At 42.8% G+C, this 70,547-nt stretch overlaps 4 protein-coding genes across 6 annotated transcripts; 3 read left to right on the forward strand and 1 right to left on the reverse strand.

Annotated features, from left to right (window-relative positions):
• Positions 1-4,617: 4,617 nt before the first annotated feature.
• Positions 4,618-26,030, forward strand: MOG (myelin oligodendrocyte glycoprotein). 2 transcript variants are annotated; one of them, XM_036767404.1, is made up of 8 exons: positions 4,618-4,777; positions 5,755-6,102; positions 18,609-18,722; positions 19,821-19,841; positions 20,521-20,541; positions 22,180-22,296; positions 22,663-22,683; positions 24,997-26,030. In XM_036767404.1, the coding sequence occupies exons 1-8, from the start codon at positions 4,693-4,695 to the stop codon at positions 25,008-25,010; spliced, it is 741 nt and encodes a 246-aa protein (XP_036623299.1). In that variant the 5' UTR covers positions 4,618-4,692; the 3' UTR covers positions 25,011-26,030. The 2 variants fall into 2 exon arrangements, with proteins under 2 accessions (XP_036623299.1, XP_036623300.1); XM_036767405.1 differs by lacking the exons at positions 22,180-22,296; positions 22,663-22,683 and having other exon boundaries at positions 4,673-4,777; positions 24,997-25,198.
• A 23,522-nt stretch (positions 26,031-49,552) lies between these two features.
• POLR1H (RNA polymerase I subunit H) lies at positions 49,553-52,600 on the forward strand. Its single transcript, XM_036766525.1, has 6 exons — positions 49,553-49,729; positions 49,867-50,011; positions 50,233-50,333; positions 51,022-51,131; positions 51,582-51,648; positions 52,397-52,600. The coding sequence occupies exons 2-5, from the start codon at positions 49,876-49,878 to the stop codon at positions 51,604-51,606; spliced, it is 372 nt and encodes a 123-aa protein (XP_036622420.1). The 5' UTR covers positions 49,553-49,729; positions 49,867-49,875; the 3' UTR covers positions 51,607-51,648; positions 52,397-52,600.
• A 4,955-nt stretch (positions 52,601-57,555) lies between these two features.
• Positions 57,556-60,995, forward strand: PPP1R11 (protein phosphatase 1 regulatory inhibitor subunit 11). 2 transcript variants are annotated; one of them, XM_036766530.1, is made up of 3 exons: positions 57,556-57,821; positions 58,912-59,020; positions 59,655-60,995. In XM_036766530.1, exons 1-3 carry the CDS (start codon positions 57,753-57,755, stop codon positions 59,852-59,854), a joined length of 378 nt encoding a protein of 125 aa, XP_036622425.1. In that variant the 5' UTR covers positions 57,556-57,752; the 3' UTR covers positions 59,855-60,995. The 2 variants fall into 2 exon arrangements, with proteins under 2 accessions (XP_036622425.1, XP_036622424.1); XM_036766529.1 differs by having other exon boundaries at positions 57,593-57,836.
• Positions 60,996-61,434: 439 nt separating this feature from the next.
• Positions 61,435-66,673, reverse strand: RNF39 (ring finger protein 39). The gene is made up of 4 exons (XM_036766526.1): positions 66,133-66,673; positions 64,140-64,162; positions 63,716-63,807; positions 61,435-62,502 (listed from the first exon to the last, which is right to left on the reverse strand). Exons 1-4 carry the CDS (start codon positions 66,499-66,501, stop codon positions 61,925-61,927), a joined length of 1,062 nt encoding a protein of 353 aa, XP_036622421.1. The 5' UTR covers positions 66,502-66,673; the 3' UTR covers positions 61,435-61,924.
• Positions 66,674-70,547: the final 3,874 nt, after the last annotated feature.

Below are 70,547 nucleotides of genomic sequence, written 5' to 3' on the forward strand. Positions count from 1 at the left end.
CCTGTGTGACTCTAAGCCTGACACAATTTCTATTAGCTGCAGTTTCCACATCTGTAAAATGGGGATACATACAACACCTAACACACAGCATTGTTATGAGGATCAAATGACATAGCCTATATACAGAGCTTTGTAAATCTTAAAGCTAGCTCTTCTTATGGGCAGCTAGGTGGTGCTGTAAATAGAACACTGGGCCTGGAATCAGGAAGACTCATCTTCCTGAGTTCAAATCTGGCCTCAGACACTTACTAGCTGTGTGACCCTGGGCAAGTCACTTAACCTCATTTGCCTTGCTCTCTGGATCTGCAAAATGAGAAATGGCAAACCACTCTAGTATCTTTGCCAAGATAACCACAAATGGGGTCATGAAGAGTTGGGTACAACTTGGCTTGGGAGCAATCACATCTCACCTTTTGGGTGAAACCTCACCAGAATGGCTTCAAATTGTAGTTATGAGTCTCCCCTGTCACCCAACCATACAGAAATGGGCTAATCAGAATAGTGAAATCTGAGCAGGAGGTAAGGACAGATGTGGCTTCAAATACTGCTATCAACATAAATAAATGCTCTGAGAATTGAGAGAAAGAGTCACAGAAGCCACCACCCTATCAGGCGGGCAGAAAGTGATAACATCCTCTCTCAAAGGGAGCCTTGGATGTGGCTTCCAAAACTGGGAGTTGATAAGAAAGCAACTGATGACCAGCTCACAAGGACGATGGTAACACTCTACAGGAAAATGCAGCACCATGGCAACAAGAGCCTTTCAACGCCACCCAAGCGTGATTTTTTTCCTCTTCCTTTCCTTTCTTTTTTTTGGTTTAAAAGAATACTATTTGTTATAAGGGATAGCTCTCTGGGAGGGGGAGGAATTTGGGGGGAAATTATGATGATATTTAGAGAAGAAATCAATAAAAACGTGTCTTTGAAGAAGCCAGGCTGAGTGGGGCTTTTGGCAGGCACCAAGGCTGACCAGAGTAAGTGACCATTGGGCTTCTGGAGGCGCCAGTTCTCCCAAGTGGCCACTCACTGTGTCTCTTTTCAGAAGGAAGTGCTCGGCTGTTATTGGGCCCAAGTCACTGCTGAACAGATGACGCAGGGTCATACAATCACCCTTTGTCCAGAGTTGCCTATTATGAGTTGGGCGATACAAGATGAGCCCTCTAACAAGATGGGTAGGGCACAGGAGGCTTCTACTGCTAAATGGAATTGGTGCATTTAGAATCATGATTCCCTGGGTGTCTCTTGTATTAATGTCCTTCACAAACAAGTGATGAATATGCCAGACCTTCACTTCAGGCCTTCGAAGCCTGCCTCCTCCACTGGTCCAATGGTCCCCCAACTATAAAGACATGGTTTCTGAAGATTGTCATTTTGCCTGACTTATCTGTGGCTCCATCCACTACAAGGGAGCTGTACGCAGCTGGACTTCAGCAGTTGTTAAAATGGTAACAGGGGAGAGAGCTTCTGTCAAGCTCTCCCAGTGGACTGTGCTCCAGCCTGCATGACTGGCATGGGAGAGAGCATTGAGGAATGGGAGAGAGAAAATCTTCATCTACACTCATTGGTGGGTGGTGGCCATGAGGCTGGCCAAATGATCTGGGGCCCGAAGAGCATAGGACTGGATAACTGGAGACTGAGAGAAGGAAAAAATGTTCAACTTATTCTTTTTATTATTTTTCTTCAAAGGAGAATGATCTTGGACTGAAAAGGACAGAGTGAAAACATCTACAATACTTGTGCTTTAAATATTTGTTACTGGGCATATATGAGTCTTCTGTATATAAACATCTCTTGTGGTCTAGGAAATAAACAGCTGTCCTATCCCTGATCTACTTTGTACATTCAGCATCTTTCCCAGAAGGAACCCTTTATTCCCATTTGAGGAGATCCTAGATGTGAAACAAACCTAAGTTTTATTTAATATATACCAGTCTGTCAATAAGCAATTCTTTTTTTTCTTTTGTTTTTTTTTCTGTTTTTTGCAGGGGGAGGCAGGGGAATTGGGGTTAAGTGACTTGCCCAAGGTCACACAGCTAGTAAGTGTGTCAAGTGTCTGAGGCCAGATTTGAACTCATGTCTTCCTGACTCCAGGGCCGATGCTCTACTCACTGTGCCACCTAGCTGCCCCAATAAGCAATTCTTAAGTTCTTACTATGTGCCAGGTACTGGGCTAAGTGCCGGGGATAGTCCCTGCCTTCAAGAAGCTCACAGTCTAATGAATATCAAGAGAATGAATTATTGAAAGAACTCACAATCTATTAGGGGAACTAATGCAGGTGCGCACACTTGACTCCAGTAACTTGAGAAATACAGAAATAATATGTAAACAAGTATAAAGACAATACAAAAGACAATAAAAACAAGTACAAAGTAGTGAAGTACAACACTAGTAAAAAATATGAAAAATAAAGTGGTGATCAGAAGGTGACGACGGGCTCAGCCTGGGAAAGTTTCCTCGAACAATTGAATCTCAAAGCAGCCTTGAAGGAAATTAGGGACAGGTACTGATGAAGAGGAGGGCATACTTTGTACATGAGGAGGCATATTGTTAGCTTGGCTGGAGCGGAGGGCTCATATTAAGGAATAGTAAGAGATGAGCACTAGAGCCACGGGAAGGGCCACTTGGTGGAGGGATCTTGATTGGCAGCCGGGAATTTGAGAAAAAGAGCTGGACCGGGAATTGAAAGATCTGGATTTCAGCGTTTAATCGACCATATTATCAGTCCTGTGGCCTTAAGCAAATCCCCTCCATTTGCTGAATCTCAATTTTCTCCATCTATAAAGGAGGAACAATATTACTCCTATTACTTCTCTCAAAGGGTTATTGTGAAGGAAGCACTTTGCGTACTATAAAGTATTATAGAAATGGGAGAGAGGACCACTGGCTGAGGAGTTTGCTTGGAATCTAACGGACAAAAGGGAGCTATTGTAGATTCTTGAGAGGCAATATGGTATAGTAGGAAGAGCTTTGCCATCTGTGGCTCCTTCATGCAATGAGTCTCAGTGTCCTCGCATGCAAAATAGGGAGAATAATACTGATATTACCAAATTCACTGGGAGGTTGTGAGGAAAACTCATAAAGTGCTGTGGAAATGTGAATTGTTGTTATTAAGATGTGAAATGATGGGAGAGAGGGGGGAAGAGCAGGGGAGGGGGGGAGGAAATCTCTCCTGGTTATTGTGATCTAATCCATTGCCTTAATTAAAACTAGCTTGGCTTTTAAGAGACAAAACTAGGGAAAATCATGAAAGAGGTGAAGTTTGTTTGTGCTGGTCCTCAGCAACCCTTCTGTGACCTTCCCTCCTACCCCACAGGCCCTTTCAGACTCTCCTCCACTTAATTGTACATACTAGAATTCCCCCTAGATGATCTCAAGCTGCCTGGACTTTCAAGTTACCTCCAAGTCAGGAAGGGAATGGGTGTGAAAAGTAAGTACCACCTTAGTATGAGTTAGCTCCATGTGACACACCTCTCTGTAATCTTTGCATCTTAAAAGGGGGTGATGGCTGGAAGAGACTCTAAAAAATAAAGCCGTAACAGTAGAATTTCAGAGACAGTAGCACCTAAATGGAAGAGAGTTTGGGGAGCAAAAAAGCCTTCTCAGAAGCCTTCAAATCACACAATGGAGGTGTAGAGCTGACCCTCTATAGCCACAGGATGTGAAAGGACAAAGGAAAGGGAAGCAGAGAATAAGCAAGATGCTTCCTGGCATTGCTAAAGTAATGAAAAACAGAAGTCCCAAAGTTTTCTGCCATTTTTTATTTAGAAATCTCCTACTCTGTCCTGCCTCTTCCCCGCAGCTCCCACCCCGGCCCATTGCTAGTGGACAGTTCCCAAAAGTATGTATATTAACACATCTCCCAGTAGGGTTGTGCAGGTAAGTGTTTAATGATCAGCTCTCAGACATACATACACAAAGCACTTTTAAGTTTAATCTACATTTTAAACATTTTCTCCATCATTTTTAAGTCTAGACAAGCAACAAAACAATAAATCAAGTCCTCATTTTTAGCAGTCTGTGCTTCTGATTTCTGAGATGTAAATACCCACACTGCAACTTTAACAATCACCTCCCCTGAGCCAGTACAAGCTGACTCCAGCACACACACACACCAATGCTTGCCAGAATACACTTCCTTCCCTCCCCTCACCATCTATGTCACATAACAAGACAGAAAGAGAAACTTAGACTTTAGATAACATAATTTACTGAGATAGTATAAACATGATGACCTTTTTAGCTTCTGTGGGTTAGAGAAAACCTTTACCAAATCCAGTAGGGATTCCCAGATAAGTGCTTATCAGACTTTCACAGCATCCTAAGCAGGCCAGAGGGAGGAAGGTAGGGGAGAAGAGAAATTTCATCTGACAGGAGATGCTCAGGCCACTGACAACAGTCAGAGGGCCCAGTACCAGGCAGTGTCTGCTCCATTCCTTTGATGGGGAGGAGGAGAAAGCACTCATCTTCCCTCCTTTGTGTAGCTCTTTTGTGTTGGCTCTAGGGTAATGTGGGACCAATCCCACAGGCACAGCTGCAGTGTGGGAAGGAGGGGGTGGGGGCAATTGAAGTTGACACTGCCTTCTAAAAGCATCCCTTCGGAATCTTTCAGTGGGCAGAAGGGACATGTGTCTGAGGCTCTGTACCTTTTTAGTTCCCTATATCATAGTTCCCTGTTTCCAGTGTCAGTAGAGATGTGGAATTTGCTAAGATCCTCTTTGACTGCCTACCTCATTTCCTTCTTCCTCCTCCTTCTCTGGCTGCCTTCCAGCTACTCAGGTAAGAAATGTCTTCTTCTTCCTCTCCAAGGAGAACTCCAGAGATAAGAGGTCAATTTCTGCATCATGTTTGAGAGCTAATGTTCCATTCCACTACTTGGTCAACTATTCAACTAGTTACTTAAAAAAAAAAAAGCAAAGCCCTTTATTAAACAGAGTAGAGAGATAATAAAGAATAAGATATAGGGTCCCTGAGTCCCAAGTCTAATGGAAGAGAATCACCTCCCTTGTAATCTCCCAGTCCAATACCCACAGTTTTTATCTTTAGGAAGCTTATCATCTGACTGAGGACAAATATTATAAACCTGTAAAAGGATTTATAAGTAATCAATCATAAAGTAACATATATCAAAAATGTCAAATAATATAGTGAATCTGAATCTGTAAGTGCTTAAGAAGATGCAGAGCAGAGACCAGAATGGGAATAAACTAGGGTGTCTTCCTGCAGGAGAGAAATTTTGAAGTGTGTTTGGAAGTGGGGTGGGGAACATAAGTTAATAGAGGAGGACATCTAAGGTGGGCAGGATTATGTGACTAAAGCCTCAGAGGCTGAAAATGGGGCATGAAAAAGGGGCAGATTAGATAAGCTAGAGTAGAGAAGCTGATCTGGAGAATCAAGATAAGAGCTGTTTGGTAGGAGGGAGCAGTTGGTAAAGGGCTCTTCAAAGCTGGGCTAAGGAACTTGAATTGAATTGGGTAAACAAAAAAAGGGACCACTCTAGTTTCTGAAATGGCTAAAGCTATTAAATGCCAAGAGAGCACAAGGCATCTTCATCCTTGGAAAGATGATAGATAGATAGGTAGATAGATAGATAGATAGACAGACAGACAAAAAGTAGAATCTTGAGGTCCCTTTCTAGATCTTTGATTCTATCTGGCAATTTAGCACCTGCTTCTTCCTCTGACTGCATCAGCTGCATAAGCTTCCACGCTGAGGTTTCCCTCTGATCCTTAATTTCATCTTGATGCATTGAACAGGACAATTCACAGTGATAGGACCAGCTCACCCAATCCGGGCCTTGGTAGGGGATGAGATTGAGTTGTCATGCCGCCTTTCGCCTGCTAAGAATGCTACAGGAATGGAGGTGGGCTGGTATCGGCCTCCCTTTTCTCGAGTGGTTCACCTCTACCGAAATGGGAAGGATCAAGATGGAGAGCAGGCACCTGAGTACCGGGGGCGAACAACACTGGTGAAGGAGGCCATAGGAGAAGGGAAGGTGGCCCTAAAGATCCAGCATGTGAGATTCGCCGATGAGGGAGGATACACCTGCTTCTTCCGAGATCACTCATACCAAGAAGAAGCGGCAATGGAGCTGAAGGTGGAAGGTCAGGCATTATTTGAAATTAAGCACTATATTTTTGGTAGCTAACACTTCCTTTGGAAATCTCATTCTTTTTCTAATACTTGAATCAATGGAGAAAATGAGCCATGAGGGCATAAAAAATACAAAGCAGCAAATAATTGCAAATACAATCAGTTTCCAATTATTGGCATCAATAGAGGCTGAACAAAGTCACAAATCATTCAAACAGTCATTTTCTATCTTTTCTGGAAAGTGTTTTTGTTCTAACTTGCAAATGAATGGCCAATTCTGAGAAATCACAAGACTTCAATCCATATGATGGTCAAGTTCCAACATAACAAAATTCCATATAAAATCAAATTATTTTAGTGGAGTTTTATTTTATTGAGAACATTGCTAGAAATCATGTTACTAATTTGCAGGAGCTACAGACAAAAAAAAAACCTAATAGACAGTTTCTCTACAGGGAATTAACAGATGAAAAGAAATACTGTGAATCTAGTAAAAGGAAAGGAAGGTATCATACATATATCTTTCTCCTTCCCAGACCCTAGACTATTTATTTTATTTTTATTTTAAACCAAGTTTTTATTTCTTTGGTTTATACAATTTATACATATTCAGTCCTAATATAAAAAATATAAAAACCACGCAGATGTATTCCTTTTTCAAACTGTTATTCAAGATTAAACTTAGAGGCAATCGATCCTTTAAAAAAAAAAAAAGGACAGCAAGTACCAGTATCTTAAATACAGATAAACTGTTAGGTGGCACTAACTTTGTATTAAGTAAAATCAAATTCTCTCCACATAAGATAATGTTTTCCAGATTTTTATGAATATCAACAGAGATGATCAGGCATAATTGAGTTGGGGTCAGGATGATGTACCATAATTTAGTGTAAATAGGGGTTAATTTAGAGTAAGAGAACCAGAGTTTGGATCATAGCTCTACTATTTACTAGCTGTGTGATCTTAGGCAAGTGACTAAAACTCTCTGCACCCCAATTTCATCATCTGTAAAATGAGGGGTTTGAACTAGGTGAGTTCTCTTCCAACTCTTAATCTCCAGTCTAGCTCTTTCCCAAATCGTAAGGTGCTACAAGGTAAAGGCAGTGTGAAACAGTAGATAGAGTGCTGAATTCAGATCCAAAGATTCAGATCCGAACTCTTACAGATCACTTAACTCTCTGAGTCTATTTCTTCATTCTCACAAAGCTTCTATGAAACTCAAATGAGATCTCCTTCATATTCTCTTCTGCCTAGGTTTTTGTGACACTGCTCTCTGTCCTGGTTCTCTGCCTGCCTGTCTGACTGCTCCTTCTTCTCTTCATCTAGGTCATGCTTGCTAACCTTGGGTGTGCCCACAGAGCTCTGTCCTGGACCCTTTCCCCTTTTCCCTCCATATTATTTCATTTGGTGATCTCATTAGCTCTCATGGATTCAATTATTAACTCTGTGCTAATGATTCTCAGATCTACTCATCTAACCCTAATCTCTTTTCTTCCAGTCCCACATCTCCAACTGCCTATTGAATGTCTTAGCTAGTTGTTTACAGACATTTTAAACAAAACTAAACTCATTTCTCTTTCCCCAGCCCTATCCTCTTCCTAACTTCCCAATTACTTTCAGAGGTACAACCAGGCTTACAACCTAGGTGTCATCCTCAACTCTTCACACTCAGCCACTTCACCTATATAAGTCAGTTGCCAAGTCCTATCCATTCTACCTTTATGATATCTCTTGCATGTGTTACCTTCTCTCCTCTGATTCTGACACTGCCACCACCCTGGTTCACCCTCATCACCTCATGCATAGACTAGAGCCTTCTGGTTAGTCTCCCTGCTACAAATCTCTCCCCATCCCAGTCTATCCTCCACTGGGCTTTCAACCTGATCTTCCTAAAATGCAGGTGTCACCAGGTCACCCCCTCCTTCCTATTCAATAAACTCCAGTGGTTCCCTTTCACCCCCAAGATCAAATATAAAATCCTGTTTGGATTTTAAAGTCTTTCACAACCTGATCCCAATCCCCCCTTACCTTTCCAGTTTTTTACATCTTGCCCCCTCTCCCCCCACATAGTCTTTGGATAGAAACTTTCCTCTGCTATTCTTCAAACACAACACTCCATATGACTGGAATGCTCTCCCTCCTCTTCTCTGCCTCCTGTCGTCCTTCAAGTCTCAGCTAAAATCCCTCCCTATATAGGAAACCTTTCCCAATCATTCTTAATTCTAATGCTTTCTCTCTGTTAATTATTTCCAGTTTTTCCTCTATATGTCATGTTTTGTACATAGTTGTTTGTATATTGTCTTCCCCCATTAGACTGTGAGCTCCTCTTGAGAGTAACGACTGGTTGTTGTCTTCTCTGCTCTTCAGCATACTTCCTGGAAGCAGTAAATGCCTGTGGATTAACTGATAATGTATAAACTTTTTAATATTTAACATTGTTTATTTAATTTAAATGTTAGTTATTTTTCTTAGAAAAGAACTGGACTACCACTACCACAAGCAACAGGCTAAAGTGAACACATAATTCTGAGGAAGTTCCAATATCAGGGGCTGGTTTTATTTAGAAAACTCTTCTACCAAAAGACAAGATGGGCACAGAAAAGAGGTACTGAAAATGTTAAGACATTTAAAATTCATGCTCGTGACTCTAAATTGCAATCTGTGCCTTTTTTCATTTAGTATAATATAAAAACTACTTATAGAATGTCAAGTTGATGCCAAAGCTTTCCTTAACGGATATGCCATTAACTTCTGGTAATATAAGACAATAAATAACCAGTGTCTGATTTCTCCCCATTTAAAAAGAACTTAAAGGGGGAAGGATGAGATGGGATTCCATCCTTCTTAAAAATATGTTATTTCTACAATTATCAAAATAATTGCATTTATAAAATTTTTATTAAAAATATTCCACTGAATTGTGCAAAAAGGGAAGTAACAGCAATGAATCAGTCATTCAACATTTATTAAAGGCCTATGGTATGCCAAGCCCTGTTAGTCAATGGGCATCCAACAACAAAAGTGAAACTGTTCTTGCCTTCAAGAGGCTTACCTTCTATTGGGGGAGACATTTACAAATTTACAAATTAATACAAGCAAGTGTAGGGAGGGAAGGAGGGCACTAGCGGTTGTATCAGGGAAGGCTTCATGCAGAAGGTGGCACTTGAGGTGAATCTTAAAGGAAGTTAGTGATTCCACAAGGCAGAGGTAAGGAGAAAGTGTGTATCAGGCACGTGGGATGACCAGTTGTGAAAAGATGGGAGATAAAATATTTTGTGTGAGGAACACCAAGACCAACAGTTTCCAGGGGTGGGGAACCTGTAGCCTCGAGGCCACATGTGGATGCAACCTTTTGACTGAGTCCAAGTTTTACAGAATAAATCCTTTTATTAAAGAGATTTGTTCTGTGAAGTTTAGATTTAGTCAAAGGGCCTCACTTGAGGACCTAGAGGGCCACATTTGGCCTTGAGGCCACAGGTTCCCCACCCCATCCTAGTTTATTGAGTAGAGGAAATGACATGATCAGATCTACCTGAACTAAATAAAAGACCATAGAAAAAGACTTGTATAAGATTTCCTTTAGATTTGCCTTTCTTTTTCCCCCCTCTTATTAAATCAGGACCTGAATTCTTTTTATTTTTTAATTTTCTCCATTTTTAGCAGGCAAAACATTTTGTTTTTCCTGGATAGTCACTTGCTCCTTTTTAGATTTTTTGTCTCCAAATTTACCCATCCCTGTTGATTTTTTTTTTCTTTTGTGGGTGGGGCGGGGGGAGGTATGTTCCCCTTTTGCAGGGTTGAATTTAGATGACAACCTTGGAAACGCCTTTTGAGATCCTCCTTGTTATCATCTCCATCTTGTCTCAGAGCAGGCCTGCACAACCTGTGGCCCTCACTTGGCATGCCAAAGGATTCCTCTACATATGAAGAATGTTTCCCTCTACATTTTTCACCTTCCCTCCCCACCCCACCCCCAATTTCTTTGGTGTGTTGCAAGTGGTCCAAGGACCGTAAGCAACCCAGGGTGCACAGGTTGTGCAGGCCTGTCTTAGAGGGATCAGAATTCCCAACTCAGGTGGCAGCAGTCAGTTGGTATTTATGTCTGCACCTGGGAGGGTGGGTATAGCTAGATGAAAGGTACTTAAGGATGGCTGCAACACATGCTTTTTCCAGAGCCCAGTATTCTGTGCCTTGTCGTTCCCACAACCTGAGTGACAAGTGCCCCCTGAATTATTTGGTGCACTGTATTTTGTTTCAAAGTAGGTAGCTACAAGGATAGCAAGCTGGATTTGGAGTCAGGAAGACATTAAGCTAAAATCCAGCCTTGAGCACTTATTACCTGTAAGGTCCCGAACAAGTCATTTAACCTCTCTCAGCCTTGTTTTTCTCATCTATAAAATGGTACGCATCTACTTCAAAGGAGCTTTTGTGAGGGTCCAATATGTAAAGCACTTTGTACACTTTAAAGCATTATATAAATATTCATGCTGGTTTAGTCAATGGCTTGAGAGTGTGGGTAGGTTATTCTGTCCCAGCTGCTGGGTTATTAGGGTGATTTGGAGGAGAGTGAAAGGAATTGAAAGGTAAATGCTGTTCTAGGGCAGAACAAAAGGATAGTGAGAACTTAACTACCATAACAGCCTCCTTCTCCCCTCCCCTCCCCTCCCCTCCCCTCCCCACATACAGTGCGAAGAATTACACAATCGAGTGCTTTTGTGTAGAAAGAGTGACTGTTCCATAGAGTGACCCGAGGGGAGCATTGGTTATATAGGCACGGAGTAGGCTCTTAATAAATGTTTATTGAATTCAACTGAAGGAATTGTTTGTGGTAAAGAATTCACTGTACCCAGACCAACAAAGCACTATTTCTATGTGCTCCTTTGGGAAAATGGAAATAGAAACATAATAAAGAACCTTCTTTTTAAATGTGTTCTGTACAGGTGGGCTTGAAAAGACACCATACTGTTGTGAGATGAAATGTCAAGCTTTTCCAGCTGCTTGCTCAATTCCTCCCCTCTCCTCTGTTCTCTCTGCCTACTGGAAAGTTGCTCATTATTTTGGCTTTAAAAGGCTCCCCCATTGGGCTATAGGCTGCATGCCAAGTTAAGAATAGAGACAGTTCTGGATGTTAACAAAGGGCTGCACAAAGTAAAAGGATTTCCAACTAATAATAAATGCCTTGCTAGGGTCATCCATTTAGTCCTGGAAGATATCACAGAGAGTATTTATTACAACCTGCTAATTTTACAGGTGAGGAAACTGAGGACCAATGAGGTTCAATGACTTGCCCTTGGTAATAGAGGTAGTAAGAGGCAGAGCCAAGATTTGATCCAGCATCCTCTGACTCCAAATCCAACATTGTGGATTTAGACTGGTCATCCAAGTACTTGTCATGCATGCAACTCATAGTACATTCACAGTCTTCATCTTTTTTTGACTTTTTGAACAAATTTGTGAGAAGCTTGCAATAAACATTATGTCCATTTTACTTTCGAGGAAATTAGGTCACAGAAAAGGGAAGTGAATGACCCGGGTCACAGGGTCATAGCCAATTATGAGTGAAAAATCTCAACATAAGAGCTGTATTCTCTTCTTGGAAACAGAATAAAAGAAATTTAGGCTGTAGAGAGAGGAATTGTTTCCTTCTTCAGTATTTTAAAGGATCTGTGATCTCATGATGCAGGTATTCCCTCCCTCAGTGAAATCTAATCTTAGCCACACCTCATCCAGTGCTATTCAAAACTGTAAATTCCCACCCCCCCACACCCCTCTTAAATCCTCCAAAGGGAACCCACCCAACATGTTGGATAGGTTCTTCTAGATTCTTTTTATATTTTATTAGTATCGATGCAATACTGTCTATACAATTGTTTTCTTCTATAGTTGTCACTTGACCAGTGCACCTCCTTTTCTGATGACACTTCCTCAGTGATATCTCTGATACCACTTTTTGGGGGGTAGTTTATCATTATAAATATGCTAAATGCTACTTGCAATGTCTCCTCATTAGCCCTTGAGTCACTCACAATTTTTATTCTTTACAAATTGTGATGTTTCAAAATTTTCTAACATACATTATCACTGGGAGAACATTTGAGTTGAAAAGATGGGTCTTTGGATCAGGCATTAGTTTGGAATTGTACAATTATACAAGAGCAATCCATTGAGGTTCCTTTTTCCTATTCAATTCTTTCTTCAACTCCATCTGTTGTACCAGATAGAAAGATAGATAGATAGATAGATAGGTAGGTAGATAGACAGATAGATGTGTGTATGTTCATATACATACATGAATTTAGTGGGTTAGTACATCATAATCTGAACATTAGACATTTTTCATTAATTTAGTTTTTCATATATGGATTGTTGAGCTAATCTCTTTTTTTAATTTGATTTTATTTTTAGTTCTGAATTCTCTCCCTCCCACTTCTCCCTCTCCCACCCATTGAGAAGACAAAAAACAACAACAACAAAAACCCTGTTACAAATATGTATAAAACAAAACAAATTCCTACATTGGCTATGTCCAAAAAAGAAGGAAGGAAAGGAGGTAGAAAGGAGAAGAATATGCTTCAGTCTGTACTCTGAGTCCATCAGCTCTCTATCTGGAGATGGATAACATGTTTCATCATGAATCCTTTGGTATTGTGGTTGGTCATTGTGTTGTTCGCAGTTCCTAAGTCAAAGTCATTTATCCTTAAAACATTGCTGATATTATATAAATTGTCCTCTTGGTTCTGCTCACTTTCCTGTGTATCAGTTCATACAAATCTTCCTAGGTTTTTCTGAAACCATCCCCTTCAGAATTTCTTACAGCACAAGTATTCCGTCATCTTCACATACCATAACTTGTTCAACTATTCCCCAATTGGTAAGCATTTCCTCAGTTAAAGTACCCTCCAGCATTTGTCATTAATATAATCTCTTTTGAATGTTGTGTCTTATTGAAGAGGCCCTGTAATGTTTTGAAGCATAATGCAATAGCATAATGTCATCCTGGAAAAAAGGAAATAAGCATTTATTAAGTGTCTACTATGTGGCAGGCATTGTACTAAGTGTTTATACATATTATCTTTCTTGATCCTTACAAGAGTTCTGGGGAAAGGGTTATTATTCCTTTTTTACAGTTGAGGAAACTGAGGCAGAAGTTAAGTGACTTGCCCAGGGTCCCACAACTACCAAATATCCGAGATCAAATCTGATGTCTTCCTAACTCCAGGCTCAGCACTCTATTTACCAAGCCATCCACAAATAAGACTTCATCACCTATAGAAAGAGAATTGGTTTTCCATTTAGACCTTATACAAGACATCCTATACGACAATAGTGAACGTATTTGGGAAGCGCGCATCTCCCCTTCTAAGCCGCCTTGACATTAACAATCAAAATGTTGTTGGATTGTTACCTCTGCTGTGCATTTATCTCATGTAAAGGGAAGCTGGGTGGTGCAGTGGATAGAGTGCCAGGACAGGAGTCAGGAAGACTATCTTCTTGACTTCAAACCCGGCCTCGGACACTTACCAGCTGTATGACCCTGAGCAAGTCATTTGGTTGCCTCAGTTTCCTCATCTGTAAAATAAGCTGGAGAAGGAAATGGCCAATCACTCCAGTATCTGTTGTCCGTCATTTTCAAAAAGAACCAAAATGAGATTGCTGTGTCGGAGTCAAAGTACAGTGTGTTCCACTGTGACCGATCAGATCAATGTGAGCTCAGAAGGCTCTACCACAGGTGGGGCACCAATAGTCCACATGAACATTTGGAGGGGAGATGTCTCTAAATTTGCACATCCCATGTTTCTTTTGAGCTACTGCAATTCTGCTTTGTTTATAGAGCATAGTGCCTTCTTTCATACAGGCACATTATGCTGAATGTTCCCTTGCCAGTGTCTCCCATGTCACACAATTAATTCCAAAGTTCTTCAGAGAGACCTTGAGAGTGTCTCTGTAGCACTTCTTCTGACCACCATGTGAGTGCCTGCCTTGTGTGAGTTCTCCATAAAATAGTCTTTTAGACAAACGTAAGTTTGGCATTTGAACAACACGGCCAGTTGTGCTCTCTGTAGTAGTTTGAATGCTTGGCAGTTTAGCTCAAGAAAGGACCTCAGTGTCTGTACCTTACCTTGCCAGACAGTTTTCAGAATCTTCCTGAGACAACTCAAATGGAAGTGATTCAGTTTCCTGGCAGGGCATTGGTATACTGTCCAGATTTCAGAGACATACAACAATGAGGTCAGCACAACAGCACTGTAGACCTTCAGTTTGGTAGGCAGTCTAATACCTCTCCTCTCCCACACTTCCCTTTGGAGCCTCCCCAACACTGAGCTAGCTCTAGCAATGCATGTGTCAAACTTCATCATCTTTGTGGACATCCCTGGAGAGTATACTGTCAAGGTAAGTGAACCTATCCACAGTATTCAAAATTTCTCCGTTTGCTGTAACCAATGGTTCTACATATGGATGGTGTGATCTTGGTCAGTGGAGAACCTGTTTTCTTGGTGTTAATCGTTAGGCCAAAATTAGCAAAAGCAGCAGAGGATTGATCCATACTTTGTTGCATCTCAGCTTCAGAGGCTGCATTGAGTACATGATTATCTGAAAACAAAAAATCGTGCTCCAACTCTCCCTCCACTTTAGTCTTGGCTTGTAGTCTTCTCAAGTTAATTTACCATCAGTGTGGTAGCTAAATTTGATGCTATTTTTACCCTCAGAAGACTTCTGAAAGGTGTTGAAAGCCAAGAAAACCCCAAATGGGATCATACAGTTGGACACGACTGAAACAACCGAACAAAACAATTCTCAAAGATCTTATGTATTCAATTCTAAATTCTTCCCGGATCTTGGGTTCAACATAGGATATGTTATATTAAATGATTAGTATACTTCAGTTGGCTGGAATTCTCATACTAGGAATGTTGAGAATTTCTAAGACCACCAGAACTCAATTTGTCCCATGGTAGTGAACCAGAAAAAGGAACATGTATTTTAATAGAATAACATTTTGTAAAAGCAATAGCATCAGCAGGTTACATGAGATTCAGCCCATGGCCAATTCTTCATGACCCCATTTGGTATTTTCTTGGCAAAAATACCAGAGTAGTTTACCATTTCCTTTTCCAGATCATTTTACAGATAAAGAAACTGAGGCAAACAGGATTGAGTGACTTGCCTAGGTTATCTAGAATAACCCCAAACAGAAATCATAACCTTCTCATAATCTTGTAAATGTCTGAGGCCAGATTTGAACTCAGGAAAATGAGTCTTCCTTAAGTCCAGGCCTGACACTCTACCCACTGTGCCACGAGGCTGGCCCTTACAAGATGAGATAGCCACCCACATTCTGTAGAGGCTTTAGAGCTGCCTTTGCATTTGGCTTGTTGAAACCTACCCACCTTCTGCTTGGCTCACTCACCTGTGCAGAGCTGTTTGCAGAGATAGACTACTGCCACAGGGTAACACTTAAATCCCTCAGGGTCCTAGAAGCAGCCATATTGGAAGGAAATAAACAGTTATGCGGTGCCTACTATTTGTCAAGCATTGGGCTAAGCGCTTTACAAACATCACTGTTTGACGACTCGGGGAGGTAAAGGCTATTATCCTCATTTTACAAACCTCCGTTTGCCCCTCAGTTTTCTCATCTATAAAGTGTGGTTAATGATAGTACCTAACTCCCAGGGTTGTTGGGAGGCTCAAATGAAAGAATAACTTTTTAAACTCTCATCACAGTAACTGGCACATAGTAAGCACTATATAAGTGTTAGTTATTATTATTATTAAACAGAGGCGAAGCAAGATCACCCAGCTAATAAGTGAGGCTGGACTTGAAGTCAGGTCTTCCTGACTCCAGGTCCAGGGCTCTATCCATAACTCTAGACTGTGAACCCCCACTGGTAAGTTTTTTCTATTTATACAACCAGCCACTCACGATAAAACACTTTTAAATCTCAAACATAACTATTTACTTAGCAAAAAGACAAAAGAAATAATATCTTACATCTTACATGTATGCGTTAATACAGCTAAAGCACTTCGCAAACCTTAATGCACAATATAAATGCTAGTTATTATACTAATATATAAAATTAAACACATAAATAATAAAATATATCACAATCTGCATATAAAACTTGGCCGTGTTCTCCCACCAATGCTCAGTATGCAAGGGGAACAGTGGGCACATACACAGGAATCTGTCAGAGATGTACACTATGGAGGAAAACCCTTGTATTTGGGTAACTCACTCTGAAATTCAGACTTTGATGGAATTAGTCTTTTTGGGATCATCCGTACAATGAAAAACAATTTTTCTGTTAACTGCTTGTCTGCTGGTCCTTACCACTCTCCACCTAGATAAGTCCTCTACTATACCGGAATGTTTTATTTATAAGTTCTTTCAGTTTACAACCACCCTTAAAAGGGCATTTAGAAAATGTTAACCTCTTAAGGTAAGTAGCAATTCCTTTTAAGCCAGAGAACTAAGCTCTCCAGACTGGCTGCCTCTGGGTTCATTCACCCAGATGCTCTAATTTCTGAACAGAACAAAACTCATGGCAGCACCCAGAATTCCAGCTGCCTGTTTGTTCAATCAAGGCAAGTAGATCTGGATAAAAAAAGTAGCTGAAGTCTGTTTTCCCTTCAGCTTTTCCTTCTCAGACCATAAGTGGCAGCACAGTTCAATAAACTCTGATGAGAAGCTTTCAGCTCTTGCCAACAAAGGTTCCTGAAGCTCTCGGTCAATGAAATTAGTTCTCTCTCCCACCAATCACGAATCAGTTGGAGCCTTCTGTCAGCGGATTGCTTCTAGCTGCCAGAGCTCTGACCAGGCAGCTTTTTAAACCCCCTGCTGTGGCTTCATTATTCTCCTCAGATTTCTATGTCACGTTACTCTCCTTTCAGAGGCTTAAAGTCCTCCTTACTCTCAGAAATTCACTTTTCACTTAAAAGAACTCCCCAGATTTCCCCTGTAAGATTGATGATCCTCTTATAATCATACTTCTGTCTCCAAATATATATGATTTCTCATTTTTAACTTCACCTTCTGTAATAATTAAACCACTGGATGCAAATTGCAGTTGAGATACTATTGAGATTTTATTGAGATTGAATTGAGATACTATATTCCCCTGCAGATGTAGGTCTTCAACATGGTCCAACATATCCAACACACTTTGTGTCCTTGAACCTGTATTTTTGTACTCACCTTGGTCCATTTTTAATAATTCTTTCTCTGTTTCTTTAAAGCATCATCATACTGTTCACATGCAAGTGGCATATCATTTTATATCATTCATGTAGTCACTTGAGTTTTGTATTTATACCACAGTTTATTTCCTGTCCAAAATTACTCAAATACCATCTGAAAGCTGTTTCTGTATACACATATCTTACACGTTTTTATTAAAACAAAAAAATTTCCTACTTCTTTTAAACATCAAAACATTTTTCTATAACAGTGGCAATAGCTTACATCTTTTAATGGTTGACATAACTCTTTTCCTTAATTTCCCTCATTGTCTTCATTCATTCATTTCCTTCTCTTCCACTTCTAAACAACTCCACATGAATGGCACATTATCTTAAAGTGACAGTGTACCAGAAAAATGATCATGTATCGTAATAGTAACATATTCCACCATGAATCACAGAAATCCACAGTTGGAAGAAATCTCAGTGGTCATGTAGCCCAACCTATACCAAAAATAAAGAACCCCCACTATAATTTACCTGACAAGTCGTCATCCAGTCTCTGCTTGACCTCAAAGAGAAGAAACCCACTGCCTCCTGAGGTACCATTTTTTAAACACTAGGTGGCAGAAGTGGTAGTCCAGAAACACTGAATATAATATGGGGTTTTTATGTATTTATTGGTTTAGCTCAATTTTTTTTCTTCTTCCTCTTTTTCTTTTTATTTAAAAAAAATGGTTATAAGGGATGATTCTCTGAGAGGAGCAAAGGGGAGAGATACCAACAAAATTCTAGATAATATAAAAACAGAAGATATCAGTATAATTTTTAAAGGAAGAAAATAGATGGAAATCATACAATATAAATTATTGTCAAGAATTTTTAAAAATTGGGAAGGGAAACTCTTAAGGTCATTTTCACCTCTGGCATCCTAATTTATTTGAAAGTTAGGTACGGGAAATGGTGACTGAGATAAGTTTTAGCCTTACTTTCTCCAGGAAAGATTCCCAACTGAGTGGACAGTTTTAAGAGAAACAGTAACACTGTTGACAGAACTCTTAGACTTGGAGTCCTGAGACAGGGACTTGAATCCCTTCTCTTGCATTTACTTACTATGTGAACCTGGACCAGTAACTTCACTCAGTTTCTGCATTTGTAAAATGAGATAGTTGGACCAGGTGACTTCTATAGGATCTTCTAGATTTTTAAACATTTCCTTCCCAAAGGCAGGAAGATAAATGAAATGATCTCTCAAGATCTTCTGACTATAGTAGCAGTTTTAGGACTTCAGACTATTGCCAGGAAACTAACCTTCAGTAACTGTTCCCCATTTCAGATCCATTTTATTGGATTAACCCTGGAATGCTGGTTCTGATTGCTGTCCTGCCCATTCTCATCCTGCAGATCACTGTCGGCCTTGGTTATCTCTACATGCAGTACAGACTTAGAGGTATTGTAGTACATGATAGGCCAAGAATGAGAACAATGTAGGGCTCATTAATCTGGGAACAATATATATTTTATCTTGCAAAAGGGAGGGCATTAGAACAAGTATTTCCCGTGTACCCCCTATGTACAAAACTCTATACTGAGCACTACACAGTGAAACAGAAGGAAAAGAAACAGTTCCTGACCTTGGTAAAATGGTGAAGTAAGCCAAGTTTGCTTTTTCATAATCCCGGCTTCCCAATTCTGAAGTCTTTCCCCCAGTTAATTTGTGCCTTCCTCCCCACCTGGCCCCCAATCTACTGCCCTCACGGTCTACCTTCTACCTGTTAATATACCTTATGCTTCTTGGAATCTCCCACAGTGTCCTGCTCAAATATTTTTTTTTTAATGGAATCAAATTGAAGTTTGAAGGCTTGTGAATAACTATGAGCTCTCCAAAAATTTATGCTGGACCTGCTTTTAAATCTGCATTATTAACCTTTTTTCTTAAATCTAGACAATCGACAAAACAGTAAATCCAGCCCTGATTTATAGTTTTTGTCGATTTCAGAGGTGTAAGCGCTCATACTGATAATTCCCCAGTTGACTTTCTGCAGTTTGAGCTTGCTCTTGCACAAAAGTGTGGATTTTCAGGCCTTAGGCAAAGAGAAAGGAAAGTGAAGCAGTAGGTTTTGTGGCCCTGAAATCACGCTTCCCAGCTGGTAGTCTGCTTCTTCCTGGTCCCTGCCTTTGTGTAGTTTGCAGCCTCAAATAGTAGCTCACATCATACTCAGACATGAAACAACTGAACATTTGCAGGGCCACATAGCGATACAAATGCAAACTAATGCTTGCACTCTGACCATCAAGTGTCTGGGGCTGGGGCCAAAGCCAAAGCCAAAGTCAAAGTCCAAACAAAATGGACTTGGAGTCAATCCCAGGTTTCCTAAGTCCGTGTGTGAAGGAGGGGAAGAACAATATAGGCACAATGAAAGGGAATCCCAGGTACCAGAGAAAGGGCCTGAGCAAAATTGCAGGGATATTAGGGAGAAGAAGTGGTCTTGGGCTCAAAGACATAGCAAAGCAGGAACCAATATATGTCTCTGTCTCTGTATTTTAGGCAAACTCCAAGCAGAGATTGGTAAGTTCCGTGCATCCCTATCTCATTGTGGTACCCTGGGTGAAGCTGGAGATCTCCCATCAGTATCAGAAACTGCCTCTTTCAATCCAGGGGGGAGGGGATGGGGGAGGTGAGGACAGACCTTGATCTTTGCTGGTGTAGAAGCCCTGGTGGATGCTGAGGTGGTCTTACTCTCATAGTCTCTCTGACCTTCCTTCAAAACCCTGAGTTCACCAACACATTTTGGAGTAGTGGAAAGAGCACTTAGTTTAGAGTAAAAGGACCTGAGTTCTTATTTTAGCTTTTCAACTTTGGAAAATCATTTAGCCTCTCTGGGCCTCAATTTCCCCATTTGTAAAACAAAAGAGTTGGATTAGATTATTGCTAGAGTTCTTTTCAGTTCTAAGTTCTTTTGGCTCGGAAAATTCTTCATTTTTAAAAGACTCCCTATGATCTTACAAGGGACCTTCTCATCCACTCCCCTCCCTTTAGAGAAAGTATTACATCCCTGCAAATTGTCTCCAAAGAAGGGGATACTCCCTCTCATTCTCTCCTTATTTACCTCCTCCCTCTCAAAACTGAATAACTACAGGAACAATCGAAAGAAAATAGATAACAGATTCCCTAAAAAGAGAGTGAAGCAGTATAGGTCTAGTGTCTATCAAACCTAAACTAATATCTTTTATTCTTTGTGTTTCAGAGAATCTCCACCGAACTTTTGGTAAGCTCTCTCTCTCTCTCTCTCTCTCATTCTCTCTCTCTCTCTCCCCCCACCCCCCCGCCACCATCCCAGTGTCTCCAGTTAACATTGTGCCTCACCAGCCATGCTCCATCTTCCTGTTTCAGTCACCAGGGAACTAGGGTCCCTGGCAGACGATAAATGCAAGGGGCTTGAGGGTAGGAAATGGTTTATAAGAACATAGTTATTTCCCTACTCCATTTCATTCAACAGGTATGTATGTCATTTTGTATATATGGCACTGCACTGGCCACTGGGAGGGGGCAGGTGGGATATAAAGAAAGGACATACATACATTTTTCACACCAACGACGTAGTCTAAAATCCTGAAAATCAAAACAAACTGACTCCCTATAACGTAGTAAAGACTGCAGAGCAGGAGAAGGGAGGGATCAGAATGGAATGGGCTTAGTCAAGGAAGGCTTTTTTGGAAAAGGAAAATCTTCAACCACATCAAGAAGTATGTGATTTTGATCATCAAAGAAACAATTCAGGAGAAGGGGACGTCAGGTGAACAAACCCAAATGTGCAAACAAGGCTTGAGAAAAGCTGGAGCAAAGGAACCCAACTGAAGAAGATTCCCTAAGGTTAAGAGCAGTCATCCTGTAACTTGCTCATTACTGGGCTTGGAATCAAGAGACCTGGGTCTGTATCCTATCCTGGTTCTTCCCCTTAACTGGCTGTGACCTTGGACAAATCATTCTATCCCTCTAGATCTCAATTTCATCATCTCCCAAATCAATCACTTACTCAATAAACATTTGTTAAGCTCTTAATATGTGCCAAATGAGGGTCTAAACCAGTGGTGTCAAACTCAAACAGAATTGACTTAGAAAACCACAAGTTAACATTATCTGTATTGTATCGTATTTTTATTTATTTTGTTCAACATTACCCAATTACATTCAAATCTGCTTGGGGGAGTTTTGCAGGTCTCAGTGCTGTGGCAGCTAGGTGGCACAGTGGATAAGGAGCTGGGCCTAAAGTTAGTAGCTGAGTAAACCTGGACAAGTCACTTAACTCTGTTTGCCTCAGTTTCCTCACCTATAAAATGAGCTGGAGAAGGAAATGACAAACCACTCCAGGATCTTGGGGTCATAAAAAGTCAGACATGAATGAACAACAACCAATAAACGACATTTAAATCTGGTTTGGGGAGTTTTGCAGGTCTTAATGCTGTTCATGGGCAGGGAATTGGATACCTCTCATCAGGACTAATTGTTGCTAAGGTCTCTTCTCATGCTAACATTCTGTAATTCTGAGTTTGAGGAGAGAAACATAACTGTGGACTGGGTAGCTGAAAGAAGAATTAAGGAAGTGGAACCTGAGCTAAACCTTGAAGGATAGGTAGGATTTTGACAAATTGGCAGGGGTTGGGAGAGGATTTATATTTGATAAAGTTATTACAATCATACTTAGAAAGATGAGCTATCCAAATATGGAATGGGCTGCCGAAGAAGGTTCAGTCCTATCTCAGTTGAGTCCTTTCATACAAAGTTTGGATAACCACTTTTTTGGGGGTGTGGGGGGTTAAGGTGGTGTTACAGGGTTACGGGATGGCTTCCAAGGCACCTCCCTCACTGAGATTCTATCATTCTGATCCTGGGATTCTATATTCAGATCCCCATTTCCTGAGAGTGCCCTGCTGGAAGATAACACTTTTTGTGATAGTGCCCGTTCTGGGACCCCTCGTTGCCATGATCATCTGTTACAACTGGCTGCATCGAAGACTGGCAGGTAGATGGTCAAAGTGGGAACTCGAGGGCAATCAGACCAGAGTCTCCTTAAAATGAGGTACAAAGGGAAGCTGGGAGTGGGGGGCCGAGGTTAAAGAATGCCGGATTCACACACACACACACACAGACACACACACACACACACACACACACACACACACACACACACACACACACGATTCCCGGAGGGTCCTGGGACACACCTTATCAAAATGAAAGGCCAAACGTTTCTAGATTCTTGAATAAAAAGATAGCAAGGGCTGATCTCTGACTATTCCGAAAAGAAAGTGGTCAGGGAGCCTTTGGGGGCAACCAGCCCAGGCTAGGGAATTTGACGGTGACCTGTTTGTTTCTCTTTCTGTTTTAGGACAATTCCTCGAAGAACTAAGTAAGTTCCGTGTTTCCTCCCATCCGTGTGTCTGATGAGCTTTAACTTTACATTTCCCCATCCACATCTTCTCCTCTTCCTTCTCCTGCAGCCCCAGGAAGTCCTAATGTCCACAACGGGAATTCTCCTAGTGTAGTCTTGCCCTATAGTGATTGTTTATTTAATAATGGCTAACATTTACATAGTGCTTTAAAATTTATGAAGAACTTTGCGTCTCCAAGTATATAAAATCTCATTTGATCCTCACGATAACCCTGTGACATAGGGACTATTATTACCCCCCATTTTCCAGATGAGGAAACTGAGGCTGAGAGAAATTAAGTGACTTGGCCAGGGTCACAAAACTAGTAAGCATCTGACAAAGGACATGAACCCAAGTCTTCCTGATTCTATGTCCAGCGCTCAATCTACTGACACCCAGCTTTCTTTCTCATTTTATATTAATTTATGGTGAAAGTCTATCTGTACCCCTTTCCTTCACTTTAGATGACTCCTCTTCCAGCCCAGAAGGAAAGGAGTAAGGAGTCTTTCACCCATGGAGGCATTTCTAGGGGAGAAGCCTCAGCCTCCCTTTTTCTGAATTCCTATGTCTTAGAAAAGTATTACTTAGGTCTCTTTTTGTAATAGTGGCAAATGTCATTCAATTTAGGATCATAGGATCAAAGATTTAGAGCTGGAAGGGATGTTAGAAGCCATCTAGTCCAGCTTCCTCGTTTTATAGATGAGAAAACCGAGGCTCATGGAGGTTAAATGACTTACCCAAAGTCACAAAGATAGTAAGCGTACTTCTCATTAGAGAAGAGCAACTGCTGGTTACTGCCCTCTTCTGGAAGTAACTAACCAATCCCTTAGAAAAACAATTGATTTCTTCCTTTACCACTCCATTCATAACTAGCTGTGTATCCTCGTACAAGTCACATAACCCCAATGAACTTTTTTATAAATACTATAGAAACCTAAGATATTACTAGCAAAGGTCTTTCCTGGATCTAAAATTCTAATTTTTCACTTCTACACAATCCACAAATTACTAAATTCTTACAACTGCCCTATTTTTCCTGACTCAAGTCAAGAGAGAATGAGGAAGCCAGAAGGAAAAGCAGGCAGAGAGTCCTAAAAACAATCAACAGATTAGAAAAGAGATCCCATAGGTAGGGAGATAGACTTAATATGCAGAGTCCTCTCTGGTTCTGTGATCAATGCTTTTGAAAAAGAATAGATCAGTTTATAAGCATTCATTTAACTTTTTTAAAAAAATATTATATTATTTATTTACTTATATTTGTTTATTTTTATTTATTTACTTTATATTTATTTAGTTATATATATTTACATGTATATTTATATAATTGTTTATTTTCTTTATTATAGAATTTATTTTATTTATAGCATTACTTATTACTATACCTGAAAGACTGTGTTAAGCACTAGGGAGCCAAAGAACGGCAAATGCATGGTCTCTGCCCTCAAAAAACTCACATTCTAATAAGGCGACAATATGCAAACCACTTTATAAATACAAGATATATAGAGAATAGATGGAATGTAGTCTCGGAGAGAAGGGGTAAGGGTCATACTAGAAAAGACCTCTTAAAGAAAGTGATGTTCGATCTGAGTCTTCAGAGAACCCAGAGAAGTGAGGAGGGAGAGAATTCTAGACGTGGGGGACAGCCAGTGAAAAGGTGGGAGATGGGAGTGTCATGTTTGAGGGGTAACAAGGCCAAGGTTGTTGTATCATACAGTAGATGGAGGAGAATATAGTGAGAGAATAGAGAGATAGGAAGGAGCCGGGTTGTGAAGGGCTTTATATTTAAACCCTGAGGTAAGGAGCCACTGGAGTTTTTTGAGTGAGGGGAGTGACAAGGAAATGACATGGTGAGACCTGCACTTTAAGGAGATCGCTTTGGCATCTGAGTGGAGGATAGACTTCAGTGGGAGAGACTTGGGGCAGGGGGATCAGCTAACAGGCTTGCAGCAGTCCAGGCATTAGGTGATGAGGACATCACTAGGGCAGTGGCTACATAAATGGACAGGGGGACTTCTACGAGAGGTGTCATAAAGGTAGTAATGACAAGATTAAACAATAAATTTGATATGTGGTGTAAATGCAAATGAGGAATAGAGAATTATGCCTAGGTTGTGAGCCTGAGCAACTGGGAAGATGGTGGTAGCCCTCTATAATGATAGAGAAGTTGGGAAGAGGGGAGGATTTGAGGGGAAAGATAATGAGTTCTATTTTACACATGTAGAGTTTGAAATGCCCATGGGGCACCCAGTTCAAAATGTCCAAAAGAGATTTTCTTCTTCTTTCAGAATACCCCTTTTAAGGGATGTTGGCCTCCCCTTGAAGCAACAGTGAAGAGGCTGACCAGCTTGAGGGCAAGTCACGAGTTGGTCTACAAGAGAGGTGTGCCCTTCAGCACTCTTCTCCCTCAAGATTCCTCGCCCACTTGCTAAGGAGAGAAGGCATTCAAGTTGACACTTACAGAGTCCTTTCTGGACCTCAGGTCCAAAACAGGAAAGATTCTTTCTCCTTCTTTCTGTTCTCTATTCTCCTAACTCCTCTTCTTTTGCTCTATCCCTCTCTACCTTGTTTCTTTCTGTAGTTTCATTTTTTTCATTTGTATCACTCCCCTTATTTTCTTTGCCCTTCCTTCACTTATTTTCCCCCTTCTCTGTCTTCTTCTTGACCCTCTTCTCCAACTTGAGTGCCACTTTGCAGTCCATCTTTAACCCTCAAAGATGGATAGATACTGTGATCCACTCTTTGTTCCCCTAAAGGACACCAGCATCATGAGGGCAGAGATATCATCACTGCTTCAAGGAGGAACCCAGGCCTCTCCCCTAAGTGGAAACTCAGGGCCTTTGGGATCACACACAAATTAAGGGCCCAATGAAATACAAATGAACATTCATTTCTTTCTACAAAGATGTACGGCCTGTATGTAATGGGGGCAAAGGGGAAGAAACCTCAGAGACCCAGAAAGTGAGACAGTTGCTGGGCTCTGAAGAGTGCATATGGGAGTTTCATGTGGGAACCAGGAGGTCATATAGATAGGGAATGGTCTCAAGAACCCTAGACTGTAGGTAAGTTTCTGTGATGGCAGCAGATTAAAGATAAATTAGAGAACCTGGGGATTAGAAGTGGCAGAGTTCTGTTTCTCTTCTATACCTCCGCTTTCCCTATGTATCCTATCCTCTATCTAGTCTTTCTCCCTACCTCCTCATCTTTCATCCTTTTCTCTCTGTCCATCTCCTATTTATTCAACCACTATTTATTGAATGACTACCATGTGTAAAAGAACTGTGCTGGGTGCTGATTAATAATAATACTATCCCCTTTCACTCACCCCATTCCTTCTTCCTTTGTGTGCCTCTCTCCCTTCCTCTTCTTCATCCCAACATTGTCCCTTATCACATCACAGAAGTCATCAAGGTCAGCCTACAGCCCACGCTCATAAAAAACAAGCACCAATACCTCAGATTGAAAAGGTCACTTACCTGTGACTCCATGAACCCCATTGCTTGCCTTTCCTTAGTCCCTTCCTATTCACTTTTAACTGGATTCCCTTCACTTTTTTCCACACATACACTCAGAAGTCATACCACTTGTCCACAGGCCATGCCAAAGAAATTAATATTCTCTCAGCGTATATCAATGGAGAAGGGAAAAATTAAAGCCGCTCATCCCGAGACCCCCATGGTAGGAGCTGAGATATTCTTTCCCACCCACCCCAAGACGCCTTGTCCTCATGAGGCTTCTAATGACTAATGAGGCCTTACTTTTTGCCAAAAGACCGAGATGGGGCAGCAATATCTTCTTCTCTGGTGGGTTCTTTGGTGTTAAATGAACTCTGAGAAGCTAAAGCTTTTCTCTATGTTGGGAGCAGCAGTGGATTTGTCCCTTATTGTGCACGCTCCTGTGGCCACAGATATGAGCTCTAGCTAAAGCTCTATCAGGGTATTTGGGCAGAAGAAAAAGATGATGGGGTGGGGGCTAAAGGATGCCAAGTATGTGCCTCACCTAAGTGCTGGCCCTTTAGTTCTGATATGTCCTAGAAACCTTTACCACACTGAGAACAGTGGTAAGTTCCAGGGGTGGACCTGACAGGATCATCTCAGTCTTATCGCACAGCAGACATTAGTAGGATTTTTTCAGAGATGTGTATACTCATGATGGTTGAGATCTAAGGCATCCCAGGATGACATCTCACACTGGGAACAGACATGGAGCCACTCATCTGCATGTACCTACCAGTGGTTATCAAAGTGACAATGGCTGCTGAAGCACTTGTCAAAGATAGAACAGAGTAAGAGCTCTTCTGTGGGGGGACAAAGGCAGGATTCTGTTCATGAGAGCCTACTGAGTGGGAAATGGTCTCTGGCTCTCCCCTTTCCAAGAACAGAGTCAATAGTTCTCTCATCTTCCTATATCAGGGCATATAATTGAAACTCCATATACTTCCTTTTGTTTCCTATAGAGGGGTGGATTCGAGTAAAGATAATCATTACAAGATGACTTGTAATAACAACCCCAACATATACTCTGCACTCTAGCAAATCCAACCTGCTTACCATGCCTGGAATTCCTTGTTCCCAATCCCACACCTTGGGTATGCTATCTACTCTTAGGTTACCACCCAACTCTATATGCTAAGCATAGTTCCAAACTCACCTTCGAGAAATCTCCTCAGATTTTTAACCATCCCATACATCCCTCAATCAATACATGTTGGCTTTTTCTTTGTCTTACAAAATCAGTTGGGACATCTTTCATCTTGTACCTCTCAGCTACAACGTGACTTTTCAGTTTTCATGTTTCTTCCTTCCCCAACAGGGATGTGTGATTTTTTGAGATTAAGGAACGTCTATCTTCTACTTTCTTTGAATCTCATCAAATACCTATTTTTTGAATGCCACAAATAATGGGTAACCAATATTATTGAATCACAGAGCTTCCGAGACCGTCAGATAGGCCTTTACCCAACCTATTCAAACCAGTGTCCTATTAATCCTTTAGAAGGAAAAGGATCCCACAGTATCCCTTGGCACTCGGTTCCAGGAATCCTTGCTTTTTATTGCCATGGTGTTCTTCCTTATGAGAATTGCCTTTGCAGTGGAGAGACCTGGAAAAGGAGCCTTACCACTGGATGGACCGTGACTCCCAAGTGAAAAAAAGGATTTGTGGGCTGGAGATGAAAGCTGATATGTATAGCAAGAAGACTCAGAAGCTGGAGAAAGAAATGTAATCATGGGTTAGAAACATTGCTGGGGCTGAACAGGGCCAGCTGCTGAGAGAAAAGCCACGAGAGACTATCAGAGGATTTTTACTAATCCTTTGCCATAACTGCAAGAGAAAAAGCTGCAGCACCAGGGATCCACAGCTTGGGGTGATACATATCAGCCAAAGGATGACGGCTGATCAAGTGACCTTCCACAACCTACCAAGGCCACTTTTCTGATCTGGTTCATTTGTCTCTTATCTATTGCTTTTAATTTAGATTTGATTTACCTACTATAATACTCTGTTGGCCAGCAGAAATGCCAAGCACTACATTTAAGGCTTTATACAAATAGAGCATGAGAGAATATTTCTTATTCTAGGGAGATGTCAAGTTTGGTTTACACTGGGAACTTAGGAACTAATTTAGAACAGAGTGGCAGAATAATATTGACCTGCTATAAGCCTGGCAAACAAATTCAGAATTCATATATCCCTTTGCTGGCTACTGTCTTTGCCAGTTTATAATCTAAAGGTATATGAACCCCAAATTCAAATGATGCAGGGAGACCTGGCCTTCTAACAGGCCAATACTGTTGTCCAAAATTAGCTCCCAAGTCCACAAGTTCAGCCCAAACCAATCTTTCCATCTCCCTAGAATAAGGAATGCTATTTATCTTATCCACTACTTTAAAGTCTTAAATAAAATACACATGGATTAGTATGTCTGCTAGCCATCAAAATTTCCTAGTAAATCTAAATTGAAAATATCAGATAAGCAATACACCAGTCTGCACGCATGGATGAAGAGCTTTACCAGGAGGTGGGAGAAGTCACCTGATTAGTTCCAGCTGGCTGGCTCTTATTCCCCTGAGCTACAAATTTCTGGCGCTGTCATTCTTGACTACAGAGTGTACTGTGGTCTCAGCACAGGATTAAGGTACACCTGACGTACATTGTGGCTCTCATGTTTATGCCTCAGCAAGTGCCCCTGAAATGCTCTGGAGTCAGGAAGATATGAGTTCAAATCTAGCCTCAGATACTTATTAGCTCCAAGACCCTTGGCAAGACCACCTTTTGCCTCAGTTTCTTCAATTATCAAATGGTAAATAATAATACCTACTTCCCAGGGTTGCATTTATTTGTAAAGCACTTAACATAGTACTTGGCACTATGTAAATGCCAGTTATTTTTACTATTATTATCATTATGGGCACTTAATGGGTTTTCCTGAGTGACCCTTGAGATGTTGCACAGGCAACAGCAGCCTATATATGGCTCATGGGTCTGCTTTCTACAAGTCTACAGAAAAATAAGCTGTCACTTTAATAATTAACTGAGGGAAATCCTTACTGACCTTGGCTCAATAGAGGTCTCAGAGTATGATAAAAAATATGCTGCAAATTTAAGAAAAGAAAATTGTCAATGATCATGAGTCTCCATTCTACTTCCGAGATCTTCCTTCTCATTCAGAAACCTCTATGTTTACTACTACTACTACTGCTACTACTTCCATTGGCAATCCACAATGCAGCCATATACATTTAATTATTCAAAGAAAATGAACAAGACATTAAGAGCTATTGCACATTGCACTCAACCCTATTGAGGTCCACCACCCTTCCCACTTTCGCCAGGATTAGGGGAAGGAATTCTGTCTCTTTATTGTTGCTGTTGGGTTGTTTTCAGTCATGCCCGACTCCTCATGACCCTATTTGGGGTTTTCTTGGTAAAGATACTGAAGTGGTTTGCCATTTCCTTCTCCACCTCATTTCAGAGATGAGGGAACTGAGGCAAACAGGGTTAAGTGACTTGCCCAGGATCACACTGGGCAATGACTGTCTAAGGCCAGATTTGAACTCAGGAAGATTAGACTCCAGAGGCAGGTATCAACTAGTGTTGTGGAAAGGGATTGTGTCCTCACAATAGCTGGAGAGAGCCTAGCTGTAGAGCTGGAGGACTTGGACTCCTTACTCCGAGCCTTTATTTTAACTGTGTCACCTTACACGTCAGATCTCTGAGGCTTCAGTTTGCTCAGCTGCAAAATGAGAATGTTGAGACTAGAAAATCTGTAAGATTCCTTCTGGCTGTGAATTCTAGGGTCCAAATGATAAAAACGAGTCCTAAAAGGAGAAACAAGAAAAAGTAGGGATAGTCAGACTAAAGAAAAACCTGAGGAGCTCATCGCTGCCCTTTGTTCTCAAAGAAGACCAAAAATGCCATCATTTGGTTAGAGTCAAGTTACAGTGTGTCTAACCATAACTGATCAGACTGGTACAAGCTCAGAATGCTCTACCACAGATCAGTCACAAATAGCCCATGTGAACATTTGGGGTGGATTCTCTAAGTTTGTGCATCCTGCATATCATTTGAGCTACTTCAATTCTGCTTTGCTCATGGAGCACAGCACCTTCTCTGATAAGGACGTGCCATACGGAGCGGTCCTGTTCCAATGTCTCCCACATCGTGCAATTAATTCAAAATTCTTCAGAGAGACCTTGAGAGTATCCTTGTATCGCTTCTTCTGACCACCATGTAACTGCCTTCCTTGTGTGAGTTCTTCATGAAATAGTCTTTTTGGCATTCGAACAACATGGCCAACCCTTCGGAGTTATGCTCTCTGCAGTAGAGTTTGAACACTTGGCATTTTAGTTCGAAAAAAGACCTCAGTGTTTAGTATCCTATTCTGCCAGGTGATCTTCAGAATCTTCCTAAGACAATTCAAATGGAAGTGATTCAGTTTCCTGGCATGGCACTGGTATACCATCCAGGTTTCACAGGCATGCAACAATGAGCTCTGTAGATCTTCAGTTTGGTAGGCAGTTTATAACCTCTTCCCTCTCACACTTTTCTTCAGAACCTCCCAAACACTGAGCTAGCTCTGGAAATGTGTGCTTTGACCTCGTTATCAAGGTGTACATCCCTAGAAAGTATACTGCCAAGGTAAGCAAACTTATCCACAGCATTCAAAACTTCTCAATTTGCTGTAACTGATGGTTCCACATATGGATGGTGTGCTGGTGGCTGATGGAGCACCTGTATTTTCTTGGTGTTAATTGTTAGGCCAAAACTAGCACAAGTAGCAGAGAATCAATCCATACTTTGTTGCATCTCAGCTTCAGAGGCTGCATTTAGTGCACAGTCATCTACAAACAAAAAAATCATGCACCAACACTCCCTCCACTTTGGTCTTGGCTTGTAGTCTTTCCAAGTTGAAGAATTTACCATCAGTGCAGTAGCTGACCTTGACAATATGTTCATCCTCATTGAAGGCACTTGACAACATTGCCTGAAAACATCATTCTAAAAAGCATGGGAGCAAGCACTCAGCTTTGTTTCACTCCATTGGTGACTGGGAAGGCACGAGAGCATTGTCCATTATCTAGAACCCAGGCAAGCATGCTGTCATGAAATTGATGTACAATGCTGATGAACTTCTCCAGGCAACCAAATTTTGACACAATTTTCTATAAGCCCTCATGACTGATAGTATCAAAGGCCTTGGTCAGATCTACAAACATTGTTTACAGACCTCTTTTCTGCTCTTGGCATTTCTCCTGGAGTTGTTGGGCAGCAAATACCCTATCAACCATTCTTCTGCCCTTTCTGCCACACTGGTTCTCAGGTAGATGACCATCTTCCAGCCTATTAAAGAGGACTCTGGCAAAAATCTTGCCAGCAAGCCTTTATAATTGTCACAGGACAATCTATTTCCTTTACTTTTATAGAGATGGACAATGGAGGTGTCCTTGAACTCCTGATAACTTCCTCTTGCCACATAACCATGAAAATTTCAGTCAGCTTTTGTATGAGCAATGGACCCCTCACCCCACCACATCCCTGCCACACACACACACCCCTTGTAAATCTCAGCTGAAATAGAATCAACACCAGGTCCTTTGCCATAGGAGAGGACCCTGATGAAATTCAAAACCTCTTCTTCAGTTGGAGCTTCAGCTAGGGAGGGATTGACTTCAACCTGAGATAAACAGTCAATGGCCTCAACATTGATTGATGATGGTCTGTTGAGAACACTATGGAAGTGTTCAGCCCATCTCTCTAGGATCGTGTCCTTATCACTGATCAATGTGGTTCCATCAGCACTGAGTAGTTGAGATGCTCCATAGGTCTTTGATCCATAAATAGCCTTCAGGGCATCATAAAAGCACTTTACATTGTTACTATCAGCATAAAACTGAATTTCACCTGCCTTCTTACTGAGCCAAGAATCCTGCATCTCTCTAAGCTTCATTTGTACTTTACTTTTGGCGGAATTAAATGCTGCCTTCTTAGAGATGAATGAACTATCCTGCTAATAAACCCTGTGGAGTTCTCATTTTTCATTTAGCAGCTTCTGAATTTCCCCATCATTTTTATCAAACCAGTCTTGATGTCTGCGAGTGTTCTGACCCAGATGAGCAAATGCAGTGCTGTACTGTAATCTCTGAAAGCTGGCCACTCCTTTTCTGCTCCACTGTTGCCAACTGTGTGTGGGTTCAACATTCCCTCCAAGTTAGCAACAAACTGCCCGCTCAGAGAAGAGCTCTCATCTGTTGGCATGAATTCTTCTGGTAATCATTTTGCCTTGGGGCCCCTGCTTTTGTTTAATATGAATATTTAGCTTGGAGAGGATAAGTCTATGATCAGTCCAGCACTCTTCACCACACATCATTTTTGCCACATTTCCATCCTGTCTGTCTCTTCTCCTTACAATTACATAGTCTATTAAATGCCAACGTTTGCTACAAAGGTGCATCCATGAAGTTTTATTGCACTTAGGTAAATGGAAGACAATGCTGGTGATGAGAAGGTCATGAGACACACAAGTCTTCAGTAGTAAGTGAATGTTGCTGTTGCTGTTACTAACTCCATTCCTCCCAAAGACTCCCTGCCAAGCCTGGTAGTCTGAGCCTACTCTAGCATTAAAGCTACCCAGAATTATAAGCTTGTCCTATTTTGGCACATTGATGATAAGGGTCTCCAGGCCTTCATAAAATTTTTCTTTGATCCCATCAGGGTTTGTCATGATGGGAGCATAGGCACTGATGATGGTGGTGTGGCATCTTCCTGTAAGTGGCAATCATGTCGTCATGAGCCTATCATTCACTCCTTTTGGTAGGCATCCAACCTTGTTGACTAGATTAGTTTTAATTGCAAAACCTACAGCAGCTTCACAGGGTTCCCCTTCACTGCAACCACTCCAGAAAAACATATATTCGACTCCAACGTCAGTAAGCTGGTCTTCATCTGCCAGCCTTGTTTCACTCCAGGCTGCTATTTGGATGCAATACCGGTTGAGTTCTCTCACAACAAGAGCTGTTTGTCTTTCAGGTCTACTGGAAGGGAAATACCAGGGCCCTATCTCATCATGACTCAGGGTAGTATCCCACAATACCATTTTCCTATGCTCAACAGCAGGGAAGCCTATTCAAAATTCCTGCTCCCAAGGAGCATATACACTAATGGAAGATGGCATGAGAGCTAGCAATCTCTCTCAATGCATCATATTAGCATGAGGTTCTTGTGGGCCTGGAACAGATGGATAGAGGACAGAAGGCCTCCTGAAGGAGGAACATTAAAGCTAGGCCAATTTTCTTTCCTAAACTCTGGAAGAATGAAAGAGTGAGGCATCATACAGGGAAAATATTCATAGGAATATAGCCAACCCAATCAGTTTTTTTCCTAAAAATTCCATTATCCCCACTCTGGGAGAGAATGGAAGAAAAGACATAATAAACTTCTGTGACACTGTTATCCTTCAGTTTGGGCCCAATGTTGGCAACCACTGTGACTGACTTGAGTCCTCTGCACATGGGTAATTTGATGAATAATGAGGCCACAGTCACTACAGGGCATACATAGGGATTTTCACCCATCTGAATTTGCTGAAGGCTAGCCAGGCCTGCTTTCTGATTGAAGCTCACCTCATAAGTTCCACAGGCATGGGGTTGTTCACTTGTGTGTGTTCACTGGTGGTTCTCCAGAAGCGAGTGTTGAATGAAGCCCTTACCACAGCAGGAGGGTTTCTCACTTGTATGGGTCTTATGGTGGCAGTCCAGAACAGAGCATTGGCCAAACATTTTGCCATACTCATGGCATTTGTGCTCACTGTGTGTGCTCACTGGTGCCCAGTATGGTACACCTGCTGAGTGAAATTCTTTCCACGTTGGGGACAGGCATAGAGCTATTTGCCTATTTGAATGCACTGATGGCAGACCAGGTCCGACTGGAATGTTTGCCACAGATAATATAGCAGTGGAGTTGCTCACCTGTGTGGGTTTTCTGGTGCTGTGCCCAGATTGAGCTTTGCCTGAATTGCTTCTCACACTCACTAGAGCTAATTAGGCTTTTCCCCAGTGTGTGCCTGCTTGTGTTTGATAAGGCTGAAGCTCCAGCTGAAACTCTTGTCACAGTCACAGCAGATGTAAGACATCCCAGGCCCCTTGCTCCCTGCTCTTTGGTAGGGCTAGAATGGACAGTGACAACCCTGGCTGTTGGTAGGGTCTGAAACCTATCACCTGCTTCTATAGTTGCCCTGCCTTGGTCTCATTTTTTATTTCAGTACCTAGAAAGAAGGACAGAAATGATTTATAGCACTAGAGAGATATGCCCTAGAACAAAGCCACTGAATTACAGAATATTAGAGTTAGAAGACAATTCCAAATAGGGAAAATGAGGACAATAGAAGAGAAGTGACTAGACCAAGACCACACAGGGAGTAAATAAATGTCAGAGCTAAAATCAAGTTTCCACACTCTTAGTTCAGTGCTTTTGCCATTATACCATGAAACCTCTGAAGGCCCAAAATAAATTAGACAAAGATTAAAAAATTCAAGCTACAGGCAAAAGCAGACAACACAGTGGATAGAGCGCTGGACCTGGAGTCAGGAAGACTCATCTTCCGGAGTTCAAATCTGGCTGCAGACACTTACTAGCTGTGTGACCCTGAGCAAGTCACTTGCTCCCATTTGCCTCAGTTTCCTCATCTGCAAAATGAGCTGGAGAAGGATATGCAACCACTCCAGCATCTTTGCCAAGAAAACCCCAAATGGGGTCATAAAGAGTCAGACATGACTGAAAGAACCCAACAATAAGGAAGAAGCTGATAAATTCGGGGGTTGGAGGTAGAAACAGAAAAGGAAGAAAGGAGGAGGAACCTTCACTCACATCAGTGCAGAAGCTGGCTGAGGACACAGACTATTTCCTACAATGAACTGAGGGTTCCTTTCAGGAGCAGGAAAACATTTTTTTCCTCATTAGATCGGAAGGTCCCTAGGTCAGTGATGGTCTTGGAGAGGACCAAAATAACATCATTATGTTGGAATCAAGATAGAGTGCATCTGACTGTGGCTGATCAGACCAATATGAGCTTCTGAATCCTCTACCTCTGGTCTTCACAAATAGTGAATGGAATGGAGATGTCTCTAAATTTGCACATCTCAGGTTTCTTTTGAGCTACTGCAATTCTGCTTTGCTCGTAGAGCACAGTGCCTTCTTTGATGCAGGCACCCAATGCTGGACAGTCCCAGCATCTCCCATGTCATGCAATCAATTCCAAAGTTCTTCAGAAAGATCTTGAGAATATTCTTGTCTCACTTCTCCTGACCACCATGTGAACACCTACCTTGTGTGAGTTCTTCATAAAATAGTCTTTTAGGCAAACATACATTTGGCATTTGAACAACATGGCCAGCCCTTCGGAGCTGCACTCTCTGTAGCAGTTTGAATGCTTGGCAATTTAGTTCAAGAAAGGACCTCAATGTCTGGTACTCTATCTTGCCAGGTGATCTTCAGAATCTTCACAAGACAATTCAAAGTGATTCAGTTTCCTGGCATGGCACTGGTAGACTGTCCAGGTTTCACAGGCATACAACAATGAGGTCAGCACAACAGCTCTGTAGACCTTCGGTTTGGTAGGCAGTACATAAGAGGTAACAGTGTAGGGAGTGAACACTTTGTTCTCTACCCACATACATACCTACTGTGTGACTTGGGACAAGTTACATCATCTAGCTGAGCCCCAGGTTCCTTACCTGTAAAATGGGAGGGTTGAACTAGATCAGGGGTCAGCAACTACAGCCATAGTAAAATGTCAAAACAAGGGGCAGCTAGGTGGCGCAGTGAGTAGAGCACCGGCCCTGGAGTCAGGAGGACCTGAGTTCAAATACGGCCTCAGACACCTGACACATTTACTAGCTGTGTGACCTTGGGCAAGTCACTTAACCCTAATTGCCCTGCCTTCCCCCTTAATAATAAAAATAAAAAGATAGAGACTATTAAAAAAAGATGTCAAAACAATTCTTAGCCCACAGCTGTATGAAAACAGGTGATGGGTCCAAATTTGGCCTGAGAGCTGTACTTTGCTAGCCTCCGATTAGTACTCAATTATTTCTCAAGTCACTTCCAGCTATAACTTTCTATGATTCTGAGTCTGGGTACATTTCTTTGTTCTGTTTCTCCTGTGGTCAGTCAAAGTCAAACCTGGGTTTGAATCCCACCAGGCTCTTCCACTGCATATGACCCTGGACAAGTAATTTAACCTCGGGATCTTAATGTCCTAGTATATATAGCATGAGTTGTGCTAGATGACTTCTAAGATCCCTCCTTCAGGTCTGTGCCCACAGAGAGCAATTTGTTCATGATGCTGACAGAACCACTCCCAATCTCCAAGGCCTACAGGAAAAAGATTACCCAGTTTCCCTTGATCACTATTTCTTATGTCTTTTCCAGTTCTGGAAGACTATTAATAAAACCTAACTTAATTCCCTCCTGTTGCACCTGCAACTCTTCTCATCCCATTGGTGATAGTCTAAACTTATCAGAGGCAGAAAGACCCTAAATTCAATGCTTTTTCTTGTGCCCCTTTTTTTGTTCTCTCCAAAAAATCAGAGTGAGAGATTCCCCTAAAGACAGTTGGAGATAGCCTATAAACTCAGAAACAAGTAAGTGGGTGGTTTCAGAGGAATTAAGCTGACCATCTCCAATTGTCAAAGTTTTCTGCCCATCTCCCTCCTGAATATCATCTACTGTTCTTACCTTGTTCTCTCAGAGACAGAGAAGTCACAGAGACAGCAGAAGGTCTGGTAACTTAACCATTCTCCGGCAAAGGGTTCTGGTTTCTGCTTAACGTGGTGGTTCCACTCCCCCCACACATTTGGTTGGAGGATTGATTTTGTCCTGTCTTCCTGGGAGATATCCTGAAGCAGACCTCCTGGTGACTCCCATATAGTTTCTAAGGTCACTGTCTCTTGCAAAGGCAAAGCTTATCCAAGAAATTTTCATCATGCCAGAGTTTAACTTGGGAGGTAGTTGAGCCCAGAGCTCTATCATCCTTCTTTCCTGATCCTTGCATATGAAAAGTTCTAAAGGTAGTCATTGGTCTATTCAGCACTTCTTAAACTGTAGGTTGACCCCATGGCAAAAGTTAGATTTCTAAACACACAACAATCAAAAATTAATTAAAAATCAAATGTATAATGAATATGAGGTATTTCTGGCAGCTTTTGCCAGTGTTGCATCATGCAACTTCACTGAAGCCTTGGTTCTGAACACAAAGCATGTGCTCTTTGCACTGTGCATGCCCTCAGGCCATATAATGCCAATGAACACTTCCAATACACTCTCAATTGGAAAAAGTTTAAGAAGCCCCAGTCTATATCACCAAAGGGGTCAGTGCAATCTCTTCTGGAGATTCTATGGAAGGGGTATAAACCATCTTAATATCAAGCACAGGGACCTAATGACCTCTGCTAAGGATTCATCCTTCCTCAATCTATTCTGGCACAACCCACTGAATATTTCCCTCAAGCCAGCTACACCTGTAGCTTTGGTTTCCTCCCTATATCTTCCACCAGGAGTTCTGCCTCTTCACCATTCCCTGGAAATTGGCTCCTCACACAAGTCTGGAGCTGCCTTGGTAGACTCCTAAGAAACTGCTCCATTGCCCAATTTGGGGTACCATAAAATGAGATTCTCCCTAGGAGAAGAGAAAAGTACAGTAGAAATAAGTAATTCCCTCCATCACCCATCAGCAGTATGATATAATGGCAAGAAGGCATAGAACATACATTCAAATCCCAGCTCCATTATTTGCTATCTATGCAATCTTAAGCATGTCCCTTTAGCTGTAAGAGAAAGATGCTGAGCTAGATTTAATTAAAAGAGCATTATTTATTAGCCACCTGCTATTGCACCAGGCACTGCAATATGTTGGTGTCAACTCTGAAGACAAATTACCAAAAAGTCACAGAGGTTATGCCTTAGACATCATATTTCAAGAAATGATCAAAGAAAATTGCTCTGATGTCCTAAAACAGGGGTGGGGAACTTGCAGCCTAGAAGCAACATGTAGCCCTCTAGGTCCTCAAGCATGGCCCTTTTACTGAATCCAAACTTCACAGAACAAACCCTCTTAATAAAAGGATTTGTTCTGTAAAACTTAGACTCAGTCAGAAGGCTACACCGAAGAACCTAGAAGACTGCATGTGCCCTCAAAGCCACAAGTTCTCCACCTCTGTCCTAGAACCAGAGGGTAAAATAGAAATTGAAATAATCTACCAATTACCACCTGAAAGAGATTCTAAAATGAAAACTCCCAGGAATATTACAGACCAATTCTAGAGCTTCCAAGTCAAGGAGAAAATAATGCAAACAGCCAGAAAGGAACAATTCAAATATCATGGAGCCTCGGAGTTAAGCAAACACAAGTCAAACACAAGATTTAGCAGCTTTTACATTAAAGGATTGGAAGCATGGGGATATGATAATCCTGAGGACAAATCACATACCCAGCAAAACTGAGTATAATCCCTTCGGGGCGGGGAGGACTTTCAAACAGTCCTGATGAAAAGACCAGAGCTGAATAGAAAATCTAACTTTCAAATACAAGACTCAAAAGAAGCACAAAAAGGTAAACATGACAGAGCAATCATAATGGATTTAATAAGGTTAAATTGTTTACATTCCTACAGGGAAGATGATACTTGTAACTCCTAAGAATTTTATCATTATTAGGACAGTTAGAAGGTGTATACACAGACAAAGGGCACAGGTGTGAGTAGATATGATGGGATGGTTTCAAAAAAATAAAATTAAAGGGTAAGAAAGAGGGATGCACTTGGAGAAGGGGGAAGGGAGAGGCAGAATGGGGTAAATTGTTTCACATAAAAGAGGCATGAAAGGAAGATCTTTTACAATGGAGAAAAGAGGCGGTGGCAGGTGACACTTGACCTGTACTTTTATCAGAAAAGGCTCAAAAGGGGAATAACATATACACTCAGGTATGGAAATCTATCTTGCCCTTCAGGAAAGTGAGAGGAAGGAGATAAAAGGAAATTGGTGGGGAGGAGGGGCATAGAAAGGAGGGCCGATTGAGGGAGATTGTGGTCAGAAACAAAACAGACTTTTGAGGATGCACAGACTAAAAGGAGAAAGATAGAAGAATAAACAAAGGGAAAATAGGATGGAGGGAATATATAGTTAATAATCATAACTATGATATATATGATACGTCATATATCATATATACGATATATATAATTAACAATCATAACTATGATAAAACAGAAGCAGATAGCTAAATGGACTAAAAACCAGAACCCAACAGTATGTTGTTTACATGAAGCACATGAAGCAAAGAGATACACAAGGTAAGGTAAGGGCTGGAGCAGAATCTATTATACTTCAGCTGATGTAGAATAGCATGTTTGTGAATTACTGGTCTCCATTCTATCCTGCTGACCCTCATGCCACCACCTCGCTACACCTCCCTGTATGACATGCAGGAATCTGTGTGTGGGAATAATTGGGTGTCATAATCAGAGCGTGTTTTGCTGTCCTTGCAGCTGGAACACTTGATCTCTCTGGCACCAGGTGTCTCTGTATCTCTCTGGCTCATTCTCTCTCCAGAGTCAGCAGTACCTTGAGAATATCTTGGGGCGGGGGTGGGGCAGAGAATGGGTAACACCAATCTTTTCCTCATTCTTTCCACTCCCACGCCCCCTTCTCCCCGACCCACACAGCAGCTCCTTTTCATCATAGAACCCCAAGTAGGGTGACTGTTATTCCAAGCCTGGTGGCAGACTTGAAGTGGAAAGGATGGTATTATCTCAGGACTTGTTTTGTTTCACTGGATTCGATGCATTGCAATAGCTAGAGTATATGGAGTTTTTTGCATTTGGAGATGCAGTTAAGACTTTTGTTTTCCCTGTATTGGCAGAAAGGATTTGCTTTGGTAAAACCTTTACTGAAAAAGAAAACCCATTGGGAATGAAAAAAGTCAATTGGAACCTTACTAAACTTGATACAATGAACAGAAGAGACAGGATCTAAGAAGTCAAAGAAATGCCCTCAAAAACTGCAAGAGATTCTAGCTTTCTGTGGAGTCGAGTTTATTCGTAAGAAAACATTCTCTGCTTTTAAAATTTTTGCCTGGCTTTAAAGGAAAGGAAGACAGGAACCTGGGCAGCATTCCTGCCCCACCCCCTTCCTTTCTCTCAGTCATTTCCACCAGACTAAGAGAACAAGGCCACAGGTGCGAGGGGGCAGGGCGCAGGCCCAGCGCCAGCCTCAAAACAGACACCTTCGTGAGCCAATGGAAAGGAGGCACAGCCCCTAAAGGGTGGTACCCGAAGCCAGTCCTAAAAAAGGAAAGAGCTAGGATTACAGCAGGTCTCTAGGCCTTGCCAGGAGAAGGTCGATTTCAGCGATAGTGAGGAGAGGGCCTAAGAAGATGGCACTGGACTTGGCGAGGGCAAGGAGAGGGGCATGTCAAGGGAAGGCCAGTGACTGAGTGTGTGAAGGGTACTGCAGCTAAAATGGAGAGGAAGAGCTGAGGCAAAGTGAGGGTGGGATGACCTTGATAAGGTAGAAACATGACATAGTGAACTCGTCCGAAGCTTAATTTAGACGGCATGTGCTTTAAAGTTTGTGAAGCATCCTACAGGTTTTATTTCATTTTCTCCTACCACAACCTTGGGAAGTAGGTGCTATTATCATCCCCATTTTACAGATGTGCAGACTGAGGCAAGCAGAAGGTAAGTGACTCGACCAGGGTCACACAACTAGTAAGTGCCAGAGGCAGGATTCGAATCCAGGTCTTCGAGCACTCCGTCCACTGCGCCACCTAGTTGCTTGACCATGGACCAGTCACTTCAATTCTGCATCTGTAAATGATGATATTTATATTACCTGCTTCCAGAAAGCTGTTGTGAGAGCAGTGCTATGTAAATAAGCTACTAATCTGAACGCAGAGAAATATGGAGACAACTGAGTTATAGAGGAGCCATATAGGAAGACTGGTGCATGGGATGCCGGAGATCTGAGAAGGATAAGGTCATGGAATAAGCCTTTTCAAGCTCTGTGCTACAGACTTGCTGCAGCTACTTGTCCCATAAACCTCCTCCAACTCTGAAACCTCCCTAAGTCCATCTGTGTAAATGTGTCTGCTTTTGTCCCTTCCACCCTCACCATACCCTACCTGTACCCCTCGAGATAGTAATCACTTGTTACTGATTACTTTAAAAAGAGGCCCAGAACTCTTGTTTTGCACCTAGAGGCACCTAATAAGTGTTTTGAACTAAATTGAACTGTCTCGTTTTAATATGCTTTACATAATTCTTTCCCTTTTGGCTCCAAGTATACAAAAATGGGTTGACATAGCAACAAGCAAGACAGCTTTGAAACTAGCATGTTGGATTCACAATTTTTAAAATGCAAGCTGCACATAATAGATTCATGACTTCAGGTGTAATCCATTTTATTTTCTGTGTTTTTTGAAATTTATCTGATGTTTATTAAACATGGGACCACCAAAAATTCATATGTAAAACAAATGACACAAAACACACAACAAAATGAAAAATGAGAAATATGTACACTGTTTTGTTCTCCCTCCCATCATAGAAATTCGCCATGTCTAGCATTTGCAAAAAGAAAAATATGTCAGAGGATGTGTATAATTTCTTCTTCAGAGGTGGAAATAAATCAGTAATGCTTTATCCACAGGTATAAGCTTAATCCATGCTGTACCACTTGTCCAGCAACGTAGCCCAGCTTTCTTTCTGACACAAGATGCTCCAAGGGACCATTTATGAGAGAATGCAGTAGTCACCTTTCATGATGTAAGTTCTTTTAGTAGAATATTAACTATATACCATCGAGTATCCATTGCTTACTTCCTACTCCTTTCTCAGCTTAATCCTAAGGGTCTCCAGTTACTTTTCTCCTCTTCATTGTCCCCCTCCCCTCATCTCCCTTATTCCCCATACCCCCAGCTGCTACCAAGAATCATCTCTTCTCCAGATGCCACTACCAACTTCTCTGATATCTGATGTTCCAGTCCATATCTGCCACCTTATATAGTAACAGAATTTTAGACCTGGAAGTGACCTTAGAAATCATGTCATCTCCTCCAGAAGACCTGCCTAGTATTCTCCCTACCTGCCTGTCAACCTTTCCCCCTCAGTTGTTCTTTGGTAAGTTGGCAACTATAGATTTCTCTCAGTTCTTTTTCTTAACTCTGAGTGTCTACTGCCTCTTCACACCAGCTATATCTATCTCTGCCACATCTCACCCTCCCTCCCTGCCCTCTGCCCCAGGTCAGCTGATGTCTGGTTAGTTAGGAAAATGTAGATTCATTTTAATTAAACTCCTTAAAGGAAGGAACCATAATTTTTTATTAATTTTTTTCAGTTAACAAAAATCTATTTTTTTTCTCCCATTCATCTTTTTACCCATTGGAAAAAGAAAAATAAATCCCTACAACTACTCAAGCAAAACAAATTCCTGCATTAGCCATGTCCAAAAAAATGTTTCATTCTGTCCCAAATCCATCACCTGTCAAAGTGCTTCCGTCACTGGTCCTCTGAAATCTTGGTTGGTCAATTGCGTTGATCAGAGTTCTTAACTTTCAAAGTTATTCATCATTAAAATGTTACCATTATTGTTATAAATTGTTTCTCCTGAAGAAACTGTATCTTATTTATTGTGATCCCCTTTGTTGACTAACACAGTGCCTTCCCACACACACTTACTATAAAAGCAGGCACTCAGGAAGTATTCTGGGAGTGAACGAAGCCTGAGCCAAGCTGAATTGGGACGGTATAAATCTGCTGTTGTACATAAAGGTAGTCTCTTTACAGTATCCTTGTGTACTCCTAGTAAAGACAATCTATAAAAAGTATTCAACTTTGGGACAAACTGCATTATTCAAATGAACTCACTCTTCAGCTCTGCGTTGGCATCAATGAATCAGCTACTGTAGTCTGAGAAGGTAACTGTGTCTTATGTTTAAAGAAGTGCTCTAGCTCTAGTCACTCACTCACACACACACACACTCTCTCTCTCTCTCTCTCTCTCTCTCTCTCTCTCTCTCTCTCTCTCCCCCAACTCCATGCATTCACTGGCTGTCTGTCCCCCATACCTCTTTCTGGCTTCCTTCAAGTCTCAGCTAAAATGCCATTTTCTGCAGAAAACCTCTCCTGACCCACCTCAATTCTAGTGATTCCCTCTACTGACTATTTCCAACTTATCCTGTATATAGCTTGTTTGAACATAGTTGCTTCCATGTTGTCTCCACCATTAGACCTCAGGAGTAAAGAAGTTACAACAATGTATCCAAAAATTATTCAGTGTTACCAAGATTGGATTGACAATAAAACCATATGTTAAAGTCATGATTATAGCAATAAGCACAGAAAAAGGTATACATATTTACATTAAAAATATTAAAAAGTATAGAATGAAAGGGTCTTTTCTTAATATGAATAAAAATGATCATGGATTTATAATAGTTGGAAGATAGCTTTGAAGTCATTTAGTTCAACCTACTGATTTTATAAATAAGGAAATAAAGGTCCAGAAGCATCTTATCTAATAAAACAAAATTATTCAAGGCACAGTGCCTGGCACACATGCATAAGAAATAATGGTTTATTTGATTTTGCTAACACTATTTACAATAGCAAAACAATGGAAGCTTTCTAAGAGTCTGCCTACATTCACTAACATCATTTCCTTTACCAATGAGAGTTGATATAGCTTGTAGACAGTGGGAGAACTGATCAAAAAAGGGTAAGATATATAAGCTATAGAACACTTTAAGTTTTACAAAGTGATGTACGTAGATGATTTGCAATATTACAGAATATTGATGGAACAACCCATCATAATAATGGATCCAAATACAGAATTAAAGAGGTCCTGCTGACCCACTTAGTGATTTTTCTTTAAGAGCTATAAAGGTTAAGCTGATATTTTTAAAATGTTTTATTTCATAAAATATTTCCCAATTACATGTAAAAATGTCAACATTGATTTTTTTTTAATTTTTAGTTCTAAATTCTCTCCCTCCCTTGAGAAGGCAAGCAATATGATATCCACTATCTACGTCATCATGCAAGGAGCTCCTGGGGTCTAATGGTGGAGATGTTGGTAGTGTAGCTTTCTTTCTCTACTTTTCCTATGTTCCCGTAAATCAGTAGCTTATATGTTTGACCCAATGGAAAAACTTTGGGGTTTGGTAAGATGCCTTTCCTTTTTCTGTTTTTGTAAAAAGTTTATGGAGCATAGGCATTTTTATTAAAATCCTTCTGAATAAGGAATTTTTTCCTCTTTGGAAATTCATTATGGCTTCTAATTTATTTTCCTGAAATTGGGCAGTTTATGAAAAATTCTATTACTCTCATTTATAAAAATGTAAGCTTTTCAAAAAGAACAAAATAACCATCCCCCAGTTAAACACTATCTTCAAAATCTCAAATAAGTACAAAAAGCAGAAAATACAAAAACCAAAGGAAATAAACGAAACTGAAAACAATAAGCCTAGTTTTTTAATGACCAATAAAAATTAGTAAACTATTAGTAAATTAATTTGTTTTAAGAGAGAAGAAAACCAAAATGACTAGTCATAGTCAATAAGCATTTATTAAGCACCCTAACTATCACTGCCCCAGGCACTGTAGAAGCACTGGGGATACAATGAAACGGTCTCACAATAAAAATGAAAAATGAAAAAAGGGTAATCTAATGAAAAGGAAATACAGAAAACTGTTCATAATTTATGTAAGGGTATAATAAAATCAGCAGAGCCTGCTTCCAGGAAGTCACTTTATAAATTATTTTATAGTATGATAACCCATACTAGATACTATATTTGGTAAATAATAACCATAGAATAGCTTTCATAATAACAATAAAAATGGGTTCATCTAAGAAAGAGGTCATTATGACCTTTGTCACAAAAATAATAGAATTTTAATAATGCTTCATTTTTTCTAAGTGACTCCTCAAAAGTGAAGGAATACTCAAAAATGTTCTACAAACTCGTTTTTTAATTTTTCTCACATCTTTTTTTTCTGATGATTCTTGCACAAAGATATCAACTTCGATCGGACTTGCATCTTGAGGTTGGAGAAGTGGATAAGCAGTGTTCCATCCAAATCTGTTATGGCTCTTCTTCTTTATACGCTTTTGAAATGGAGGAGGATGACTTGGGATTCTTACAGAAAGTCTTTCCTTATTTCTTTCCTCATTAAATTCTCTACCTCGAATCATGCGTTCTAGATGTTCTTTTGTTTGCTGCTTCCGATCCCACTCTCTTATTTGTTTTCTCATCCATGGGGTCTTCTGGATGGCATCCTTTTTACTTTCAGGTAAAAGGATTTGGGGAAAATGTGTTTTGTTTGAGATTTGGGGGAATGATTCACATTTTATATCTTTAACGCATCTGGCCTGTTCTGCTCTTCGTATATGACACTCTATTTGTTTTAACTCTCTTTCTGATACTAAATAGTCCCATTCTTCAGCCTCTGGGTTTTTCTGACTTTTTGGTGGTGTCACTGGCTCTATCCTGGGCTTCTTAAATTCATTCTGTTCTTCCATCATTTCCATTATTCTTGTATAGTAGTAATTCTCTGCCTTGGCAAGTCGGTAGTCAAAAGACATAGCCTTTTCTTTACAGAGTGTCTCATGTTCCTCTTTATGTCTTTGAGCTAACAGATTTCTTGCTGCTGGAGTATGCAGACCACCTAAACTCTGTCAAAATGAAGTGTTTTTTTATATATTTTTCTACACTGATGATATACAAGGGAAGACAATGAAGGCTCCCTCAGGGAAAAGACACTGGCTGGCTTTCTCTACGTTTGATAAAAATAGCAGTTAAGCTTGGTCCCACTTTCACGGCCGAGTATACATACATCTTGAGGCCTCATTGCCAACAGATTAAGAAATGTATATACCACTATGATTATTTTTTAGCATTTTCAACCCAATATTTTGATCTGAGTTCAAATTCAGCCTCAGACACTTAACTAGCACTAACTCTGTGACCCTGGACAAGTCATTTTAGCTTGTCTTCTTCCTTATTCTATAGAATGAGGATAATAATATCACCTACCTCCCAGAGGGTTGTGGTTTATGAGAATTAAATGAGATGCAAATCTTAAAGCACTATGTAAATATTAATATTTTGTTGTACAACCTGAGCTGGGAAATTTTGCTAGCACAGAAACGTGCTAATTGAAGATACCATGACTCCCTATTGCGTAGTGCTATGCTAATTAACTTACCACAATTTTTTTTTCTAGTGGGGATTGATGACCTACGGCAATACGAGGGTCTTGGGTACTTTTTGCCCAGGATAATCTAGACAATGAAAAAGACGTAAGTATTAAAACTCAGGAAACTGTTTTTATGAGTAATGAGTAAATTCTTGCACAAAGTTTGGCCATATCCAGGCCAAGAAATCTAATGCTTATAACTGTAAATAAGGGTATTTCTCAAACCAGGGGTTTTTTCCCCTCTACCCACCAATACTATATCAGATAGATATAGATAGATGGATAGACAGATAGATAGACAGAGAGATAGACAGATACACACATACATTCATATACATACATATATGGAAAATTTTACCCCCTGATCTCTTCTAAAATGGAACAACAACCCAAAAGTGTGCTTACTTCTCTTGAGGACTTAGCTTTACCCATTCTGAGTCTGGCAGTGTGGAGCTGGATAGGGGAGAGCCTGGTTTCTCTTCTGGTATTCCACTATTCCATATTTCCACACTAGATCCAGCACTCTTGGATCTTCCTTTCTTTTCTGGTATATTTCTTATCTCTGGACATTTCAGCTCTTTCTCTTTCTGTAACCTCTTGGCCCTTGCCCTCTGGGCCTCAATCTGCAGATACAACATCTTTATACTCTGATTCTACTTTGTCCCAATCTGCTAAAGCTTTAATTACCAACTTTTCCATTTCCTAACCATGCTCTCAATCATAATTCAAGAGAGTTACTTTACAATCTCCAGTCCCCAATACTCTGAATTATCTGCTGACATCCTTTAGGATGAGAAGTTGCTGTTGACATGGGTTTATTTATAGAGCAGGCTGATGGCAACACAAGGGAAGGTCACAAACATTGCTCTATGTCATCACTGATCTGGTCTGAGGTTACATGAAGTTGCATGTTTAATATTTAAATGATTTAGATACAGCAAAATTGATGTCCCACTATGACATTTTCTCTACTAACACAGCCATAACCCTAGTTCGAGTCCTCAGAGCACTTCTTATCTGTTCTACTACAATACACAACCTTTTAATTGGACTCTATGCTTCAAGTCTCTCCCTACCCTAAACCATTCTTGACATAAAGTGACTTTCCTAAAGTGTAAGTTTGACAGCAACACCCATCCTACCCCTCCCCACCCCCACTCAATAAACACCAATAGTTTCCCATTATCTATAGGATCAAGCATAAGCTCAGTTTGGCATCTAAAGTTCTTCACAACCTGGCCTCCTCCTAGCTGTCCAGTTGGGATAGGATGATCACTACCTATCAGAGTTCTCCCCTTCTCTACTACATGGGTTAGGCTAGTTTTTCCTTAAAAGGCAACAGAGTTATTCCAAGAACTTAACAGGGGCTGGGGGCATTCAAACTGTGCTTCCCTTGCAGTAGCCTCTGACCCTAGTGACTCGGTTTCCCCATCAGCATCTATGTAGATGTCAGGGTCCTTCAGATTTAGTGGGTGAACTAAAACCTGTGACTGTAGAATCACCACACTCTGCCCTGGCGATAAGACAGATTTCCACTTGGAGATGAGGGGGAACCTGGTCTATGTAGCCTCGTTGAATACCCTTTCTATGATATGGTAAAGTAAACATTTTGTTAACTGATATCGAGTGCTTCATTTCATTCCAACATGGCCACAACAGTTTTCTCACACATTACTCTCTTCACACACTCCACAGTCCAGCTTATTTGATGATCCTCACACATTTAAGATCTATCTCCTGTCTGCTTGCCTTTGTACTGACTGCCCTCCATGACCTCCTTACCTCCACACCTCTTAGAATCCCTGGCTTCAAGACTTACTTGGACGGCCACCTTCTGCAGGAGGCCTTTCTTGGTCCCTTCAAAGTTGCTAGTACCTTCCCCCCAAAGACCATCCCCTATCTATTCTATATGTGCCTATTTAACATACATGTTGTCTCCTCCATTAGAATGTAAACTCCTTAAGGTCACAGACCATTTTTTACATGTTCTTTCCATCCCCAGGGCTTAGACTATGCCTGGCATATTTGTTTATTTAATAAGTGCTTACATTTGTTCTATAAGTGTTGTGGTCTGATCCTTTTTCAGTTGTGTTGGACTCTGTGTTTGGGGTTTTCTTGGCAAAGGCACAGCTCATTTTTACAGATAAAAAATTGAGGCAAATAGGGTTAAATGACTTGCCCAGGGTCACACAGCTAGTAAGTGTCTGAAGCCAAATTTGAACTGGGGAAGATGAATCTTCCTGATTCCAAGCCCAGTGCGCTGTCTACTGTACCACCTAGCTGTCCCCTATATAAGCATTAGGTGAATATTACACTCACATAGCCAGCATCACTCTTGAAGGTCCTTGTCGTTAAGTAAGGAAGTACTTGTAACAATATCTGTGAGATTCCATGAAGAGTCTGACACTACTGAGAAACGACCAAACAACAGAAATTCCACTTACGAAAGCAAACCTGTTTTAGAAATCTCATGGATGTTGTTACAACTCATTACATCTTTAGTGAATCACAGGGACCTCCGAGAATGACGCTCCTATCCTCCCCAAATTTCTAACGCACAGGAACACCCTATCTTCTCATGGAAATCCTCCTTACTCCTTTGCTTCTTGTATTTCCTCTATACAAACGAAGGTTTGGGGTGGGGGGAAGAGATGTAATTAGGCTCATCTCTGGGTTCTGATCTCTTACTACTCTTGACAGATTGATAAATCTGAGATCATACTCCCATCACTAACGGGCTGCACCCCGCGGCCTGGGAAGGGAGAAGGGCAAAGAAAAAACTACATCGCACATCGTCTCCAGCTCCAGCATCAATATAGACGCCCCGGGGTTTCCTTAGTGTGTAGGACAAGCCACTGCGCCAGTGAGGAGACAAAGGCTTCGGGGGTTGTGGTCCTTGAAGTCACATGGCCGAAAAGACCTAGGGACGAAAGTTACACGGGGAAGACCCGGACACCTGCAAGACAGGAAGAGAGAGACGTCTGCGAAGGCCTCGAAAACAATGGTAGGTGGAGCAGGTCGCCTGTGCGTGTGACGTGAGCGCGGCTGCGGCTGACGCCAAAATCTCGCGGCGCGCCGGCGTTCTGGAGGCGTTCTGGGCTTTTCACTGTACGGCTGCGGCCGGTCCTGAAGCCCGCGCTGTCCCCAGCCCAGCCCAGCCCGGGCGCGTCTGCTGCAGCTAACGTTATCCTCACCCTTCTCACGCCCGCTCCGATCCGGGCTTTGCTGGCGCGTGCTTGCTCCTGGAGCCGGAATCCTGGGACACCGAGTGAGGACTACTGTCGGGGCAGGATGCGGGCGGGCATTGAGAGGCAGAGTCACGGGCGGTGGGAGGCAGGGGATTCCCGGGACCCGAGGTTTCAGGTTGGAGAAAAGAATGCCCACAGTTTACGCTCTTCCTCTCAGCTCCTCTTCATGGACCCCGCTCCAGCCTCCTCCAGCTTCCATTCGGACTCGGATTTCTGCCCCGAATGCGGCTCGATTTTGCCTCTTCCAGGAATTTTGGACACAGTAACTTGCCCCAGGTGTGGCTTCTCCATAGACGTGCGGGGTAAGAGCCCTCTGGAATAAGGGGCTTTGACAAGCATGGATTCTCAGTGCGGGAGGGTTATAGGGGAAGCCCCCGAGGTTGAGACTGTCTGGTATGCAGAGGCAGATCCTGAAGATGTCATTAACGAGGGGGTGGGGCCCCTAGGGACGGAGGGAGTGGGAGGAGGCGGTGCAGGAACCCACCTGGTACCTGAGCAACTAGCAGCCCCCCTCCTCTTACAGAGTTCGAGGGGAAGGTGGTGGAGACCTCGGTCGAGTTCCACAAATTGGGAGCAGCTTTGATGGTGTCAGAGGAAGACGGGCCCGAGTTCCAGGGACCAGTGGTGAGTTGAGAGAGGCATTCCGTGTCAGAAATCCATGGGAAGTTAGATCTTGAAGTCTTAACATATGGATTGAGCCAGCAAATTCAACAAACATTTATTTTCTATATAGTGCACCCTATCATTAGATATAATAGGGGCCTGCAATATATAATACTTGGAGGCAAAGTGGATTGGTAAAGACTACATCTAATTCATACAGAATGCAACAAGAAAATGTGAGAAGGTAGAGGTCAATTTCAGCTGAAGGATAAGGGAAGGTTTCATAAAGGAGTTGTAAATCTTAGGAGGAACCTTGTAGGTTATCTAGTTTAACTGACTTAATTCAACGAAGATGAAATTGTGGCCCAGATGGTGACTTGCCTAGGAACAAACAGCTCTTGGATTGGGCAGTTTGGGATTTGATCTCAGATCCAATTCAGTGTTCTTTCTGCCATACAACATTGGGCCTTAAAGGAAGAGTACATTTTAGATATGGGCAGTAGCCTACAGTTAGGATCAGGAAACAGCTAGTTAGAAGTCCATTTTGTCTGCCTGTAGAGCACAAGCAAGGGAATAGTATAAGAAATAAGGTAAATTGGAGATAAATTGTGGGGGGAAAAGTTGGTATTAAATCCTATAGGTACTAAGGAACCACTGAAAGGTTTAGAGCAAGTTGCTATGAGTCCCTCCTAACGCACTAATTTCTCAGATTGACAGGCGCTGTTCCAACTGTGGTCATGAGGGAATGGCTTATCACACCCGGCAGATGCGCTCAGCTGATGAAGGACAGACTGTCTTCTATACCTGTACTAACTGCCGGTGAGCAAAGATTTCTTTCTTTCCTTCTCCTCCAACCTCCTTTCCCCAAGGTGTTAGGACATGGCATGTGGATCCACAGTGTGTCCAGGCGGATTGTGTTCTCAGCCTGGGATTCATAAAGACCTCAATTGAAATCTTGATTCTGATACTTACTAGCTTTGTCACCCTGCATAAGTCATTTAGTTCCTCTGAGCTTTAGAATTCCTCATCTTAATATCTGCTTCACAGGGTTCTCATGACACTTAAATTAGAAAACTATGATTATTAATACACACATTCAACACCGTCAAGCTCATCCTTTTCCTGCCACTGTTTCCACACAGCCTAAATTAGTTGAAGAATCTTTTCTGAGAAAACACATTAGATGGGAAAGATGTATCACCTCTCTTAATTGTCCAGTTCATTGCTAGGAAGTACTTTCTATCTAAGCTGACGATCCATTCTCTTTAGGTTCCAAGAGAAAGAAGACTCTTGATCTCTAGCTACCCTATTGGACTCGGTCCCTTCTATTTGCAAGGTAGGTCCCTAGTTAAAATACTGAGTCTCCAGATTTCCCTATCTGATACCCTAGACCCATCTGCTACTATGGTACCACCCTCCCTTGTTTTTCATCTTCTTATATGTGATTAAAGCTATGTATTTTCTGTAAACCTCTAGTGTGTTTTCAATTCAAATTTTTGTGGTCAAGATCCCAGGAAGAGAGTGGAGGAGGAGAGGAAGGCAGTGCAGGATAGTGGAGTTACTGAGGTAATAATACGACTTGGTATTATTACTGTATGCTATTGTGAGAGAAGGAAAAATGGACCTAGAGTCAGGAGTGACCTGAGTTTGTGTCCTGCCTCTGGCACTCACTAGTTGTGTGACTGACCACAAACAAATTACTTAACCTTTCTAATTCTTAATGAGGATAACATATATACTACCTTACAGTTATTGCGAGGATTAAATGAGTTGTAATGCACGTGCAACATAAATATCTTCAAAGGGATATTCATTCTCATCAATTTGGGTATTCCCTCCAGTGGTACAGATTGCAACCCATCCCTACCCCAGCCGGTGTGACTCTTTTATTTGCTTTCATTAATCCTGTCACAGGACCCTTTCTTGCATCTTCTGATACTGGTGGAGCACACAGGCTCTTTGTTCATTGGTTCTATGTGATAACTGGTTCACTTCATTCTAGTCATACTATGAAATCATATTTTACACCACTTCTCCCACATAGTTCCTCATTTGTAATGGGTTTTAGCATTCTTCCTCCACAGAGTCTTGCTGCAGTGGCTCGTGATACAGAAGTGACCTGGGTTCTTGAAGGCTGTGAAGTACAACTTCGGTTGTACTTTGGATAATCCTCAACTTCATAGACCATTACTCACAACCATACTACGTCACTGAAGAGTACTGCAATTAAGAGGATGGGCCTTTGTTTCTTCGGGGGGTCTATTAAAAGAACTATGCAATTTCCCAAAGGCAGTCCAGTTCTTCCTCTTTTCAGTTTTAAATTTAGCTCATTATCCATTTTTAAGGTCCCCAGAAATGCAGTACAGATAAGTTCAATGGGTCATCTGTCCAAGGGTACATCATTGCTTGGACAATTGGCATTCTTCTTCACAAAGCCCTGCTATGTTATTGCTTCGTCATTGTACACAGGTGACCCCTGCATTCTTGAAAGCTATGAAGTGTAAGCTCTGGCAGGTTCTACTCTGCTGGAAAGGCTTCAAATACAATCCTAGAAGCAGATGTCTGCTTTCCAAGGACTAACCTAGTTCCAAGAACCCAGAGGCTCATTCCTAATAGACTTGCCATTTGGTGATGAGTCATTTGGCCACCATAAACCATGAAAACAGAAAAATATGAAATTGCTCTCACTGTGACAGTGGCCCCTTTCTGCATTGGCAGAGTGGTAGAGTGACAAAAGAGAGGAACTGAGAGATTTTCGTCCAGTGACCAACAAGTAAACATGCTACTAGAAGAATTGTATCAGTCTTTACGTTCATTTTAAGTTAAACCAGAGAACAAAATGAGAAGTATGGCGCACTTGCTTTCCTGGGGAAAGTAAGTAAAAGAGTTAGCAGAATTAGTTTTATTCTGTATTCAAAGGCAACATGAAATACACCTTTGGGACGTTTGGTCATGTGGTGTTGCAGTACTCATTCATTTCAATTCACAAGCTTATTAATAAGTACCTACTACATGCCATACACTGGGGCAGATGCTGGGGATACAAAGACCAAAAAACAACAACCCAGTCAGTCCTTGACTTCTCTTTTACATTCTATCGAAGGGGAAAGAATATACAGATAAGTGAAAAATATACATATATATATATATATATATAGTAGTTCAAGGGTGGGAAGAAGAGCACTATCAAGAGATAGGTGTCCTGTAGGACCAAACAAACATTTATCAAGTACCTACTGCCAGACACCATGCTAAGCACTGACGATACAAAAAGGCAAAAGACCTCAGAGAGACCGGAGGAAGACAACAAATATATACAAACAAGTGATATTCAGGAAGGCACTGGAATTAAGACAGGTTGGTAAGGGTTTCCTGAAGAAGATGGGATTTTAGTTATGACTTAAAGGTAGCCAGTAAACAGGAGGAAGAGCATTCCAGGAGTCGAGGACGGACAGAATTCCTGCAGCCAAGAGATGGAGTGTCTTGTTCATGGAACCACAAGGAGACCAGTGTCCCCAGATCAAAGAATAAGGAACATGAGGTGTAAGAAGACTGGGAAGGTAAGAAGAAACTAGGTTATAAAGGGCTTTGAACACCAAGTAGAGTTTATTGAATACAGGAATGAAATGGTTGGACCTACATTTTAGGTATGGCTTGGAACAGGGAGAGAGAAGACAGCAAGTATTTTAATAGCCCAGGCTTGAGGTGATGAGGACCTTCACCAGAGGGGCGACAGTGTCAGAAGAGTGACAGAGGCATATTTGAGAGATGTTGCAATGGTGAAATTGACAGGCCTTAACAACAGATTGGATATGGGAGCTGAGAGTGAGAAGTCAAAGGTGATTCCTAGGTTTTGCGCTATACAGACTAGGAGGTTGGTGTGCAGTAATAAGCAAAGTAAGGTGGGGTTAGGGTTTAGGGGGAAAGATAACGAGTTCTGTTTTGGCCATACTGAACATAAGATGTCTATTAAACATCCAGTTCGAGATGTCTGAAAGGCAGTTGAAGATTCGAGATTAGAAGTCAGCAGAGAGGTTGGGGTAGGATAGGTAATTTAGGTGAATGGAACCTCAAAAGAAGCTAGGGATTACAAAAGGTGAAGGTGAGAAAAGGGGAGTTTCATTATTAACGGTAATTCTATCAACAAAAATGGCAACTAGGTGGCGCAGTGGATGCTGGCCTGGAGTCAGGAAGGCCTGAGTCCAAATCCAGCCTCAGATACTAGCTGTGTGACCCTAGGCAAGTCACTTAACCCTCTTTGCCCCAATTTCCTCATCTATAAAATGAGTAGGAGAAGGAAATGGCAAACCACTCCAGTATCCTTGCCAAGAAAATGGGGTCACAAAGAGTTGGTCATGACTGAACAGTAACGACACAAACAAAAATAGGAAAAATAGGTTTAGGAGGAAAGTGTTCTGTTTTAGACATGCTGAGGCTAAATTTGTGATAATAGGATTGGATCTGTAAGAGATGACTTACATCTGTAAGATGACTTAAACCCCACAAACTCATTATACTCACAGAAGTCGATGAGATCAAGACAGAAGATGGCCCAAAACAGAGCTCTAGGTTACATCCACACATAAAGTGTTTAAAATGAATCAATCCATTGATAGAGACTGAGAAGGAAGGGTCACGCTGGAAGGGAACTATAAAAGCAATGTAGTGAAAACCCAAGAAAAGTGCCCAGGAAGGGGAGGGTGTATGTAGAGGGTATCAAGAATATCATGCTTAAACAAGGTCAACAGAAAGATGAAGATTGAGAAAAAGTCACTGAATTTAAAGATTAAGGGATCGTTAGTAACCTTTCAAAGAAGCAGCTTAAATTGATTGGTGGGTTCCAAAGCCAGACTGCAAAGGATTAAATGGAAAGTGGAGAAAATGTAGATAGCTTTTCTTTCTAGTTTTGCAGTAAAAAGGAATACATATAAAGGGTGTCCCAAAAGCCTTAGTGCAGTTTTAAGATATTGCATATTAAATTTTATTAGCTTAAAATTGCACTGTCTTTTTGAGATACTCTGTATGTATAATTGATAGCTTGAGGGAACAGCAAATCTGAGCATGTTTGTAGAGAGCAGGGAAGGAGCCAGTACATAAAGACTGAAAATTAGAAAGAGGATAATTGATGGGGAAAGCTCAAAGAGAAGACTACAGGAAATGAGATAGATCAAGGGCACAAGTTGAGGGAGTTGGCCTTGATGAGGACTACCTCTCCTGGTACCAGAGTAAAGGAATATTGAAGGGAACAAGGAGGAACCAGAGTGGTGATGAGGAGATAGGAGGCCAAGAGCTTGGAGGAAACAGTGGCTCACAATGAAGGACCTCAATTTCATCAGTAATGCACAGTTAAAGTACTTTGCTGAGAGGGGAGGGGAGAAGAATCAGGTAAGCATCTTAAGGAAAGGAAGAAAGTTTGAAACAACCCATGTGGGGAATATAATGGGGAGAATCTATTAGGGAAGAGTAAAATATTTGCAATTCAGCAGTGATGTTGAGTTTTATGTGTTGTGGTGAAACCGTCTCAAAGAATTCAGTCAGACCACCTCTAATCCAAGTACAGGAATTAATTGAGATTGATGACTTTCACGAAGGGGGTTAAGTTCCAAGAGAAACCAGAGACTTCAGAGAAAGCAAGATAGATTTTTATGGGGTAAAGATGCAATTACATAACAGAAATTGCAAATATTAAAAAAGCAGGAGAGGTTTGTTAAGGGATTAGGTAATAGGGGAGGGGTCCCAGCCACAACAGAACTGCACATGTGATTACCCACAATGCAGAAGAACCCATGGTGGTGTATATATGTATGATAATGATATTACAATAAGTCTCTCTATGTCATAAGTTCACCTAAAGGACAGCTTTTGCTATCACGTGGAAGATGCTTACTTGTGGAAAGTCCCTTCTATTGTTTTGGGGTCCCACATCCTGCTTGAACATCCTGGTGGTGCTGCTTTCTGATTGGCTGAGTATTGCAGTCTTGTCTGAGACCAGATGGATGTGGTTGTGGTTGAGTGCATGGACTCACCGGCTGTTTCTGTGGGAAATATGAGGAATGGGTCTGGGGGCAGTGGATAGCTAGAGGCAGTGCCTGGGATCTCATCACATGGACACACTTGCTCTTTCTGTGAGAAGTATGAGTTCGTAGACACATCTGTTTCCCTGTGAACAATGAAGCATATATGAAAAAGTTAGGCTATTGATTGGGGCTTGGGGGGCTGGGGCAGTGGGCTTACAGTTCAGTGGGGCCTCTAAGGAAATTAGAATATTGTGACTTCCGGCAGCTTTATTAGGATTCCATCAGTAAGAACCCACTCAATTGACATTAATAAATCTGTAACGTGACATCCTTTTTTTGGCATTCAGCCACTAGAAAGTAGGACCAAGGTGGATGGCAGAGGCAACTCAAGACTGAAGATTGGGAAGGCGTGAGCAGGTCGTAATACAGTGTCACCATTTCAAAAGGAGGAAAGTGCTGCCAGGGTAGGAGGAATGATGGTGAAAAAAAGCTTACAAAAAAGTTATTAGGAAAATAATTGTAGCTTTTTCACCTGCATTTGCTGCCAGGGATGAGGAGGAAACTCTGAGATGGACTGCACACTGCTAGGAAATGTTAACCACCGTAAACCTCGGTAATTTTTTCAGAATTGTAGGCATTTCAGTGGGTTTGGGGGCACATAAATCACATCCGCTAACGAACTGCGTGATCTAGGAGGGAAGGTAGGACCAATTTCTCGGTCAAGAAGCGGCCTCTCAGGGAACTTGTGGCGGGATCCAAATCTCGGCCAGTTAGTGTTGTCAGAGCCTGAACAAACACGTGAGTTTCTGGCTCTTAATCGACCATCACACCCTCGCCAATTTCCTCCGGCCTCCATTTCTGCACTGAATGAGGAAGGGATGTTTGTTTTGATGGGAGTACCTGGATTTCGCCGCACCTCAAGTGCAGGGTGAGCCTTTCTCTTGCCAGCGGGCACTATCAGGTTGGAGAGCGGCTAGTGCACGTGCAGACGCACACTCCTCCACCCCAAGCAGGCACTGGCCACAAGAGAGCTTCTCCGTTGCGCTTGCGCATCTGGGCCTTACGATTACTAGTTGCGTTGCCTCCTTCGCCCAGCGGGCGCCCCCAAGCGTTCAGAGAGACTCCTGGCTCACTCTCTGATTACGGCGGAAACGGTTCTGGTGCGCCTGCGCCTTTGGCCGTTTACGATTGGTGGCGGGACGAGCCGGGTGCGGAGGAACGTCATACCCGGAAGCCAAGAGACGGAAGTGGGGGTGGGCTCCTTGTCCTCGGGGGGCGGGGAAGTCGAGACCAAAGAGGAGCCACAACACCTCGACCCTCACTCCTACTTCCCCCGACACCGGAGACATACACTCACCCAGGGAGCCAGGGAGAGGAAGATAACGCGTCCCCCGACGTCCTTCCCCCACCCTCAGCCCCCGCCATGGCCGAGGCCACGGCCGGGCTGAGCGAGACCGTCACCGAGACATCGGTTACTGTGACAACCGAACCCGTGAGGAGGACAGGGGTGTGGAGAACCTAGCGTAGACAGGGAGAGGATGACGGAGGAGAGGGGGAGGGAAAGGATGCTGGAGGGACAGGATGGGGGAAGGGAGGGGGAGGAAGGGAAAGGATGGAGAAGGGCTGTGCCGAAGATTGGGCGGCCACGGGGGAGGGGTCAGTCTGGCGATGGGGAGCCGATTTGGGAGGAATACGTCATGGGGTTTCAGGGAACGGAAGAAGTATTGGATGGGGGGGGGGGGTCAGGATCGGGAGATGAAGTGTTTGGCGGGGTCTTTCTTAAGAGAGATTTGGAAGAGGGAATCAAGGCAGGACTGAGAAAAAGGAGCTGGAAGGGGAGGGAATTGAAGTCAGGAAGCAGCTTGGGTACGAGATGGGGAGATGTGATGGGTTTAGGAGACTACTGGAAAAAATAGCTTGAGCATTGGTTGGGGAGGTTGGACTTCGAATGAGATATAGGGAATGCTAGGCAAGAGAGTGAAAATAAGAGAACAGGATGATCAAGACCGGGCTTGAGGGTAAGAGAGAAGAGCTTCCGATCCCATCCCTTCCCTCAGCCATCTTCCCATTCATTGACTTAGGTGGAAACCTAAAGGTAGAGAGATGGAGAGAAAGGGGTTTGGAAGGAGAGGAGGGTGATGGAGAGGTTAGCCATGAGGAATCAAGTAGGATTCTGTAGGAAACTTCAATTGTCATTGGAGACTGGAAAAATTACTTTTAATACTAATAATAATGATTAAAATGTGTGATTAGAATGAGGGGCGGGGAACATATGGAGGGAAATACTTGTTTCCTCTACACTTTCATTGGTGGGGTAATTCTCCAAGGTCCAGAGATTACCCCCAAAGAAATATTTTCCTATCCAACTTGAGAGACCCTGAGTGTATTCCTATACCTCTATCTCCCAGCCCTTTAGCACCTACAGTACAATGTTTATGATATAAACTACATGAACAGGGCAAAGGGAGACTGACTAGAAGCTCTCAAAAGAGAGTACTAAGAGTCTCAAGAAGTAGTGGACTTACATGGGGAAATTCATCACTCCACTTCAACCTTCCTATCCTCCCCCTCCCCCCCCCCAGGAAAACCGTAGCCTAACTATTAAACTCCGGAAACGGAAGCCAGACAAGAAGGTGGAATGGTCAAGTGATACTGTGGACAATGAGCATTTAGGACGCCGTTCGTCAAAATGTGAGTAGCCACCTCCCTATGGCATCTTTACGGTACTTACAACCTGCTCCCAAAGCGCTCAAACCCTCCAAATCCCAGACATCATCTCTCCCTTCAGTTTTACATACGTCCCAGATCTTGTTGATGTTAGGGGCAAGGTGAATGCCTAGGTGCTTAAAGTAGATGGAAGAGAGAGGGCATTGGAGCATGGTGTGTTTCTACTCTGGAAGGGTGGGTAGTAGAAGAATCCCAGATGCTCTGAGGGGAGAGCCAAGAGATAGGAGACTAGATGTCTGAATTTTAGGAGAGAAATGAGAACTTTGAAGAATTTTGTCCTACAAGGGGAGAGGAGGGTGCTAGTAGAAGTGGGTCCTCCACTCAGTTCCTGAGAATGCATTCTTTACTATCTCCCATGTTCTCCCACTCATCTGCAAAGGTCAGCCAACTCTACCTCTTCACAGAGATTTCATTTATTCACACAGGCTCTCATAATAAATAACCCAGCGTCACAGGATGTGTTAAGTGTGGAGCCAATTATACAGTAAAGGGAAATATTCCACTTGGTCTCAGGGGAAGAGTGGAGGAAGGGAGGAGTTGAGTTCAAGAGTTGAATTACTTCTCTTTCTGACTGCCTTCCTCCCTACTCATCTTCTAGGTTGCTGTATCTACGAAAAGCCTCGGGCCTTTGGTGAGAGCTCCACAGAGAGCGATGATGAAGACGATGAAGGCTGTGGTCACACTCACTGTGTTCGGGGCCACCGAAAGGGACAGCGTCGTATCACCACTGGGCCCCCAACCACTCTTTCCCACCTCCCTAACCCCTCCCAACCCCCACCTGGGCCCATGCAGCACTGAGCTTCACTCCCCTTCCTTTGTCCTTCCATTTATCTGGACCTGAATGTGTCTGTGTCACTACTTGGGGATTAAACCCATGGTTTGACCCTACCCGCCCTCTTCCCATCCCATCACCTTGCCTCTCCTCTACCTGCTGGAGGGAATGAGGAGGGGAGGGCAGGCGAAAATCCTGGAGTCCTGACTTTGCTGCTATTCCAGAACCCAGGCTTCCAGGCTCCTTCTACCCCTGAGGGACTCAGGCATCTAGCTCCCTCAGCTCTCATTCCTCTTCTTCCATACCATCCCTGTTCTCAGGAACCCAGGCATCTTTTATCCTAGTCTCCAGCCCCATTCTTATCCAGCCCTCTGTTCTCACTGCCAAATTCCCTTTCCTGGAATTCAAATCTTCCCAACCCTCAATCCCCTGTTCTCGGAATCTCTAGCACACTCAAGAGTGGGCTTCATTATAACCCCAGCTTTCACTGCCAGGCCTCTGTCCTATCCAAGCCCCACGTGTCCACTCCCCTTAGTGGCCAGTTGCCCTGCTGCCAAGCTGTACTCTAATCCTGGCTTAAAGCACCTAGTCCAAAGTATTATGCAATCCTAATTCTTATTCATCAGCTGGGAAGGGATTCAGGTTATGTCTTCAAATCTCATCAGTAGGCTGTAAAATGTCTACACCTTCCAAAGAGGCTGACAGCAGAGAGTTCCCACTCCCAATCCCTCTCTTAACTACTACTCGCCAAAATGTTCTGAGAAAGGGTAGAAGGGAGAAGGGCAGTCTCTCCCAGTTTTCCTGTCCTTTCTAGAGCTTTTGGCAAAGGAAGCTGAAATTCTGGTTGCCTGGGTTTGATTCCCTCAGCTTTCTGGTTTTCCCATTGCAGAGGGTGGATCCAGTATGATATTGAGGGGAACCTAGGAGGGGATGAAGAGGGATCAAAGATGTTGGTATTCCTTCCACCTATCCAGCTCCTAAATAAGCCCAGAAGAGTAACACCAACTAATAGGCCCTTCCACTCAGTTCCTGGAAGTGAGTCATCCACTGTTTGCTATGTTCTTCCACTTATCTGCAAAGGTCAACTAACTCCACCTCTTCACTGAGATTTCATTTATTGCTACAGGCTCTCAAAATAAATAAACCAACATCACAGAATGTGTTAAATATGGGGCCAATTCTATAGTAAAGGGAGTATTTACGAGAGGGGTTAGTTTGGGCTGTGCCCAGAACCCCCAAAGTGGGCAGAGGTAGTACCATGCACCCCATGCTGAACTGGAGGTGGGAAAAATGTATGAAAGGGCTTGCATAGCATCAAGCCAGACCTCAGAAAAAAGGGAGGCCGTGAATAAAAGAGAAGATAAGATCAGAGAAACTTTGATGGTAGAAAGACCTTACAGGTTGCTGCAGGGTAGAAATTACTCATCAAGAAAAGGCAAGGGGGCAGCTAGATGGCACAGTGAGTAGAGCCCTGGCCCTGGAATAAGGAGGACCTGAGTTCAAATGTGGCCTCAGACACTTGACATCAGACACTGTGTGATCTTGGGCAAGTCAACCCCAATTGCCCTGCCTTCCCACCTCTAAAAAAAATTAATTCAAAAAAAAAAGGAAAGAAGGCAAGTAATAACAGACCTCAAGAAAAGGGTCCTGAGGACAGTACCCTTTATACTTTCTTTCCAGAAAGGGGAATAGAAGTCTGAAAAGTCTTGGGGACCTACCAAGAAGGCAGTTTCTCCAGCTCGGTGGGGCTTAGTAGGAGGCAAATCAATTGAGTAAGCAACATTTCTGACTGTGGAAGTTGTGGGTGGAGTTAGAGTGGACTAGGGGTTATAGGAAGATAGTGGGTTTGTGGGTTTATTTTGAAAGCACTTTACTCAGAAATATGGCATATTTAGAGTTCCAGGGCAGGAAGCTTTTAGACTTGGGAGGAAATGGCTCTCAAGTTTCCACATCCAGGTGTACAAAAGATCTGAAATTGCCTGGGAGGGATTTGAGAATTTCTTGGGAGTAGGCCACTCGAATCCCGGAGAGCTGGAGTCTCCCAAATGGTTATTGAGGAGCGTGGAATCCCTTGGTAAAACTGCAGGGTGGAGGGCTCAGCCATCAGCTGGTACTATGCGGAGTGGGGTCCGGGGGTCCCGGGTGCAGAGCAACGGAAAGACACGTTCCCCAAGGGACCCAGATGCCTGGAAGGCGAAGAGCAGGTCAAGGGAACGACCGTCATAAAAAGCCACTCGGCCCCTTTCCCAGTCCAAGTCCACACGAATTCTCCGTGGTGGGGGCCTCCCGCCCCCCAGGGGCGTAGGCTCGGGGGCTGTCAGTGCCCATAACCTGCCCCCACGGCCTTCCACTGCCCACACGGCTCCGGCGGGGCATAGCCCCACGCGGCCCTTCCGCCGCACAGATTCTCCAGCAGCACCGACGGCATAGCGGCTCTCGTTGTCGTCTTCTTCACCAGAGGACTCCCCGGAAGAGGTTCCACCAGCTGTCTCCACCTCCCAGCAATGCCGTCCGGCTCTGAAGCCTTGAGCACCCAGCACAGCCGGGAGCTGGTCGAAGCGGGCTGGTCCATCTGGTGGTACAGGTGTCCCAGGTGGGGCTAGACAGACGCTTCTACCATCGGGGGATACGAGGAGGCGACGGTGTGCAGTGCTAGGGTCCAGAGTCAAGTCCGCTGGGTGGTGGATTGGGAATAAGGAAGGGAGGATGAATGTGAAGAATCTTTAAGATTTAGAAGGTCCATTAGAGACCACATAAGCCAACCCTCATTTGACAGATGAAGAAAAGTGGGGGAGACCACCTAGAACCCCAGCTCCACTTATTCCAAATCTAGTGTGCTTTCCGCTCCCCAAGGCGAAAGGGGTCTCTCAGAGAAAGTAAAAATGAAGGGTAGGAGTGGCAAGATAAGTCTTGAAGGGAATACACGAAGAGTTCAGTAGAGCTGAGGATGGTGAATGTGGGGGTAGGGGTGGGTGTCCAGGCTGGGAGACCGGAGGTCAGTCATGCAGGAGCTAAGGAAGCTACTGGAAAGAGATGGAAAATCAAGAAACAGTTGAATTATTGAAGGCGGGAAGAGGAAGGACGGGGGCTGAGAATGGTTGTGTTTGAAGTGTGATTTGGGACACCATGGACAGAACTAAGGGGAGAACAGAGGGTCGGGTTGGAAATGAGTGGGTGTGGGGAAGGCGGGAGGAGGCTCCCAGAAAAGGGTGGGGGAAATGGCTTCAACTAAATCTGGGTGGGGCTGAGGGAGCCGGGCCAGCAGGACCGAGAAGGTGGAAACCAAGGGCAGGCAATTGATACCAGGAACCGAGCTAGGAGGGAAGGAATCTGAGGTATCTCGAGAAGCCAGCCCACCCACCCACTGAAACACAATGGGGTGGATGGACCTAACTGGATTGGAGTGGGGAGGTGTCATTACCCATGAAAACAAGAATAAGCAATCACAGTGCTGCGCATTCTGCGGTGATTGTAGTGAGAGAAAAGGAGTTTGCAGGAGAGCCAGAGGACAGACGTAAGGAGGGACATCTTGACTAATGGTGAAGGGAGGAAGGAGGCCTGCGATGGCTGAGGTCAGTGACCAAGAAGAGAATCTTTTTCTCTGGGTACCTCCAACAAGGTTAGTATTATCTGACCAAAATAATACAGGTGGCCTTCTTTGGTGGCAGAGAGAGACCTTCTAAGAAGGTAAAATGGTGGTGTAGGATGGAGGAGAAGAAGTGGGAGCTTAGGAATATGAGCTGATTGGGGGAGGGGCGGAGTGAAAAGGGAGAGGGATATAGGTAAGGGGAGAAGGACAACTGAGGTTTAGACACCCACAAGGACTTCCTGATTGAGGAACCTCCCCAGTCTTTGTTTAGGCTCCCTCTTCGCATTTCCCAACTCACCTGTGAGTCTGTGGAGCATGTTTTTGACTACAGGATAATCTTCTGGGATGTCCTCATCTGATTCCTCTCGTTTGGGCTTTGTAGCATCAAGCCTGGGAAAGATGTAGTTATTGTAGACATGCACATATAAACCTCATTAACACTCATTCTGAAGACCTAAATGTCCTGCTACTAGTAATTGGAAAGAAGGTACAGGATATGTGAACTCATTGGTTCATGACTGATTCTTATGGGGAAAAGAGAAGTAGGGGTGGGAGAGAAGACCATAATAGGTGAGGCTAAGTAATTCTTATTATTATTTGTTAGTAACAGCTGCTGTTATAGCAAGATAAGATTTGAGAAGTACTTTTCATATATTATCTCATTTGATTTCAGAAATGGAGACTCTTGGCAGGGAAAGAGGAATATCCAGAATTGAACTCACCTTCTCCATGTCTTCCTCACATCCTAGGGGTAGGGTAAAAGAGAAAACAGAAGTGAGCTCTAGGCTTTGATGTTGTGGAAGACCCTATCCCAGAACCTGGTGCTGCAAGTCCTACCCCTATTTCCTCCTTCGGAGGAACTGTTTTTCTAGGGCAAGTGTTCTTAACCTTTTTTTGTTACAATCTATGAACCCCTTCCCAGAAACATATTTTTAAATAGTTGATGGAAATACTAAGTTTCAGTTAGATGTTAATAAAAAATAAAGATGTATTTTTTTAACCCACTTTCATGGACCCCTTAAAAACTATCCAGTCTGTGAACCTAGGTAAAGAATTCCTATTCCACAGATTTCCCGTTCCACCCCTCACAGGCATTCGCCTCTCAATACTTCCTAGCATAACGTGGTAGGAAGTTTGAATTCCATCTCTGCCACCACCTGTGTGACCTTGGGCAAGTCATCTTTAACATCTCTGGGATGAAGTTTCCTCACTTGTAAAATGAAAGAGTTAGTGTAGATGACTTCCAAGGTCCCTTCTAAGCTCTAAAGGTATGATCCCCTTGTCTGTCTCCCCACCCACCCATCAAACCTGTCTCATTCTCATTTCCTTCATCCTACCCTAGCCTGGCTAGGCTCCTCCTTTTTTCCTTGATCTTTTACCATATTATGCCCATACCCTCGAGAACTTATCCTCAACAAACAATTCCTCAAACTTTGTTGTTAGAGAGGCATTATAAGCCTCTTTGCTTACAGAACTTTCTTTTCATGCTGCATTATTCCCCTACCTCTCCCCCACCCCCATCCCTTTCCCAGGCTCTCTAATAAAAGCTGCTTCCCCTCTCACCATAAAACCCTAATAGTGTTTATTAGCCTCTCCAAACTTTGGGACTCCCCAACAACCTGGAAAGGCATTTAGATCTGGGGTGTGGCCCCCAACAGATGCTAAGGAGACTGAGGCTCATAGTTTCTTGAGGAGTCTGAGAAACGGAGAAGGTGCCCCAAGGTTCCTCAATCAGGGGTCTCTTGCTGTTGGCAAGGGTGTGGACCAGTCTTAGCTGGAGCCAAGGTGGAATGGGGGTGAGGAGGCAATTAGTCTTGTTATGTTAATTGCCACAAGACTAATTAGGTCTCTGAGAGCTTCAAAGGGCGGAAGTGGCTAGGGCTGCAAGAGCTTCTAAACACCTCTGTGTCCCAGGAAGGGAAGGAAGCCAAGGACCAGGTTACCTGGGTCCTCAAGGGGAATGGGGACCCTGCAACCACGTAGCCTGGATTCAAAGTGAAAACCAAAGAACCCATACACCATGTTGCTGCCCTCAGCCTTGGTTTCACCTACTTTCACCCCCTCCCCTCCCCTAATCCCCACCTAGGACTCTGAAAAAGACAGATCAACAATAACAACCAGGTTTCTAACTCCAACCCAGGTGTACAATGCCAAGCACTCACTGACGTATGCCAGCTGTCTTCAGGAAATCCTATAGTCCTTCCAAAGATCTAACTTCCCTGCTTTAAGCCCCCAAATCGCTTCTCAGGGCTCAGGTATTTTCCACCTCACCTTCCTTTACCGGGTCCCACCTGCCTCTCAGGCCCCGAGTGCTGGACCCAGCACCTTCCTCACTTTCTGATCTTTTTTTTTCTTCCGTTTAAGGTCTTCGGCGTTCAACCGTCACTCAACCCAGGTTACCCCAGTTGAAATCTACTTTCCTTCCCCTTCCCCAAAATCCTCCTTCTCTCCTCAAGACCGACTCCACCCTTCCCTCTCATCTCCAACTTTCAGCACACCATAGTGTGTTCCAAACGACCTTCCAGTCTCTCTCTTTCCCAACTCCATTCTTCCCCCCAGACTTCCCTCCGAAGCCAAGTAAATCAAGGTACCCCCCTCCCTCCCGCCGCCAGATCCAGGCATACGTACGGCCTCCCAGTATCCAACTCCCATTACTCTGAACCTTAGTCCCTAGCTCCTACTAGCCCGCCCATCTTTCCCCGGGCAAGTCCTCACCTCTCCGTGCGGATCCTGACAGCCCATGGTAGGGATGCGTCCCCCACGGCGCCTCCCGGTCCGAGCCCCTGGCTCTGCCAGCTTCTCCCGCAGCCCGCGACTGATCCGCACCTCCACTGCCAGGCGCACGTTCGACCGCAAACTGCGGCGAGGGCACGGGAGACTGCAGCAGGGGCAAACCGTGGGAGGCGCCGTGTCAGTGTCACCGGGCCCTGGAGGGGCACCCCAACGGCGGGCCAGGCACGCGCGACAGAAACTGTGCTCGCACGCTAGGAGCACGGGGTCCTGGAAGGGGCCCCCACACAGCGGGCAAGTCGACAGCTGCTCCAAACGCTCCACCAGCCCGGGACCCAACTCCGAAACCTCCATGGGGAGATGGGGCAAGGGTCCACCTGATGCTCTTTCGACCCCCACAGTGGGTTCCCTTACTCTTTCTCTTTCTTCCCACCCCACCGAAATACTAGATCTGTCTATTTCTCCTCCTCTACCTCCTTCACTTCTGGACTTCTCTTTCCCTCCTTTCTGGATCTCTTTTAGTCTGTCTTCCTCTCTTCGACAGCCTCAGTTTCTGTCTCTCCGCGTCTCCCCCGCTCAGCACAGGCTTTATAGAGAGGGAGGAGGCACCCGCGGGAGGTAAACAGCAGGCAGAGACCTTGCGCAACAGCCCATCTGGTTCTCCAACTTCCCAAGGGGAAGGGGGAGGAGAGGATAGGACACCTGGGTCCCCAGGGCAAAAGAGAAAGACACTAGGGGGCACTAGGTAGCTAAAGCAGAGCCAAGTAACCCTGGACCTCTTTGGTGCTCCCCACCCACCCAGTGGTCTCCATGCTTCTGCCTTCTTCCCACCGCTAGCATCTGCCCAATGAAAGGTGGGCAAAATGCCCAGGTGCACTCTTGGCATTTGCACCAGCATCTTCAAGGCATGAGTCATTCCAGGTGTCTGGCACTCCTTCAACTGGGGGCCGAAAGGGGGTGGGGGGGGGGGGGGAGCAGCTGTTCAGGAGGCTGGTTTCTGGAAGAGGCCACAGGATTGTGTGCTTCTTTCTCTGACATTATCTCTTTCTGGTTGTGTCTATGTATATCGTAGCTCTAACTCCCAGCTCTGTATCTCCATTGTCCCCACCTTCCCTGGCCTCAGAAATACTTTGGTTCATGAGAAGGAGGGAGGGTGCCTTGTGTACCACCTTCATCTTTGCCATACTAGGGTTCTCTCTCACATGTTCACTTTCTTTTATTTTACTGTCAAAATTCCCATTGCTCCATGGATTGTCCTATTCTGTGCTCACTTTTCCAAACCCTGCCCATCATTCAAGACTGCTCAGATTCCTCATCCTCCATTAAGCCTTCTCTGATCTGTCCAATTAGAAGAGATTTCTCCCTCCTCTAAACCCTTGTGGCGCTGTGTTTATACTGTCTTAGGAATTTATTAATACTCACATTTACTATAATTATTTCTGGTTATGAACAAGACATATCCCTACAAATCTTTAAGCTTCTTGAAGGCAAGGACCATGTTTTACTCGTCTTTTAAACACCCACAGCCCTAGCACTGTCCCAAGTACACAATACTCAATAAATATTGGATAGGCTTATAGGATTTAGAATAAAAGAGATCTTGGACATCCAATCTCTTCATTTTGCAGGTCATAGATTTCTTTAGCTAGAAAGAACCTTAAAGATCATCTAGAACAAAGGTGGGGAACCTTCAGCCTAGAGGCTACATGTGGCCCTCTAGGTCCTCAAATGCAGCCCTTTGATGGTATCTAAACTTCACAGAACAAATTCTTTTGGCAGGTTCCCCATCCCTGATCTAGAACAATTCTCATGATTTACAAATGAGGAAGCTGAGGTCCAGAGAGTTTAAGTGACTTGTTAAGCATCAAAAAGTAGTAAGCGACAGATTCAGGTTTAGGTTCCATGTGTTCTGACTATAACTCCAAAGTCCTTGTCAACTGCAGGCTCTCTGTGTCCAAACCCAATAAATGTTCCACTCTTCTTCTACTTACTCCATTTGCCCCTGTTCATAGCATAGGTCAAGAGGGACCTCAAAGGCTATCTAGTCCAACGCCCCCTTTTTTTGGTTCAATTGTTTTTCAGTCCTTTCTGACTCATTGTGATCCCATTTGGGGTTTTCTAGGCAAAGATACTGGAGTGGTTTGCCATTTACAGATAAGGAAACTGAGGCACATGGAGGTTAAGTGACTTGCCCAAGGTCACCCAGTTAACAAGTAACAGCAGTGGTATTTGAACTCACATCTTTACCTCACAGATCTTCTAGGACCCTCTGCACCAGCTAAGTAAAGATTCCCAAGCCATAGCAGAAACCTAGAATCATAGATTTAGAGCTGTAAGGAAACTTAAAAGTCATCTAGCATGTTCTTCTTTCAAGATGAGGAAACTTAAGCCTAGAGAGGTTAAATCATTTGTCTATGCACACACAGATGGTGATAGAGTCAGGATTTGAATATAGATTCTCCAATTCCAAATTGAGCACTCATTTGACTGTCTTTCCAGGATCCTTTTGGCTTTAGCCTCCAAGGAAGATTTCACTAAACACCCCAAACACAAACACTGTAAGTTAATTCATGAAATCTCATCAGTCCAGAGTCCCCCTCTGTCCAGATGCAACAGAATTCTAGTGTGGGGCCTCCCAGATCACCCATTTAGCTTTCCACCATGTTTCTGATCTTTGGGAGTCTCTCTGGCTGGCTGTCCCCATCTCTCCCTTTGTGTATTTCTACTTTGCTTTTCACTACCTTTCGTTCCATCTCCATTTATGTTTTGTTGTCACTTTTCTTTCTTCTCATTTCTCTACTTTAATCTCTGTCTCCATCCACTTGGGTGCTACTCTGCCTCTCTCTTTCTGTTTCTTTCCGGCTCTGCCAATCTGTCGTTCAGGTTCTCTCCCTTCCCCTGTCTCTCTGCCCTCACATTCTCTCTTTCTCCCCATTTCTTTGCTTCTCTTGCTACGTCCCTCTTTCTGAATACCCTCTAGGGTTTATAAATAAATAAGCACCCAGTAGCATGCAACTATGATCAAGGACAGGCAGCTACACACACACACACACACACACACACACACACACACACACACATTCATAGAGATACAGATAACACTGACAAAACATGCTTGGTTAACTTCATAAACCTCCTAGAGCCAGATATTCATGGATAGAGAATTACACAAATAAAACGCACAGAGAGACACTGTCATTTCTTTTATTGTCAACAGGTACAACAATACAACAACAAACAACAATGAACCTTCATTGAGTTCCAGCACTTTCATTAGGCACAGCTCTGGGGAGGGGAGGGACCACACTTGTATTAGGAGGGATCCAAGCAGAAGTAGACACCCAAATACAAAGATACCGTGATAAAAACACACATACTTATTAGGGTCTATAAGCAAATGCTGTGGGAATACAAGTGTAAGTATAACCAAAGACATTTATTTGGGAAGGGATGAATTTACAACCATTTTTTCTCGTCTCTATGTAGTCCTCTGTTTCTGTGTCACTCTGTTTACCCTTACACTCTGTTTACCCATGTCTTGGTCTTTCTTTCTCTTGCCGTTTTCTATAGTTCTCTTCAGTCCTCTCTCCTTTTTCTTCTGCATTTTTGCATTCTTCTAATTCACTAAAATGCTCGCCTTCCAAAGGCTTTCAGGACTGGGAGTCTATGTGTCTGCCTAGGGGTCATGGTGAAGCTACATAATTAATCCCATCCAAATGCATTTGCCATCTCGGATAGGCATTCTCTCTTGGTTGGCATTAGGTAGAGATAGTGGTTTTGTTTCCCCCTTTGCACATGGTCATTGCTTCTAAAAAGAGACAAATTTTCCAACACTAGGTGGTGGATGGCTGGCTCCTGGCTTCCTTTAAGACATATTTCAAATCCTACCTTCCGGAAGTAAGAGGCTTTTCCCAGTCCCCTCCCCCCATCCCCAATGCTAGAGCCTTGCCTCTGAGATGACCTTCCATTTATACACTATATATCTTGCATGTACTTAGTTGTTTTCATATTGTCTCCCCCTACCCCTCCCCCCACCATGAGAATGTGGGCTTTGTAAGGGTGAGGACCATATTTTTGCTTTTCTTTGTTCTCCAGCCCTCAGAACAATACCTAGCACATAGAAAGAGGTAAATAAATGTTTATTGACTGGCTGACTGACATAAAATCCAGGAATTCTAGGAAATGTATAGTTTGATTTTGTTTAATTTTGTTTTAATTCCTTTGGGGCAGGCAAAGGAATGTGGACCCTCATTGCTCAATACACTAGATGAAGAGAGAGACACTTTCAAGGGATTCTGAACTTGATCCTCACATCATGAGGAACAGCCTGGGAATCTAGGTCGATTTAGAGTTTGGCTCATTCTGAGGCATGGAGCTCTCAGAAACCTCTGACCTTTTCC

This window comes from Trichosurus vulpecula, chromosome 7 (genome assembly GCF_011100635.1).
Source record: "Trichosurus vulpecula isolate mTriVul1 chromosome 7, mTriVul1.pri, whole genome shotgun sequence".
In the NCBI taxonomy this organism is placed as follows: Eukaryota; Metazoa; Chordata; class Mammalia; order Diprotodontia; family Phalangeridae; genus Trichosurus; species Trichosurus vulpecula.

Excerpts from the sequence above, each read along its gene's own strand:
- MOG (XM_036767404.1), top strand. The coding sequence starts at position 4,693 with ATGTGGAATTTGCTAAGATCCTCTTTGACTGCCTACCTCATTTCCTTC. Across the intron at positions 18,723-19,820 it reads CATGCAGTACAGACTTAGAG|GCAAACTCCAAGCAGAGATT; the intron begins GTATTGTAGTAC and ends TCTGTATTTTAG. Across the intron at positions 20,542-22,179 it reads GAATCTCCACCGAACTTTTG|ATCCCCATTTCCTGAGAGTG; the intron begins GTAAGCTCTCTC and ends TTCTATATTCAG.
- POLR1H (XM_036766525.1), top strand. The coding sequence starts at position 49,876 with ATGGACCCCGCTCCAGCCTCCTCCAGCTTCCATTCGGACTCGGATTTC. Across the intron at positions 50,334-51,021 it reads CCGAGTTCCAGGGACCAGTG|ATTGACAGGCGCTGTTCCAA; the intron begins GTGAGTTGAGAG and ends CTAATTTCTCAG. Across the intron at positions 51,132-51,581 it reads TATACCTGTACTAACTGCCG|GTTCCAAGAGAAAGAAGACT; the intron begins GTGAGCAAAGAT and ends CATTCTCTTTAG.
- PPP1R11 (XM_036766529.1), top strand. The coding sequence starts at position 57,753 with ATGGCCGAGGCCACGGCCGGGCTGAGCGAGACCGTCACCGAGACATCG. Across the intron at positions 57,837-58,911 it reads AACCCGTGAGGAGGACAGGG|GAAAACCGTAGCCTAACTAT; the intron begins GTGTGGAGAACC and ends CCCCCCCCCCAG. Across the intron at positions 59,021-59,654 it reads AGGACGCCGTTCGTCAAAAT|GTTGCTGTATCTACGAAAAG; the intron begins GTGAGTAGCCAC and ends CTCATCTTCTAG.
- RNF39 (XM_036766526.1), bottom strand. The coding sequence starts at position 66,501 with ATGGAGGTTTCGGAGTTGGGTCCCGGGCTGGTGGAGCGTTTGGAGCAG. Across the intron at positions 63,808-64,139 it reads GTGAGGAAGACATGGAGAAG|GCTTGATGCTACAAAGCCCA; the intron begins GTGAGTTCAATT and ends CATCTTTCCCAG. Across the intron at positions 62,503-63,715 it reads CATGCTCCACAGACTCACAG|CGGACTTGACTCTGGACCCT; the intron begins GTGAGTTGGGAA and ends TCCACCACCCAG.